The sequence below is a fragment of the Mesoplodon bidens genome (assembly GCF_964165515.1).
Source record: "Mesoplodon bidens genome assembly, chromosome: 3".
Lineage (NCBI taxonomy): Eukaryota > Metazoa > Chordata > Mammalia > Artiodactyla > Ziphiidae > Mesoplodon > Mesoplodon bidens.
Genome location: NC_138178.1, coordinates 54988196 through 55054076, shown reverse-complemented (window position 1 = coordinate 55054076; position 65881 = coordinate 54988196). Strand labels below are relative to the sequence as shown.

Genomic DNA, 65881 nt, shown 5'->3' with positions numbered 1-65881 from the left:
TAGTGGACACCCTTGCACTGTCTCCCTGTATTCACCAGTGTGTGTTTCTCTAGAGTAGGAATGAGAGGATTTGCTGGGTCTTGGGGCACAGGCCTGTGGAATGACCACCCTGCGTGACTGTGTGTCCTTACTGTCTGCCTGCAGACCTTGAGAGGACTGGGCCTGTTTCTGTCTTGTACAGGCAATTTCCTTCCCTCCCAAGGCAGCTTTGCAGATCAGAGAGCATCCTGGGAACTTTGCCCATCGGTCAATGCCCAGTTCAGTCCCAACAAGCCCCATCTATCAATCTTAGCTGATTTAGAAAGGATTTACTCTCTAAGTATTGCAGCTGTTTTCAGGTTGGAATGATCTGTTTTCTGACCTGGCCTCCTTCTCCAGTTTGTCGGTGTCCTACCTTCTCTCTGTCCCTTGGTCCCTCTCCATTTCCCTGACACCCCTTCCCCACATACTTGCCTCTCTGACCCTCCAATCCTCCTCAGCCAGGCTGGACAGTAGCCCCGGAGCTGGGGCTGGGAATGAACATGCAGCCCCCAGGCCAAGGCCCCGCTTGAGTCCCCACACTTTGCTTCTGCCCGAAGTGGGCACAGGAGTCCCGCCCGCCTCTGCCGTCATGCCTCACAGCAACCCTGCAAATGTTGTGGCCTGTGTATGTATTATTTATTCAAGAACATTATATGTTTAAAAAAATCTAAATCACAAAGCAAAAAGTAATGGCACCATAATGAAATTGTCAGGTAATACAAAGAAAACATCTGCATAAAAATACTTAGCATAGAAAAATTTCAATTAAAAATAAAACGTGTCTCTTTTCACATTCCTACTGTTCTCTTAACTGAGATCTTCTTCTTTTTTCCCTTTTGTTTTGATTCAGATCAATGGAGAGAGCCAGTGCCTGATTTTAGTAATGGACGATAGCCTCCCTTATATGGCACAGACTAGATGCCACACACCCATGTTGACACACTTAAAACTAAGCTTATGAGGTAGGTACTACTATCATTATGTCTGCTCATGGATGAAATATTTCAGGCACAGAGAAGTTAAGTGACTTGCTTGAGGTCACACAGCTAGGAAGTAGAAAAGCTGGTATCAGAACACAGACAGGGTGGCTCCAGTGCTAGGATGGTAACCACTGTACTACACTGCCTCAGCCTTAATGTGGGCAACTCCCACCCCCCAATTAGGCACATATGTTTGTTTTCCAACGCACTATTCTTATTCTGATATTTCACTTGAATCTCTCAATATGAGGGAAGGGAAGACCCAGCTTATGGGCCAGCACAATGCCCCGCACCCAGCCTCACAGACAGACCCCAAGAAATGGTAGCTTGTGACCAAGGGCAGAGATGTGGGTAGGTCCCCAGACTTGGCCGTGCTGTGTAGCATGCAGTACTTGGCGGTGTGTGTGCATGAAGCTGTGCATGAATGCGTGAATGTGTGAGCATGCGCACATGCATGTTTGTGCATGTGTGTGTTTGCATGCACGTGCATGGTGTGTGTGTGTAGGGGAGGGGCATGCACTGGTGTGTCCAGCCTGGCCATCTCGGCATGACCATGTAGCCCTGCGTTGGCCCCGCTGCGTCTTTCATCCCCGCAGGGAGCAGCGCCTCAGTCAGGCATAGTGGGATCAGCTGTGTCACTGAAAGCAAGGGCTGCTCAGATCATGGGCAGTACTGTTTGTTTCCGTCACACTCTTATCTTTACTCCCCTGAGCCCAGACCTTAGCATCATAAAATGTCAGAGCCTGGATGAAAATGTGGAGATTATCTAACTCAGGCTGTCCCTTGACAAATGGGGAGACCGAGCCCCAGAGAGGATATTGTTAACATTAAACACAAAATGGAGACCGGACTTGAGAATTCCCTGAGCAGATAAAACCGTGTAGGTCCTGAAAGCAAAATGAAATCCAGCTTATTTCATGAAGGTAAGTGAAAGTTAACTTAGGTTATTTTTTGTTAATGCCCCTGACAATCATAAGAGAAACTTTAGTCTTTTTCCTAAAAATGGTGTGAGATGATCACTTTAAACCTGCCAGCTGAAACCCCATTGTAATCACCAGTCACTGTAAACGCTACTAACGTCCTCATTTTCACTTTATAAGCCATCCTATAACTTCATGCCCCTGATCTTCGTATCAGTCTTTGAATTTGGAAGCTCCCAGTTCGCGAACTGTTTTTATAGGCATGATAAACTCTTACTATTTACTGATTTGGTGGTTTTAGTTTAGCTATTTCTGGATTTTTGACAGTACTCACAACTGGAGGAGGTCACCCAGCTAGTTAGGGGTGGGGCTGGGATGAGAACCCGCATCTCCCCACCCAGTTTCACGCTCTTGCCACAGTCCTGGACTTTTGTCTGCAAATAATAGACCAAAGGTTCCTAGGCTGCGGCTGAGGCTGCCTCAAGGCTGGAGAAAGTGGTCGGGAGTCAGAGCTGCTTTGATGTGTCCACTGCTGTGCCTTCTCCACCTTCTCCTTCCAGGGCTCGCATACCACCCTCTCTGGGAGAGCGCTCTGTTCTTATACTGAACAGAACTCCAGTGGGTGAGCGAATATGCTTTTGATTAATTACAAATGGAAAATGAATAAATTCTTAGTTGATAAATGCAATGAGAAGAAATAGTAAATTGTGTCTTTGATGAAGGTCTTGGGAATGTTTGTGGAATGAATGAATGAAGCATGACAGGATAACAGGAGCCCTGGGAGAGACTGAACTTGAGAGGTTTTTGGTCTCTTCATCAAAAGAAAGGGTCAGAAAGTCCCTTGTGTCACCTCAGGAGGTAAATTACATTTGAGGAAATGAAGAGGCTTCTCTATGGTGGGGAAAGGGTTCCCCTAGACAATAACTCAATTGTTCTGGAAAGGGGGTGTAATTAGAATTCCTATGTGTTCTAGTGACCATCCTGGGGCTGTCCTTAGAAAGCCAGGATGGGAAAGGGGTCTTGAGGGGCGGGCTCTGAAAGGAGGGGCAGCTGGCACTTGCTGATTCGGGCTCTGAGGAAACAGAGAGGTGTGTGCTTGGGGCTGCCCTCTCAGCTATGTGGCAGGCTGAAAACAAGGAGGGGATCCCATCATGCCCTGAAGACACCCAAAGCAAGGCGCCATCACTGAGTGGAGGTCCCCATCTATATGATCAGGCCACTCAAGATGGCTGTTCTCTTGCTCTCTGGACATCCCCTGCTCGACCAGTCCCTGCCTCACCTACACCCAACTCACCTGACTGACCTTCCCTCTTAATCATAGAGCCTAATCAGTAAATGCCTACATACTTGCCCCTGGCCTCAGCTGGTGATTGTTCTAATCTTTAGATCAGGACATCTCCACCAAGATAGCTTATGAAAGGGGCAGTGAGGGGCATGCGCCTCTGCCGGTTTCCCTGGAAACCGATGAGCCAACCTGATGTCAATTCCCTCTGTAACTGTAACCTCCCTCTTTACCCAGGGGTAAAGAATGCTGGTGAGGTGTCCCTCCAGGATCTTACTTCAGCCACGTAAGCTCCCCCATCCATTAAACCACTGATGTCTCTATTGCTGACTCCGGGCTCTTGCTTCAGTCTTGAGGCTGGGCAAGTACAGGGCTTGCAGGCCTGCGGGGTGAGCCCACCTCTGTCCTTAGCATCCATGGGGTGCTGTTTGCACAGTGACGTGGTGTGGCCAGAGCAGTTCTGGCTGCAGGAACTGGCTGGACAGTGGGGCTTCGGTGTGGAAGGCACCAAAGGCTCTCAAGCCTCCAGAGTTTGGAGCAAATGGTGTGTGTGTGTGTGTGTGTGTGTGTGTGTGTGTGTGTGTGTGTGTGTGTGTCCAACTGGCTTTATTTGCCTCTTTCTGGGTCAGGTAGGTCATGCCTGTTACTGAACACGTAGAGGGGCTCCGCAGGAAGCCTCTGAGTTACTGCCTAGTTTTGGAAGATGAGAGCAATTTTTATTTTGCATATCACTTTTTTTTTTTTTTTTTTTGCGGTACGCGGGCCTCTCACCGCTGTGGCCTCCCCCGCCGCGGAGCACAGGCTCCGGACGCACAGGCCCAGCGGCCATGGCTCACGGGCCCAGCCACTCCGCGGCACATGGGATCCCCCCGGACCGGGGCACGAACCCGTATCCCCTGCATCGGCAGGCGGACTCTCAACCACTGCGCCACCAGGGAGGCCCTGCATATCATTTTTAAGCATCTCTCTTTTGTATCCATCTTCTCATTTGCTTCTCACCACACCCTGTGAGGCAGGCAGGGAGGTACTTACCTCCATTTTCTCACAGAGAGGACGGCCTCCTGTGGAGATCATTTAATGAGAGACTGTCTTTCTCCTGCTGCTTCCTTTCACATTTCCCGGGACCTACTATTTCCATGGTCCTGACCAGGGACTACAGGAAGGATGAGAGTGAGGCTGTCAGGTGAAGCTTCTAGGCTGGGAGGAAAGCCAAGCCAGAGGGTGACATCCAGCAAAACACCTGAAACTAGGTGTGGTGACTTATAGTATCACTGCGATAAGGGTTCAGAAAGGGAGTGTCTAGGTCTTTTCCTTTTCCAAGAGTATTAAAATCAGTTTGTTGAGTGACATGAACATTCCTCTTGAAGCAATAGAAAAATTTCAGAGAAAGTAAACAGAAAAGTATACTGAAAATATAAACAGATTAATGAGGAAGAGAAAGATACACTGGAGAGAAATGTCAAACTCCAAATTTAGTTCTTTGAAAAAGAAAACTAATAAAATTGACAACTCGGGCTTCCCTGGTGGCGCAGTGGTTGAGAGTTCGCCTGCTGATGCAGGGGACACGGTTCGTGCCCCGGTCCGGGAAGATCCCACATGCCGCGGAGCGGCTGGGTCCGTGAGCCATGGCCGCTGAGCCTGCACGTCCGGAGCCTGTGCTCCGCAACGGGAGAGGCCACAACAGTGAGAGGCCCGCATATCGCTAAATAAATAAATAAATAAATAAATAAATAAATAAAATTGACAACTTTTTCTTTTTTTTTTTTTTTTTTTTTTCTTTTTGTGGTATGCGGGCCTCTCACTGTTGTGGCCTCTCCCGTTGCGGAGCACAGGCTCCGGACGCGCAGGCCCAGCGGCCACGGCTCACGGGCCCAGCCGCTCCGCGGCATATGGGATCCTCCCAGACCGGGGCACGAACCCGTATCCCCTGCATCGGCAGACGGACTCTCAACCACTGCGCCACCAGGGAGGCCCAAACTTTTTCTTTTTAAATTTTTATTTTTGGCTGAGTTGGGTCTTCGTTGCTGTGCACAGGCTTTCTCTAGTTGCGGCGAGCGGGGGCTACTCTTCGTTGCAGTGCGTGGACTTCTCATTGTGGTGGATTCTCTTGTTGCAGAGCATGGGTTCTAGGCGTGCAGGCTCAGTAGTTGTGGCGCACGGGCTTAGTTGCTCCGCGGCATGTGGGATCTTCCCAGACCAGGGCTTGAACCCGTGTCCCTTGCATTGGCAGGCGGATTCTTCACGTTGTGCCACCAGGGAAGCCCCAAAATTGACAACTTCTGTAACTACAGGAAGCCCGCGCACAGCAACGCCGACCCAACGCAGTCAAAAACATATAAATTAATAAAAAAAGAACACTACTGTAAAACAATTTCATGATTACCAGATGGACAAAACTTATTAAAGTCCGAGTATACCAAGGGCCAGTAAGGCTGAGAGGCAATGAGAATATGCATAGACCATTGATGTAAGTGTAAACACCGTGCAGAAAAATTATTACACCTGCCTGCCCTAAGAACCTGCAACTCCGTTCCACACGTGAGGGACTCGCCGGGAATAACATTATTATTATTTTAAAAGCAGTCTTTATTCTTCTAAAGATTCACTTTTTTAAACTCATTTTTGACTGCGTCAAGTCTCCGTCGTGACACGCAGGAACTTCGTTTAAGGGTGGGGGAATCTTTTGTTGTTGCAGACGGCATAGGGGATCTTATTTCCATCACCAGAGATCAAACGTGTTTCTCTTGCATGGCAAGGCAGACTTCCACTGGACCACGAGTTAAGTCCCCGAGATAACATTCTTCTAATAATTAAAATGGAGAAAGCAAAACAAACTAACCAACTCTAGACCCATGAAGGAAAAACAAAATGTACAGACTGAGTCTTTTTAATACATTGTAATACCACAGAGCTGAGCTGTCCAGTACTACCGTTGGCCACAAGTGCCTCCCGCGCCCTTAAAAAGGTGACTGGTTTTAATTGAAATGTACTGAGCCTAACACACGCGACACATTTCAGACTTCGAAAAACAAAGAAAAGTGACACCAGCTTGCCAATTTTTCACATTGATTACACGTTGCAATGGTAACTAAATCTACTGGATTAAACAAAACCTACTACTTTCTTCTTTTACTTAAATTCACCCCTAAAGATACGGAAACAGGACTTCTCTGGGGGTGCAGTGGTTGAAAGTCCGCCTGTCGATGCAGGGAACACGGGTTCGTGCCCGGGTCGGGGATGATCCCACATGCCGCGGAGCGGCTGGGCTCGCGAGCCACGGCCGCTGAGCCTACGCGTCTGGAGCCTGTGTTTCGCAACGGGAGAAGCCACAACACCGAGGGGCCCACGTACCAAAAACAAACAAAAAAACCAACAAACAAAACAGAAAAGAAAACGAAAACTGCGTCTACACCTGTGAGACACCGTTTAACAACACCAACAAAAAAAACTTACAGGTGCCTGACTGTTACAACCTTTTTCTACCGATAATGCAAAACCCAGAGTAACAGCACTTTATTTTGAACTTCGTAGGAGGTACTGACAGTTGCAGAACGCTTGAAACACAGAAAGCATAACCCAAAATACGGGTTATCAAGCTGTAATGAAAACTATAACTGGTTATTGGATAATAACCTTCATCACGAAATATTACTGATGCCGGTAAAACTCACTTACGAAGCTAAAGATGGAAAACATCGGAAGCTTTAAACATGAATCTCTCTCTCAATAAGTCTTATTTTATAACAGGTTTGGGTAGCCTTGTCGAAACAAGGCCTCAAAAAATTGGTTTAAAACTCAGAGTTGTTCCTCTCCACGGAAATCTTTAGTAAAAGGCGAAAGATTTATACGATCTGAAGAGAAACCAGAGTATACTAGACATTTTTGTAACTCTCACCTGGGGTAAGAGAAACTCCTAGAACACTGATAGTGGCTTGTTAACACCAAGATCCAGTGCCTGAACAAAAATTTCTAGACTAGTTTGTAAATAAAGGGTCTAATTTTAGAAAATATAAGTAGAAGATAGTTTAAAATTTTGCCATTTTAAACTTGTACTATGTGCAGTGCACTGTGGGTATGCAAATGAGGCAAGCTCGCGTCCTTTCCGTTCGGGAAAGATCTTAGTATTCACACAGTGCCCCTGCGTCACCACTAGGCGGCGAAGCGGAGGATTGGCAGGCTGGCATCCACACGCCGGACTAATCAGAGACCCAGGTTTTATGTTTCGTACATTTGTACGTCTGAGTTTGATTTCTGTTAAAGACTTTGCTGTTAAATTGGAAAAGAAAAAAATAGCAAGTAAATAATCGGCACAAAATTCAGGACCGTGGTTTCTCCCTTCAGTGGAGTGAGGGCATTCGGGAGTTTTAAAATATGGCAATTTCCTTTTTCTTAAAATGAGTGGTGGGCGCACAGGTGTTTTGTCTGTTTTGCACCGTGCACGTCCGGAATGTACACTCTAGAATATTATGCCGTTTGTGAAAAATTCGTAGCAGTGGCCTCTTTAAAATTGCAGCTTGCGGAATTCCCTGGCGGTCCAGTGGTTAGTACTCGGAGCTTTCACTGCCTGGGCCAGTGTTCCATCCCTGGTGGGGGAACTAAGATACCTTAAGCTGAGCGGCAGAAAAAAAAAATGGAGATTGCGCCCTCCGCTCGGTTTCAGGTTTCCTGCCTCCTCATCTGATGCTACTTATGGCGGTGAAACCTTGTATTTCAGTTTCAGACCTCGAGTATCATCCTGTGTATTTTTAATTAATTAATTTATTTATTTATTTATGGCTGCATGGGGTCTTCTCATTGCGGTGGCCTCTCTTGTTGTGGAGCACGGGCTCTAGGCACGCGGGCTTCAGTAGCTGTGGCTCGAAGGCTCTAGAGCGCAGGCTCAGTAGTTGTGGCGCACGGGCTTAGCTGCTCCACGGCATGTGGGATCCTCCCAAACCAGGGCTCGAACCCATGTCTCCTGCATTGGCAGGAGGATTCTTAACCACTGCGCCACCAGGGAAGCCCCATCCTGTGTTTTTATTTTTTTAAAGAAACCAGTTTCTTTTCTTTCTTTTTTTTTTTTTTTTGAATTTTTTATTTATTTTTGGATGCGTTGAGTCTTCGTTGCTGTGCGCGGGCTTTCTCTAGTTGTGGTGAGTGGGGGCTACTCTTTGTTGCTCTGGTTTCTTATTGCAGTGGCTTCTCTTGTTGCAGAGCACGGGCTCTAGGCGCACGGGCTTAGTAGTTGTGTCTCGCGGGCTCTAGAACGCAGGCTCAGTAGTTGTGGAGCACGGGCTTAGTTGCCCCACGGCACGTGGGATCTTCCCGGACCAGGGCTCAAACCCTTGTCCCCTGCATTGGCAGGTGGATTCTTAACCACTATGCCACCAGGGAAGTCCCATGCCACCAGAGAAGTCCCCATCCTGTGTTTTTAAAATGAGCTGTAATCTCCTCAGCGGTGCTCAGCTGCTCGGTCGCCCGGCCTATACAGACTCCTTCTTAACTATTGTAGTAACTGAACCATCTTGGGAAAGGAAACTTAAGCTCCTTTTGTTTTTTTCTGGCAGCTTGTGTCAATGGTCCACTTCCCAACTTTGACACCTTCTCTGAGCTGTCATGTTTGTTTGCATTTCTTTTTGCTGGTTCTTTTTTTTTTTTTTTTTTTTTGCTGTACGCGGGCCTCTCACTGCTGTGGCCTCTCCCGTTGCGGAGCACAGGCTCCGGACACACAGGCTCCGCGGCCATGGCTCGCGGGCCCAGCCGCTCCGCGGCATGTGGGATCTTCCGGGATCGGGGCACGAACCCGTGTCCCCTGCATCGGCAGGCGGACTCTTAACCACTGCGCCACCAGGGAAGCCCTTGCTGGTTCTTTTGCTAACAAGTCGATCAAATTTGACATACATTTGATTTAAATTTGTCTAATACATTTTAAAAACAGCTTTTGGGGGGATATAATCCACTTACCATAAAGTTCACCAATTTAATGTGTACAATTCAATGGTTTTTAGCATATTCACAGAATTGTGCGATCATCACAATCTAGTGGGGTTTTTTTGGCCTTCCCCGTGGGGCATGTGGGATCTTAGTTCCCCTAACAGGGATGGAACCTGCCCTTCCTCAGAGTCTTAACCACTGGACCACCAGGGAAGTCCCCACAGGGTAGTTTTAGAACATCTTCATCAGCCCAAAAAGAAACTGTACCCATTAGCAGTTATTCCCCATCTTCCCCATCCCCCAGCCTCTACCAAACACTAACCTACTTTCTGTCTGCACCTACTCTGGACATTTCATATAAATGGAAGCATAAAACCTGTGGCTTTTTGTGACTGGCTTCTTTCACTTAGCATTATGTTTGTGAGATTCATTCACGCCTACATTTGTTTTGATACTCTTTTGCATTCTTGCTGTATTTCACAGAGTAATGGGGAGTTAAAGACCCATGCAGATGCAGGGTTCCAGTCCTAAGAAGATAGCTATTTACCTCACAGGGCTTGGCCTGGGGCTAAGGCACTGAGGGGACAGGAAAGGAGCAACTCTCTGAAGAGTGTTTCCCTACTCCGAGATTGTAGGGGACCTTTGGTCTCCTTCATTCTAGAAGGTCCTGGGCAGCTTTCACTGGTTAGAGGACCACAAGGAAGGTTAACTTTTTTTTTTTTAAGTAAAGGAAAGAGCTACTTTTCACAGTGGGTATTCAATTAATAGGACTCCTTACTTTTATTTATTTATTAATTAAATTTTTATTTATTTTTGGCTGTGTTGGGTCTTCATTGCTGCGCTCTGGCTTTCTCTAGTTGCGATGAGTTGGGGCTACTCTGTTGTGGTGCATGGGCTTCTCATTGCGGTGGCTTCTCGTTGAGGAGCATGGGCTCTAGGCACACGGGCTTCAGTAGTCATGGCACGTGGGCTCAGTAGTTGTGGCTTGCGGGCTCTAGAGCACAGGCTTAGCACTTGTGGTGCACAGGCTTAGTTGCTCTGCGGCATGTGGGATCTTCGTGGACCAGGGATCGAACCTGTGTCCCCTGCATTGGCAGGCAGATTCTTAACCACTGCGCCACCAGGGAAGTCCCTAGCCTTGCCTGTTCTTGTGGATTGTTCTCTGGTTCCTATTTGTTGTGGCTGGATTCCAGAGGCCACAGCTACAAGTGGCAGGTCTGAGAGTTGGAACGACACCTAACCCTTTCAGATTCTGCAGTGGAGAAGCGTGCTCCTGTGGAAGGTGAACTGAGCCTCTAGGTCTCAGCTCTTGTTCCTTGCTCATTTGTGCTGCAACGTCTGTTTGCCACAGGAGGTGCTGCTTCCCTTTTAGTGCTCAATTCCTGCCACAAGGCCCACCTCTTTTTTTTTTTTTTTTGCGGTATGTGGGCCTCTCACTGTTGTGGCCTCTCCCGTTGCGGAGCACAGGCTCCGGACGCGCAGGCCCAACGGCCATGGCTCACGGGCCCAGCCGCTCCACGGCATGTGGGATCCTGCCAGACCGGGGCACGAACCCATGTCCCCTGCATCGGCAGGCGGACTCTCAACCACTGTGCCACCAGGGAAGCCCTGTGAGCCCAGGCCCACCTCTTAAGGACAGAGATTCCAACGTTTTGCTCTCAGGCCTCAGAGAAAGAATTTTGAAACTATGTTTCTCTTGCACATTTTAAAGATCATATGTACAGTTTTCGTAAGATAACTTACAACATGATATGTTTAAATAGATGCAAAAGATGAATGTTGTGCATTGTAAATATTGATACTCTAAATTGTTACATCACTTAATTTTTTTTTACATCATTATTGGAGCATAATTGCTTTACAATGTTGTATTAGTTTCTGCTGTATAACAAAGTGAATCAGCTATACATATACATATATCCCCATATCTCCTCCCTCTTGCGTCTCCCTCCCACCCACCCTATCCCATGCCTCTAGGTGGACAAAAAGCACCGAGCTGATCTCCCTGTGCTATGCAGCTGCTTCCCACTAGCTATCTGTTTTACTTTTGGTTATGTATATATGTCAGTACTACTCACTTCGTCCCAGCTTAACCTTCCCCCTCCCTGTGTCCTCAAGTCCATTCTCTACATCTGCGTCTTTATTCCTGTTCCGCCCCTGTTACATTACTTTAAATTGTAACCAGTGGAAGGTAAATACCCAAGAAATTTGATACCTACCGTCTGTAATTTTTTTTTTGCCGTACGGGTGCCTCTCACTGCTGCGGCCTCTCCCGTTGCGGAACACAGGCTCTGGACACACAGGCTCAGCGGCCATGGCTCACAGGCCCATTCGCTCCGCAGCATGTGGGATCCTCCCGGACCGGGGCACGAACCCGTGTCCCCTGCATCGGCAGGCGGACTCCCAACCACTGCGCCACCAGGGAAGCCCTGTAATTTTTTTTTTTTAATAAATAAATTTATTTATTTATTGGCTGCGTTGGGTCTTCGTTGCTGCACGCGGGCTTTCTCTAGTTACAGCGAGCGAGGCTACTCTTCGTTGTGGTGCGCGCGCTTCTCATTGCGGTGGCTTCTCTTTTTTCGGAGCACAGGCACTAAGCACGCGGGCTTCAGTAGTTGTGGCTCGTGGGCTCTAGAGTGCAAGCTCAGTAGCTGTGGCACACGGGCTTAGTTGCTCTGAGGAATGTGGGATCTTCCCAGACCAGGGCTTGAACCTGTGTCCCCTGCATTGGCAGGCGGATTCTTAACCACTGTACCACCAGTGAAGTCCCTGCAATTTTTTTTTAAGTTTTTGCATAATTCCTTTTGATTTTTGAACTTTTTTCCCCACTTCCATTTCCCCAAGAACTTAATACAATTATATTTTCATACCTGAAAGTATTTTATTGATCACCCAATCATATTCTTCTATGACAAAATAAGTACATTAATTGAATTTTAAAACTTTTTTCACATCCTTTAAACTTAAAAAATTTAAAAAATATTTATGTATTATTTAGGCTGCTCTGGGTCTTAGTTGTGGCACGTGGGATCTTCATTGTGGCATGTTTAGTTGCGGCATGTGGACTCTTAGTTGTGGCATGCGGACTCTTAATTGTGGCATGCATGCGGCATCCAGTTTCCCATCCAGTGATCGAACCCAGGCCCCCTGCTTCGGGAGTGTGGATTCTTACCCACTGGACCATCAGGGAAGTCCCTGAACTTAAAATTTTACGCACTAATGTTTTTCTTCTGGATTGACTTATTACAGTTATTAGTACATGCTTGATCAATACAACATGAATATATTACAACTGTTGATAATTATTAAACATAAGTGTGTCGGGACGTCCCTGGTGGTCCAGTGGGTAAGGCTCTGCATGCCCAATGCAGGGGGCCCAGGTTCTAACCCTTGTCGAGGAACTAGATCCCGCATGTATGCCACAGTTAAAGATCCTGCACGCTGCAACGAAGTTCCCACATGCTGCAGCTAACACCCAGAGCAGCCAAAATGAATAAATATTTAAATAAATAAATTAAGTTTCCAAGAGATACTTTCCACCTCTTACATTGGCAGAGAACAACAACAACAGGATTTTTTTTAAATGTCATTTTGTTGGAACAGCATTTCTTAATTAGATGGATGGGTAGTAATGGGTTGGCCAAAGAGTTAGTTTCGGTTTTAACATCTTACGGAAAAACCCGAATGAACTTTTTGGCCAACCCAATACTTATTGCTAGAGAAGACAGTTCAGTTTCAATGCTTCCCCCTACCCCCATTTTTTTTTTTTTTTTTTTTTTGAGGTACGCGGGCCTCTCACTGTTGTGGCCTCTCCCGTTGCGGAGCACAGGCTCCGGACGTGCAGGCTCAGCGGCCATGGCTCACGGGCCCAGCCGCTCCGCGGCATGTGGGATCCTCCCGGACCGGGGCACGAACCCGTGTCCCCTGCATCGGCAGGCGGACTCTCAACCACTGCGCCACCAGGGAAGCCCCCCTACCCCCATTTTTATAACTGTAACCTGAGAAAGCTTTTCCCCATAAATCAGTAGATGGAAGGGGTTTCAACAGTGTTGCTCACTACTGTGACCAAATAGAACTTGGGTCTGCTCGCCCACGCGTCCAGTAAAGCCATTCCCCTGACACTGGGTTCTGGTAAAGGAAAGTGCAGCATTCATTGCAGGGCTCCAAGCAAGGAATGCCACGTAGTTAAGGCCTGATGGTTTTCAGGAAAATGTTTCTAAAGACAGAGTGCAGGAGAGGGTTGTGGTGGGAGTAATCAGCTGTGGACATTCTTCTGATTGGTTGGTGGTGAAGTAATAGGGAATCAACATCATCAATCTTCAGGCGGTTCCAACGCAGCTGGGGTCTATGTGCTTGGGATCAGCATACAGTTAACTTCTTTCTTCTGATGGGGTTTTCAGCCTCTGCAAAACAGCTCAAAAGAATATAGCTCAGAATGTTATCTGTAGACCTTGAGGGGGAACTAAAAGTCCTTGACTTTGTTTAATAGCTGAACAATTTTGTTGTCTTGCTTGACTGTTTTCCCTTGTTTCTGCATTTTCTCACTTCTCTGCTTAAGTTTATTATTTGGAACTTGTGGAAGGCCTAGGAGGCTAGTTTTTCTACAAACAGGAAGCAGGCAGAGAACACTGTGTGTGTGGGGGGGGGTTCTGACTTGGGAAGACCTCATAGTATCCTGTTTGGTTATACTACCACATAATGAATTTTCAGGTGACAACTGAATTAAGTCTTCCCTAAACTCTGTTGAACGAAAAGATTTGGAATTATTTTATTTGTTTATTTTGGTTGCATGGGGTCTAAAGTGCAAGCTGCAGGCTCCTCCACTGGAAAATGGATTTTTTACCATTGGACCACCAGAGAAGTCCCACTCAATGATTACTTATATTATCCGCACAAACAACATTCAACGTTTTAGATAAACCTATTTGATTAAGTAAATTGTGTTGTTAATATCAATTTCATCTGTTTCTTTTTGATCAGGCTTATTTTTTTTTAATGATAATTTTGCCTTCTACTTCAGTATTTTTTTAAGCTGTACTGGGCTTTAATTGCAGAATGTGGGCTTTTTAGGGATTTTTAGTTGTGGCATGTATGCATAAGAGGATCAGTTGGATTGAAGCTGGGTATCCTGTACAGGGACCAGGAAGTCTTACCCACTGGAACACCAGGAAGAGCCCTAATCTAGCTTTTATTTTCATATCGTCTGCAAAATATGTAACTCTGTAACACCTCTCAGACATTGAAGAACAAAAAACACTAGAAGTACCTAAAACTACACCTCGTAGAACACAGGATATCTAGAAAAAAGTTTTTCACTTTAATACGCCCAGATTATATATATATAACTAACAAAATTTTGCTTTTAAAAACAAAAAGGTAGGACTTCTCAGGTTTGAAATTCCACCTGCCACTGTAAAGGACAGGGGTTCGTGTTTTCGCCAAGCGGCTGGGCCTGTGAGCCATGATAAGCCTGCACATCTGGAGCCTGTGCTCCTGTGCTCCACAACGGGAGAAACCACAACAGTGAGAAACTTGTGTACTGAAAAAAAAAAAAAAGTATTAATTTTTTTGTCTTTACCACAGTTAGGCAGTCTTGCTACAGCAAGACCTCAAAAAATTATTGTTAAGACTCAGTTGTTCCTCTCCACGGAAATCTTTAGTAAAAGGCGAAAGATTTATTCGATATGAAGAGAAACCAGAGTATACCAAGCAACTTCTGTAACTCATTTTTCCAGTAACTACAACTCCTAGTTCACTGACGGTGGCTACTTATCCCCAGAGTTACTGCCAGAATAAATTTATTCAAGGAATTCTGAAAATAATATTTTCATACTTAGAAAAGTTGAGTAAGAAATAAATTTTTATTAACTTGAAAACAATTAAACTATTTGCAGTGTATTATGGGTATGCAAATAAACCTGAATAATCTCCCTTTACACTCCGGAAATACCTTAGTACTATATTCAACCATTGCTCTGGGGCCACCTTTAAGGGCAAAGCGGTGGCTTGGCTGCCTGGGATCTTAACTCCATCCTTGTCTACTAGAGACATTATGATCTTATCTATTTGTACACTGGGACTGTGATATCTTTTAAATAAAGTAATTTTCTGATAGTTGGGGCGGGGGTGGGCCATGAGAATAGCAAAGTAATGGTTAATATGAAATCCAGCATACTGGTTACCTGCAGTGTGGAGTGAGGGGTAAGATTGTGGAAAGGACCACAGAGGTTTCAAAGGTGTTGGCAATATCTTTTTTTTTAAACTGGGAGGGAGGCATCAAGTATTCATTTTATTACTTTAAAATTTTTATTTATATATCATATAACATTGTATATCATATTCATGAACATTATGAATCTTTCCCATCATTGAGGTCTACTTTTATGTCATTTCATACAGTTTTATAATTTTACCATAAAGATTATTTTGGTTAGATTTACTTCGCTCTTTTTTTTTCTTTTAAATTTTTTAGCATCTTTATTGGAGTATAGTTGCTTTACAATGGTGTGTTAGTTTCTGCTTTATAATAAAGTGAATCAGCTATACATATACATATATCCCCATATCTCTTCCCTCTTGCGTCTCCCTCCCACCTTCCCTCTCCCACCCCTCTACGTGGTCACAAAACAAGGAGCTGATCTCCCTGTGTTATGTGGCTGCTTCCCACTAGCTATCTATTTTACATTTGGTAGTATTTATAATTCCTTGACACTCTCTCACTTCAACCCAGCTTACCCTTCCCTCCCTGTGTCTTTAAGTCCATTCTCTATGTCTGCGTCTTTATTCCTGTCCTGCCCCTAGGTTCTTCAGAACCTTTTTTTTTTTTAGATTCCATATATATGTGACAATATGGTATTTGTTTTTTTATTTCTGACTTACTTCACTCTGTATGACAGACTCTAGGTCCATCCACCTCACTACAAATAACTCAATTTCATTTCTTTTTATGGCTGAGTAATATTCCATTGTATATATGTGCCACATCTTCATCCATTCATCTGTCGATGGACACTGGGTTGCTTCTATGTCCTGGAGATTGTAAATAGTGCTGCAATGAACATTGTGGTACATGTCTCTTTTTGAATTATGGTTTTTTCAGAGTTAATGCCCAGTAGTGGGACTGCTGGGTTGTATGGTAGTTCTTTTTTTCCCCTAACTTTTTATTTATTTATTAATTTATTTTAATTAATTAATTAATTGATTATTTTGGTGAAGGATAACTTTTTTTGGAATTTTATTTTATTTTTTATACAGCAGGTTCTTATTAGTCATCCATTTTATACACATCAGTGCATACATGTCAATCCCAGTCTCCCAATTCATCACACCACCCCCACCCCCACCCCCCGCCACTTTCCCCCTTTGGTGTCCATAACGTTTGTTCTCTACATCTGTGTCTCAATTTCTGCCCCGCAAACCAGTTCATCTGTACTATTTTTCTAGGTTCCACATATATGCGTTAATATATGATGTTTGTTTTTCTCTTTCTGACTTACTTCACTCTGTATGACAGTCTCTAGATCCATCCACGTCTCTACAAATGACCCAATTTTGTTCCTTTTTATGGCTGAGTAATATTCCATTGTATATATGTACCACATCTTCTTTACCCAGTTGTCTGTCGATGGGCATTTAGGTTGCTTCCATGACCTGGCTATTGTAAATAGTGCTGCAGTGAATATTGGGGTGCATATGTCTTTTTTTTTTTTGCAGTACGCAGGCCCCTCACTGTTGTGGCCTCTCCCATTGCGGAGCACAGGCTCCGGATGCACAGGCTCAGCGGCCATGGCTCACGGGCCCACCCGCTCCACGGCACGTGGGATCTTCCTGGACCGGGGCACGAACCCGTGTCCCCTGCATCGGCAGGAGGACTCTCAACCACTGTGCCACCAGGGAAGCCCCTCTTAATAATTTTTGAGCAAAGGTCCTGCATCTTCATTTTGTACTGGGCCTCAAAATGTATCTGGTAAAAATTGTTTTGATTAAACTAATAGCATTCTGTTCCTAGTATATTGCATTTTTTTTTCTTCTTGCAGTGTAGGTGGATATTGAGCTAATCATAAGTTTTCCCTTTTAATATATGAATGTGGGAAATTACATTCATAGATTTTCCATCATAAATTATCTCTGCATTTATATCCTAAACTCAACTTAACAATAATGGATTTTTAAGTAGACTTAATTTTTTAAGAAAAGTTTCGAACTTACTTTAATTATGAAGATAATGCGGAGTTTCTGTATACCCCACACCCAGTTACCCCAATCATTAACATGTTATTGTTAATATGGTACATTTGTTATAATTAATGAATCAATAGTTTGTAGTTTATTCAGATTTCCTTGGTTTTTATCTATGTCCTTTTTCTGTTGAAGGATCCTACCCAGGATACTACACTGTATTTAGTTGTCTCCTTAGGTTCCTCTGGGCTGTGAGTTTCTTAGAGTTTCCTTGTTTTGATGACTTTGACAGTTTTGAGGCATACTGATATTTTACAGAATCCTCCTCTGTTGGAATTTGCCCGATGTTTTTCTCATGATTAGACTGGGGTAATGTGTTTTTGAGAGGAAGACCACATAGGTATATTGTCATTTTCATCGTCTCATTTCTTTTTTTTTGCGGTACGCGGGCCTCTCACTGTTGTGGCCTCTTCCGTTGCGGAGCACAGGCTCCAGACGCGCAGGCCCAGCGGCCATGGCTCACGGGCCCAGCTGCTCCACGGCATGTGGGATCTTCCCAGACCGGGGCACGAACCCGTGTCCCCTGCATCGGCAGGCGGACTCCCAACCACTGCGCCACCAGGGAAGCCCTCATCGTCTCATTTCAAAGGTACATACATCAACATGACTTATCACTGTTGATATGAGGACATTAATCACCTCCAGAGAGGGGAGAGGGGATGGAGGTTGAATAAATCACCAGTGGCCAATGATTTAATCAACCATGCCTAAGTAATAAGGCCTCCATAAAAATCCAAAAAGGATTGAGAGAGGTTGAGAGAAATCCAAAAAGGTTGAGAGAGCTTTGGGGTTGGTGAATGTGTCTCTCCTGCAGAGTTGGGTCAATCTCCCCTCTGCCCTCCCCCATTACTTGTCTCCTCAGGCTCCCTTTCATGCAGGGCCCCAAAGGAGGATCTTGGCATGTCTTGCGAGAGGCCAGAGACTTTAGCAATGCAGAGAATTCTGGAGGCTGAAAGGCAGAGGAAAGGTCTTTTAGTTTTCAGAATCCCAGATTTACCCTGTCTGGCTGTGCAACCTTGGGCAATCATGCCAGCAGTCTGAGACTCAGTTGCCCTGGGTGTTAAATGGCTCCTTCTGCACGGCCCGTCTTGGAGGGAAATGATTCAAGAGGGAGGCAGTAGGTAGTAGCAATTCCCCAGGCGAGACAAGCAGGCTCAGCCCGCGGAGCTGGGACAAAGGCAAGTCCAAGGGTGGGTCAAAAGGGGGCCTGGGTCATTTTCTACTCGGGGCTTCAGTGAGGATGGCCCGCAGCAGCATGGGCGACTCAGCCGGGGCCGCACACCTGGCAGCTGGGGGACACTCACCCAGTCGGGCGGACATACCCTGCACCAGGGAGGGGTGGAGGCGGGCGCGGGAAGGGGCGGGCCCTCGCTGGGCTGGGCGGAGCTGCAGCCGCGGTCGGGAGGGCAGGTAGGCCTGGGCGCGCGATGGGGCGCGGGAGTCCATCCGGCGCGCGGCGCGCGGCGCGCGGCCAGTGGACGCGCACGGCTGGCGGAACGCAGGCAGCGCCGAGGGCAGCCAGGCGAACGCTGGGGCTTCGGCGGCGCCTGTCGGAGGCGGGGCAGGAAGGCCGGTGCAGCGCCTGAGCCTCGCCGGGCGTGGGGAGGGGGCTCGGCCCGCAGTCCCCGCTGGGGGTGACCCCCCCACCCCAGGCCTCTTCAGAGGACACGTGTCAGTACGTTGTCGTCTCACCCCATGTCATAGCCCCTCCCCCAGGCCTGGGATCCCCCGTCCGTCAGGCTCCATTATCCCCAGGCCCAACCCCCCTGTGACCCGCGCGCGGTCCCGGCCGGATCCCTCTCCTCCCTGGCCCGTCTCCCTGGGCGGCGAGCGGCCCGGCCCCCGCAGAAGACACTTGTCACCACGTTCTCACCCCTGTCATCTCACCCCTCTGCGTAACTCACCCCAGGCCTAGGGACTCCGGCCCACTGTCCCCGGACCCAGCCCCTCGGCTGACCGCAGGCTCGGCCCTGGCCCCCGCCCGGCGCGTCTCTCCCGGCAACGCGCCGCGACCCGGGATGCAGCCCGCAAGCTGGGCGACCGTCAGGGAGGCGGCGGGCCGTGACGTGCTGGCTGCCGACCTCCGCTGCAGCTTCTTCGCCTCGGCCCTGCAGAGCTACAAGCGCGACTCTGTACTGCGGCCCTTCCCCGCATCCTATGCCCGCCACGACTGCAAGGACTTTGAGGCCCTGGTGAGTGTACTTTTCCCCTGTGCTGTCCACTGCTTCTCAGGGCACGTTGTCTGTGGAACTCCTGTTAGTGATGGTGCCAGCCCCCGGACTTAACATTCCTAGCCTGGCCTTGGGGAAGGTTTGTTTCCAGGAGCTAAGAACACTCCCGACAACCTTCACGCTCCCAAGTGACTCCCAGGGGTGAAGTGAGGAATTCAACAGTTGCATAGGCCTCCACAACATTTCCTAGTGTGGCTTAGGGTGTTGATCTGAATCAGCTGGTTCTGCTAAATAGGAAGTTATCTATCCCTTTGCAAATAATGAGACGCCATAAGTCACCAAAGCCACCCGGACCTCATCTTCAGATGAGGTAATATATGGCCAGTACTTTTATAAGTTATAACATATGTACAGTACACATGTGAGCTGTTATTTCTGTGATGATTCAGGAGGCACTTAATTTCTTGCAGAGCTTACCTGAGGGTCAGCATTCCAGATATTAGTTATCTTTGTAATCCAAAGGTTTGAAATTACCTAGAAAAATATAACTTGCCAAAATTGATTCTGTAAGAAATACAAAGTCAAAAGCTTATAATCATTAAAGACATTGAATTAGTAGTCAAAGATTTTTCCCTCAGAGAAAACTCCAGGCCTACCCAGTTTCATTGGTGAGTCCTACCAATCACTGAGGGAATAAGTAAATCCAGTTTTACACAATTCTTCCAGCGTATTGAAAAATAGGGTACTGTAATCTTGACACTAAATCTAATAAGAATGATACAAGAAAAGAAAATTATAGGCCAATGTCACTCAAGAGTATAAATATAGAAATCCTCTATAAAATATTAGGATCCTGAAACTAGCAATATATAAGAAGAATAATTCCTTATTAATAGGTTGGGTTTATCCCAGGAATACAAAATTAGTTCAACATTAGAAAATCTCTTAATGTTATGAACCACATTAACAGAATGTTGATCATGTTTAGAATCAACAGATGTTTAAAATTATCTCCGATGAGGTGTTCAGTATTGGGTGACCCTCTTTGCTATCGCTCCCAGGTAGTCAAGGGACAAAGGCCCAGCCTCCTGTCCCCTACCTGGGTCCATTGCAGCTTAGGCTGGGGATGTGTTGAGGGCACCTCAGGTCTTGACCACAGTGCACAGGGGTTTCGGGTACAGGGAGTGGGAGTTTGGAGAAAGAGGCAAGCAGATTGACTTCCCCCATGGTTTGTTCTGCAAATTCAGATATTTAATTTTGTGAGTTTGTGATATCAGAGTGTTGGGGATGAAACTTTCTTCAGTTTTGTCAGTGGATATTTATGGAGGTCCTATTGTGGGCCAGGTGCTGAGAATACAGAATTAAAGACTCAAGGAGAGGTTAACAGCCTGCTCAGCTATACTATGGGGTAAGTCCTATATATACAACATGGAAGCCCAGAGCAGGACTCCAGGCCTTGGCAGTAGGCTGGAATCAGGGAGCACTAACCAGGGGCGGTTATGATGCCCTGCTGAGTCCCCAGGGACATGGAGGATTTCGAGGAGCAGAGAGGAGGAAAGGGGTATTCCAGGAGGAGTAGCAGGATGGGCAGAAAGCCAGGACCTCACCAGGAAGGATAAGTCTGTACTTTAGTGTGGCTTTCATGGGGAACAGAAAGAGATGAGGCCAACTGGAGCAAGCAGGACTGGGCATGTCCTGCCCAGATGTGTAGACTTTATCTTTGGGCTGGGAGGTCATTGGTGACATCCAGGATGCATTTCTGAAAGACCCTTGTGGCAGGGTGACAGAGAGATCTGTTCAGGAGGAGTAGAGAGAGGAGGAGAGATTGGGGGTCAGAGGGACCAAACTCACCAGAGATGATGCCTCACAATGCACTTTATTAATTTTTGCCAAGAAACATCCAAATGGATTAGAATGCTCAGTGTGTTCTCTTTCTGCTGGAACAGAATCGGGTTACTTTGATGACTATGGGATAAATACAAAGGGATCTTTGGAATTGCTTTGATTTATTCATGCCTTTTAAAAATTTCGTTTTAATTACACAAGTAATGTTTGATTATATTCTTGTTATAAAAAAAGCAAGTGATGGGCTTCCCTGGTGGCGCAGTGGTTGAGAGTCCGCCTGCCAATGCAGGGGATGTGGGTTCGTGCCCCAGTCCGGGAAGATCCCACATGCCGTGGAGCGGCTGGGCCCGTGAGCCATGGCCGCTGAGCCTGCACGTCCGGAGCCTGTGCTCCGCAGCGGGAGAGGCCACAACAGTGAGAGGCCCACGTACCGCAAAAAAAAAAAAAAGCAAGTGATAAAGTATAAGCTCCCCTGATAGAGCTCACCCTGTCCCATATCCCTCCCCATAGGTATCAGTGCTCTTGGTTTGAGGCATACGCTTCATCCCATACCTGTAATCCCTTTGGAGACCATTGGCAATATGGGTAGCCCCAAATAGCCACCTCCTCGGTAGAGACAGACTGTCCTGCACATGGGGCTCCCTTTGGGGAGAGTTTTAGACAATGCACTCTTTCTCTTGGGGGCCACTGGAGAAACACGGACAGATTCTTACCATCCCACCCTGTTGCTGTAATCCTTATTGGGCACTGGTGTTAGGGAAATTAGCCCAGGCCATGCAGATTCTTGGCTTTCTGTTAGGCATGGCTTTCAGGAGCTCTTTCTGAGGAGAGGCCCCCCACCAGGCAGGACCCGGCGCGACCTCTGGGGGCATGCACATTCTTAGATAAACACGCTTTAGGTTTCGTTTTGCCACATGTTACATAAGTTAAAGAAAAGCTGCCCAGAACTTAGCATCTAACCTGTGTCTCTCTGACTCAAAGGTTAACTTTTAAAAAAAATAAATTTATTTATTATTTATTTATGGCTGCGTTGGGTCTTCATTGCTGCGCGCGGGCTTTATTTTTATTTGCGGCGAGTGGTGGCTACTCTTTGTTGCAGTGCACGGGCTTTGCATTGCGGTGGCTTCTCTTGTTGCAGAGCACAGGCTCTAGGTGTGCAGGCTTCAGTAGTTGTGGCACATGGGCTTAATAGTTGTGGCTCACAGGCTCTAGAGTGCAGGCTCAGTAGTTGTGGCGCGCGGGCTTAGTTGCTCTGCGGCATGTGGGATCTTCCTCGACCAGGGCTGGAACCCGTTTCCCCTGCATTGGCAGTATTCTTAACCACTGTGCCACCAGGGAAGTCCCTCTCAAATTACCTTTTTAGTTCTGTTCTCAGGAGGACTACGTGTAACTTGTTTAACCTTCCTAACAACTCAGCGATGTAGGTTCTATTATCATCTCTGTCACCATCAGGTAATCAGTATATGTGCTGGTGGCAGACATCCTCCAGCTCCAGGTGATGCCGGTGTGTAGTCAGGGTAGAGAACCACCCCACCCCTTTAAAGGGTTCCCCTGATGACTCTTTTTTTTTTTTTTTTAAGAAGATGTTGGAGGTAGGAGTTTAGTAATTTATTTATTTATTTTTGCTGTGTTAGGTCTTCGTTTCTGTGCGAGGGCTTTCTCTAGTTGTGGCAAGCGGGGGCCACTCTTCATCGCTGTGCGCGGGCCTCTTACTATCGCGACCTCTCTTGTTGCAGAGCACAGGCTCCAGACGCGCAGGCTCAGTAGTTGTGGTGCACGGGCCTAGTTGCTCCACGGCATGTGGGATCCTCCCAGACCAGGGCTTGAACCCGTGTCCCCTGCATTAGCAGGCATATTCTCAACCACTGCGCCACCAGGGAAGCCCCCTGATGACTCTTTTACGAAGCGGACTCTTGTAGACTTTCACCCCCAATCTGTTTTAGTAAATCTGGCTTTTCATACCTTAGGTTTATGCAAAGCAAGGTGTACCTGTATGTAACTGTGCAGTCCATCTTTCCCACCTTCATCTCAGCGGCCCACCACCTCCACCTATCCTGCCCACCCCACTTCCAGGTGTCACTCTGTTTGTCAGGTCCCTGAGGCTGGTGACCTTGGTTATACCTTTGGTTCATTTCCTTCCAGCACCTCCACCCACAACTAGTAACTATGGCCTTTGGCATCTTCCTAGACAAGGATTTTTTTCAGATGTTCTTTCCTGCTGCCAGCCCTTCTAGGACAACATTGCTTAACACCTAAACCTGAGTATCCCCACCTTTTCCTGGTGGTAAGCATCACTTGTGGCAACTTCTGTAAACATAGATTCTTGGGCCGCCTCCCCAGGAGATTGTGATCTGCACGGTCGCAGAGTGTTCACTGGGCCATCCTGCTGCCTCCTGACTCAAAGCGAGGAGATTGAATTGTCTCCTTCTAAGGTCACTGGTCCTCTCTCTCCTCTGCTCACCCACTGCTGGTTCCCTGCCCTTGGCTTCTCAGTCACCCAGACCACCTCTTTCCTGAGACTTCCTTTCTCAAACCCCTGTGATTGCCTAGCACTGCCCAACATTCAGGACTGGCCCAGCCTCCCTCAGCCACTTCTCCAACTGAATCCTTCCTTATTCCTCAGAGCAGAGGCTGCAAAAATGTGGCCTGTGGGATGACAGATTTTGTTTGTCCTCTGGTCTTTTAGAAATTCGGAAATTAAAAAAAAAAAAGTGTGTGTGTGGGGGGAATTCCCTGGTGGTCCAGCGGTTAGGACTGCACCCTTCCTCTGCAGGGGACATGGGTTCCATCCCTGGTCCATCAGGGAACTAAGATCCTGCAAGCTTTCAGGTGTGGCCAAAAAAAAAAAAAAAAAAATGCAGCTTACTGATTTCTTTTAAAAAGAAAAAAAAATCTGAGGCTCCATAGCCTGGGTAGAGGTCGCCCTTGGGCAGAAAGCAGCTGGAGCTGGGGGGTTGGTGGCTGGACCCTTTGCTAGGCCAGGGGTCTCCAGTTCAACCCAGTCCTTACTACTGTTTCCTGGATAACCCCTTACTCGTTTTCATCACCTCTCTGGCCCTAGGGACATTTGAGCCCTGGACCACCTTTTGGGACAGGCACTGTTTCCTTCTCTGCCTCCTCGCCATGTTCTTTCCCACTGGGAATGCTCTTTCTCAAATTCCTCCCCCTCACTCCAGGCCCCACTCCCATCCTACTTGCTCTGAAAACCTTTCCCTTTGCCTGCCCCCCAGCCCCCAGAAACGCCTGCCTTCCTCCTGCACACTTTCTCCTCAAGCCAGTTGTTGATAAATGCCTTCCACTGTCACCAACTGTAGTTCATAACTCTTGTCTAGATGGAGGGTTTTCTGTCTCCTGACCTTGCCCCATACTACTCATGACATACATCTTTCTCCCTACGTTTGACAGGGCTTAAGCATACCCAGTAGCAGTCTTGGTTGTGTTATTCAGGAAACATACCTAAAGCTTCCCAAGTAGCCTCTTAAAGTCCTACTTGGATTGGCTCTTTTGGGCTAAAATATTCAGTCAATTACTAAATTTCTCCATTGATTTGGTAGGAGAGCATCACAGAGAATGGACTCTGGAGTCAGGCCACCTGGCTTCATGTCTCTGCCTTGCCAATGAATAGCTGTGTGACCCTAGGCAAAGTACTTAACCTTTCTAAGCCTTAGTTTCCTCACTTGTATGTATGTATGTATTTATGTTTTAAAATTTAAAAAAATTCTTCTATTGAGGTTTAGTTGATTTACAGTATTATATAGGTTTCAGGTGTATAACAGTGATTCACAATTTTTAAAGGTTATACTCCATTTATAATTGTTATAAAATATTGGCTATATTCCCTGCACTGTACAACATATCCTTGTAGCTTGTCTAGTTTGTACATAGTAGTTTGTACCTCCTAATCCCGTACCTCTCTCCTGCCCCCGCTTCCTTCTTCCCACTGATAACCACTAGTTCTTTATATCTGTGAGTCTGTTGCTGTTTTGTTATATTCACTAGTTTTATTTTTTAGATTCCACATATAAGTGATATCATTTGTCTTTCTCTGTTGGACTTATTTCACTTAGCATAATACCCTCCAAGTCCATCCATGTTGTTGCAAATGGCAAATTTTCATTCTTTTTTATGGCTGAGTAGTATTCCATAGTGTGCGTGTGTGCATGTGTGTGTGTGTGTATACACACACACACACAAACACATATCTTCTTTATCTATTCATCTGCTGATGGACACTTAGGTAGCTTCCATATCTTGGCTATTGTAAATAATGCTGCTATGAACGTTGGGGCGCATGTGTCTTCTCAAATTAGTGTTTTCCTTTTCTTCAGATACATACCTAGGAGTGGTAGGTGGGTAGGTAGGTAGATAGCCCTTCTGACACGTGTGAGGTGATACCTCATTGTGGTTTTGATTTGCATGTCTCTGATGATCATCTATAAGCTAGGCTGTTGTGAGGATAAAATGAGACGAGACATGCACAGCATTTAGCCCAGTGCCTGGCACATGATAAGGCCTCAACAAATCGTAGCTATTACTATCTCATTCTGAACTTCATGTCAGGTTGCAGGCTGGCCTCTGGGACTCCAGGATACGTAAGATGTGGTTGGCCCTCAGGAAGCGTTTGTCTTAAGCAGATTTGAGATGGTCCCAGAGAGTCAAGGACCAACCTGGGATTCTGCACTGAGCACAAGGGGAGCACAGAGGTCATGGGGGTCAGGGACAGTGCAGGTGACCTTAGCCTGGCTTTGAAGACTGAATGTCATGCTGGGCAGCTGCAGAAGCACAGGGGAGGAGAGACATAGGGCAGCTGAGGAACAACATGGGGGGAGCAGGTGGGAAGCCGGTGGCAGGAGGTTCTCTTAGGCAGAGGCCAGCCCAGATTCTGAAGGGCCTTGTTAAGGGGAGGGTTGCTAGATTTAGCAGATTAAAAAATATAGACCGAAATACAAACTTGAACTTCAGAGAACCAACAAATAATTTTTTTAGCACAGGTATGCCCCAAATATTGCATGGGTTATATTATATTTAAAAAAATATTGTTGTTTATCTGAAATTCAAATTTAACTGAGCAGGCTGTATGTTATCTGGCTGCCTGGGAGGAGGGCTCGCACAGTTAACCTCCCTCATTGCCATCCACGTCCCTGACTACACGCTGGTTGCCAGATAAAATACAGTCTAGGGCTTCCCTGGTGGCGCAGTGGTTGAGAGTCCGCCTGCCGATGCAGGGGACACGGGTTCGTGCCCCTATTCCGGAAGATCCCACATGCCGCGGAGCGGCTGGGCCCGCGAGCCATGGCCGCGGAGCCTGTGTGTCCGGAGCCTGTGCTCCGCAACGGGAGAGGCCACAGCAGTGAGAGGCCCGCGTACAGAAAAAAAAAAAAAAAAAAAAATACAGTCTCTACCTGGTCCTCAGAAAGCCCTGCTCAAATACAGACAGGTTTGGTCACAAGAGGAAGAATCCTGTGAACTTTTTGTAGCAGATTGATTTTTCAGAGTCGCTTGAAAAGTGAAACAGGACATCAGGGAGGTCAGCTGAGGGGTTAAGAGTGGGGACAACGAGGGCAGCCCTGCAGGACACACAGGCAGCAGTGGGCAGGCAGCAGTGTGTCTGAGGGCCTGAGCCCTGGAAGAGGCCTGGGCCCAGCTCAGAGTTGGGAGAGTTCTCTCCTACTTCCACAGACTGAACCCCTGAAAGGGGCCTGGGTTAACTGACGGTCCTTTTGTGAGGCCCCCTGTGCTTTGATCTGGACTGTTGGCAAAGGCTGCAGCTCACAGGTGGGATTTGAGAGCAGTGATGGGAATGGTAATCCCAGTGGTAATCCCAATGGGAGAGAAGACTGCTCTGGCTCTGGCATAACAGGTGTGGACCAGGAGTAGAAAAGAGGGACAGGGGAGGCCGAGGTGTGCCTGAGGGTATGTCATTCGGAATGCATCTTCAGGTACCCTCAGTGGCTCCATGTTGCCTACAGAATAAAGGCCAGAGTCCCCAAGGGGGATACAAGGCCCTTCACTGGCTGATCTCAAGTCACCTCACTCCGGTTCCTCCTGGCAACCCCCCCCCCCCCCCCCGCATACTCTAGGCTCCAGGCACACCGAACTGTTTGCAGTTAATGATGACAACAATCATGGCAGTCCCACTAACTTAATACCTTCCTGTTGCTCTAAGCACTGCACTAGTTTAACTTGGTTAACCTTCACTGGCATCCTGGGAAGTGGCTCATATTGTCCCAATTATATGTTTGAGAAAACTGAGACACCGGAGGTTAACTCACCCAAGTCACACAGCTAGTAAGGGGTGTAAGAGCCCAGGTTTGGACCTGGGCCGCCCAGGAGGAGAGCTCGCACAGTTAACCTCCCTCATTGCCACCCACATCCCTGACTACATGCTGCACTTCCATGCTTCTGTGCCTTTGCCTGTCCAACCCGATCACACAGCACCTCCCCTTTGAAGACTTTCCTGACCACCCCCTTTTCTCAAAGCGCCTACCCAACAGGCGTCCTGCCTGGTCCCTTTTGTAGTTTGTATCCGTCTTTGTTATGACAGTGAATAGTTTTAAGTCATAATTATTTACCTTTCTACCTCCCTGCTGTGTAGCATCAACACTTATGGAGCATCTACACATCTATGTTTTTATTTATTTATTTATTTATAACATCTTTATTGGAGTATAACTGCTTTACAGTGGTGTGTTAGTTTCTGTTTTATAACAAAGTGAATCAGGTATACATATACATATATCCCCATATCTCCTCCCTCTTGCGTCTCCCTCCCACCCTCCCTACCCCACCCCTCTAGGTGGTCACAAAACACCGAGCTGATCTCCCTGTGCTATGCGGCTGCTTCCCACTAGCTATCTATTTTACATTTGATAGTGTATATATGTCCATGCCACTCTCTCACTTCGTCCCAGCTTACCCTTCCCCCTTCCCTTATCCTCAAGTCCATTCTCTATGTCCGCGTCTTTATTCATGTACTACCCCTAGGTTCTTCACAATCATTTTTTTTTTTTTTAGATTCCATATATATGTGTTAGCATACGGTATTTGTTCTTCTCTTTCTGACTTACTTCACTCTGTATGACAGACTCTAGGTCCATCCACCTCACTACAAATAACTCAATTTCATTTCTTTTTATGGCTGAGTAATATTCCATTGTATATATGTGCCACATCTTCTGTATCCATTCATCTGTTGATGGACACCTAGGTTGCTTCCATGTCCTGGCTATTGTAAATAGAGCTGCAAGGAACATTGTGGTACATGACTCTTCTTGAATTATGGTTTTCTCAGGGTATCTGCCCAGTAGTGGGATTGCTGGGTCATATGGTAGTTCTATTTTTAGTTTTTTAAGGAACCTCCATACTGTTCTCCATAGTCGCTGTATCAATTTACATTCCCACCAACAGTGCAAGAGTGTTCCCTTTTCTCCACACCCTCTCCAGCATTTATTGTTTGTAGATTTTTTGATGATGGCCATTCTGACTGGTGTGAGGTGATACCTCATTGTGGTTTTGATTTGCATTTCTCTAATAATTAGTGATGTTGAGCATTCTTTCATGTGTTTGTTGGCTGTCTGTATATCTTCTTTGGAGAAATGTCTATTTTGTTCTTCTGCCCATTTTTCACATCCATGTTTTTAAATTGGATCCTCACGGATGGCCTGCAAGGCATGTAGAGAGAGTTTTTTCAGAAGCCTGAGGCTATTGATTGAATCTTTATAAATAGAGACAGGAATAAAGCAGCCCTGAAAGGTTTCTGATTTTCAACTACAGGGTTAAGAAATAAACCCCCCAAGGTTGGCAACAGTGAACTATCTAGAAACAGGGGGAAAAGCTACTGGTATTCATGAAGTACCAACTACATCCCTAGGAAAGGTATGTGTTGTCCAGGGAGAAATACAGAAAAGAACAGAAATGGACATACACTGTATAGACCAGACCCTGAGATTCTGTTACCTTCTTTAATCTTTCTGACAATCCACATGGAGATAGTGGGGTTCCCGTGTTAGAGAGATCGAGGCTCAGCCAGGTCTAGTGCTTTGCCTAAGGAGCAGGGATTCAATCTGAGATCTGTCTGCTCTTTCTTCTACATCCAGGAAACAGGAGAACTAGAAAAACATAAGACAGTCCTCGGTCTCCGCGAGTCCTGGCCATTCTGGGAAGAGAGTATTGGGGCTGAGTGCTTTAGGGTTTTGGAGGAGAGGGGGTGCCTGGGTTGGTAGAGGTGGGGAAGGGGCGCTCCAGGGAACTGAGTGAGCAAAGCTTGGAGGAGGTGTGTTCACAGATGGCACCAGTCTGCAGTGGTGTTTTAAATGCCATGCTGGAGAGATCTGGCTTCTAGTCAGTTTTAATTTCTGAGCAAAAGCTACAGATACCTTGTAGCTCTCTGCTAGTCCAGGTCCACAGTCCCTTATCAGAAATCCTGGCACCAAATCTGTTTCGGAATTGATTCTGCCTGATTTTACAAAGGCAGTATTGTCCACCTCAAGACACCTGTCACAGGCCACACCGGGTACCAGCCTAAATCAGAAGGCTCTGGGATGGATCACAGCTCACAGGAGGGCATTCCATTTCTGCAGAAGTCCTTGCTATAGTCCACATAGAGGTCCAGGAGCTAGTCTTACCCCCGAGAGGGACAGTTCAGGTGTAAGGAGATGAGATTCACGTTGGGTGGCTGCAGGAACTGCACTGGTCTAATGAAGCCCCATGTTCCATGGAGGCTGGTCCCTCTCGTAAGAACACCATAGACATAGCTGCCAGTGTCCTCACAAAAAGTCACCACACTCAGGGAGACCCAAAACCATGGATTCCCCACTCAGTTTCCTCCAGTCCAGATGCAGTTACCGTTCTGGGTCATCTTTACCAAAAGCAGCGTTGCCTGGTTCTGTATGTAGTTGCTATATTACCTTTGTCTGGTCTCCAGGGGAACAGGTTAACAGAAGATTAACTCATGCTGAAGGGAAAAGGCTTTGTAACCCTTTACCCACATGTGTATATACCACCTCCAGCGGGGTGCATCCCATAATCAGGTATTAATAGTCCTGCAGCAAAATGCATCTCATCAGTAGTAACACAAAGTGGGATAATTAAGATTAAACGCACCTCACATCAGCTCAGGTTAGGTTTTGTACCAGTTGAGTTACAGATAACCTTCCAGTGTTCAGAACATTTGGAGTTGGGCAGTATTTGGAAAGGGATCGTAGACCTGTAGCATTTCCCTCTGAAGAAATTCCTTGGAACATGAAAGAAGTGCAGGTCGCCTGCCTTACCACTAGAGGGCACCTGGGGTTACTATCATTTTGTCCAGGATCCTTGCTAACGGAGGTTTTCCTCACTTCAGCTTGCAGATGCCACTAAGTTACCCAACCTGAAAGAACTTCTCCAGTCCTCAGGAGACAAAGACACATGGGCCTGGGACCTGGTGAGCTGGATTTTATCCTCAAAGGTCCTGACAATCCACAGTGCAGGAAAGTCAGAGGTGAGACTTTGGTCTATAGGATCACAGATTCCTGGGCCTGGAGGGCTCTGGGACCTCTTTGTGCACCAGCATGACCTGGGAAGCTTATTGAAAATGCAGATTCCTGGACCTTGTGTCCCCAGAAATTCTGATTCTGTGTCTAGAGTGGGGCCCAGGAACTTGTACACTGGCAGTACGAAGCTGTGTTCTCCCTCTTACTAGCTGGTTATTTGAGCACTGGCACTACAAAGCTGTGTTCTCCCTCTTACTAGCGGGACCTTGAGCTGGTTACTGGGTGCATTTCAGTACCTCAGTTTCCTCATCTGTAAAATGGGGATAATAATAGTATACTTCCATCAGGGAACTGGCTGTGAGAATTAAATGAATTTTCTCACTTAGAACAATGCCTAAGGGCACATGCTAGGGGCTCAGTAAAAGTTGGGTATCACAAGCACCCCAGGTACTTCTGACAAGGGTGGACCAAACATTCCAGCTGTCAGGAAGCAAAGAGGCAGAACCTGAAGTGGTGAAAATCCTCAGGCTCTGGGTTCAAATCCCACTCCCATCTGTTATTGAGTCTTCTTTTCCCCGTTTGTAAATTGAGAATATTAATAGTTACCTCAGAAGGGAGCTATAATAGAATGTATCTCACCCGCAGTATAGTCTCTGGCACAGGCCAGATATTCCATAATTTGGCTTCCCTTGCTTGGCTGCGATCTCGTGGGCACGGACTGAGATGACAAGGATCAGGGTGTAGGACAGGCACATCCCTGATCAGGTGTTCTTTCCTGTAAGTGGCAGCAGGAGTTTGTACTATTCCTCACTTAATCAGTTTTAATTTAAGAGCATTCAGTTTTATAAGTTCCTGCTAAAGACAGAAATCCTCCTTAAGTGGCATAGAATTTGGCATCTCGGTTTCTGGTGTCTAGGGACATCCTCCATCCATGTTGGATGGTAAGATAACATAAACAGCCCTGGAGTGGGAGTCAGGAGACCTGTATTCAGATCGGGCTGGGCTGCTAACTCCTAGATGATCTCTGGGTTTCACTTTTGTCATCTGTTAAATTTAGATTTATTCATTCATTTACTCATTCCTCATAAGGGCATCAAGCGCCTACTGGAGTTGGGTGCTATTTGTAAAGTAGATAAGGCAGTTGCTCTTGATTTTTGATTATAGTAGTGGAAGTCCTCAGGCTCTGGGTTCAAATCCCAATCCCATCTGCGAAGTTCCATTAAAATATGGAGTGTTGGGACCCAGGATTATCAACTTTTTGTTGTGCCCAAATAAGGATATTGTCTACCATGTATCATTTTATAAAGGGATATTTTAATACAAAAAAAAAAAGATGGTCCTGACCTCAGAATAAAGGACAGTTCTTCCAAAGAAGGGATCATGGCAACCTTACATCAATGTAAATATATCTGTTAAATTGCCCTTATTTTTGTCATGTAATCACAACCCAGAGAAAACTTTAACACAGACTGGCTTTGGTCTGTGACGTACTGTTTGGAAATCTTGGAAATGGTGTGGTCTCTGCCCTGAAGAGGATTATTACCCTTTAGGAAGGAACTTACCCTTCTGTATCAGTTAACTTTCGTTGCATAACAAACCATCCCCCAAATCTACTGGCTTAAAACAACACTGATTGCTTCTCGTGATTCTGTGGGTTGGCTGGGTGGTTCTTATTAGTGGGGCCGGCTTGCCTGGGGCTGATCCAGGGTAGCCTCACTTGTGTGTGGGGCTTCAGCGGGATGGCTGCTGTGGTTGGGGCCTTCCTCTACGACGCTGTCATCCTGTAGAAGGTTAGCAGGGCTTGTGAAGGGTTCCTAGCAGCAGACAAGGAAGGGCAAGCTCTTTTCAAGTCTCTGTTTGCCATATGTTTACCAAGGGAAGTCACATGGCCAAGCCCAGATTTAAGGGGTGGAGAAATAGATTCCATCTCCTGATGAAATCTTGGTGGAATTCCACCTGCAAAGTTGCATTGCAGAGGGGTGGATGGACAGGGATGGGAGGAAAAAATTTTTTGGCCATTTTTGTAATTTTTCATAACACCTTTCTACCTCCTAAGATTATTGTCAAGATGGAATGCAGGAAATAGATGTGAAAGTGTAATGAAAATTAGAAGTGAGCTTTAGTTGGAAGGAGCAATTCATGCTTCTCAGTTAGCCTACTGTAGGGAAAAATACTGTTAGAGGAACGCAGCCTTGAGCCATAAGCCCTGAACTTGTTTATCAACTGATGTTTTTATTCCTGTGAAGCCAGTTCTTCTCATGAGCAGAGCCCATAGGCGTTAAGCCCAAGGCTTTAGGAGGCCATTTTGGCAGCACATTTAACCAACTTCCCAAATAAAACTTCAACTTCTTGCATGTTTTCAAGTTTGAAAAGATCCAAAAGCTGACTGGTGCCCCTCACACGCCTGTCCCCGTGCCGGACTTCCTGTTTGAAATTGAGTACTCCGACCCAGCCAACGCCAAATTTTATGAGACCAAAGGAGAACGAGACCTAATCTACGCCTTCCATGGGAGCCGCCTAGAAAACTTCCATTCCATCATCCACAATGGCCTGCACTGCCACCTGAACAAGGTGGGGCCCAAGGCTGCTGACATGGGGGGGCTGTGTGTCAGGGCTGGTAGGGGTGAGGGTGGGTAGGCTCACTAAGGCCTTGCCACTCAAAGTGTGGTCTGCAGACCAGCAGCAGCAGCATCGCTCGGGAGCCTGTGAAAAGGCAGAAGCCTGGGCCCACCTGACCTTCTGAGTCAGAACCTGCATTTTAACAAGGTCTCGAGGTGACTCCTATACTGATTAACGTTTGAGAAGCATCGGTTTAAAGATGGTTCCCAGCCTTGGCTGCACATTTAGAATCACTTGGGGAGCTATTAAAAATCCCAGTGCCTGGCCGCATCCCCAACCAATGTGGGGCCCGGGCACCAGTGTGCTTTCAGAGCTCACCAGGTGTTCCCAGTGGGTGGCCAGCCCTCCCTCCTCAGCATGATCCCTGGAGCAGCGGCATCCACATCACCTGGGAGCTTGTTGAACATGTGGAATCTCAGGCCCACCCCAGACTACCTGATCAGAAATCACAATTTAACAAACTCCCAGGTGATTCATATGCATGTTGAAATTTGAGAAGCACTTGCCTAGGGGACCCGCCAACAGAGCCAGCCCTTGGGGAAACAGGAGAGGAGCTCCCTCCTTGAGCACCTTTCCTTCCTTTTTTAGGAGTGTCAACCACCCCTTCTTTGCCAGCACTTATTTTGTCCCTTAGTGAGGCGAAGGAGGAAGAATACAGACAAGAGCCAAAAAGACCATCTTTGCAGCTCTGCCGTCCTGGGGAAGTTTACTTAACCTCTCGGAGCCCTGGTGTCCTCATCTGTAAAATGGGATTCCATTGCCCACGTGCTGGTGCCCTGTTAGGATTGAAACAGTTCATGTATGCAAAGGGCTCTTCCTATACTTAAGTACCAAGGAAGCAGTGGCTGCTTTTAGAGGCTGATGGAGAGTGACTCTGGGATGTCTGGAGGGCTGCAGCCTTTCCCCCAGTCATCCCAGCATCTGCCTTGTCTGGGGGGCTGGCTCTGCGAGCTGTGGGCTCAGTCGTGGCTGATGCAGCCCCGAGGCTGGAGAGACTTTTCCAGCACTGCTGCCGCTGATTAGCACAGTTGGGTTTTGCGAGGATGATGGGCTTGTTTACACTGGCTCTCAGCTTATTATTATGGCCAGGCTACTGGAATCCAGGGGGCCTCTGCTTCACACCAGAGCCCACCTGGAGAAGTTGCCTGCAGATTCCAGTCTTGTAACCAAACCTTCACTTCAGTGCCTGAGGGAGTTTCCTGCTTATAAGCATCTCATCATAGTCCTTTGGTGAAGTGGATGCTCTTCTGGCCTCCTCTGTCTGGGTTTTCAGTGAGGGGCTTGCTTGAGGGAGCCTACCTGCCAGTTGAAGCTCTGAGATTGTTTTTCTCGTAGGGATACCCCAAGTTTCCTGATATTGTGCTCTCCTGCTCATGGTTCTTGAGTCTAAGGAATGGTGTATACATGGCAGGCATAAGCAGAAATGGATGTGGGGTCAGCTCAGAGGACATCCATGTCCTTGGAGAAGGTCTGTGTTAACTTTTGAGACATGGGGACACTGTAATAAGTCCAAGGAAAGGCTTGTTTCATTTCCCCTAAGCTTCACTTAATCGGCTTAGAGTTGTGGAAGCCTGGTGCCACTGACTGGGATGTTTCTCAGTTAGCAAGTAGAGGACATTCAGTGAGCTGTTTGAGGCCATTCATCATCTTAAGGTACTGACACTGTGGCCCAAGAATAGCATCTGGATTACAGCTCATGTCAAATTCTATCCACTGGTAGCAGTTACCTAGAATGTTGTGCTGAGAAGGATTCTGTGTCAGTATGAATGAGTGCCATGATTGATATTTTTATGTCGGCATCATGGTTGATTATTGATGTCTACCATGGGCAAAGGATGTGTTTGCTCTGCCTGCTGTAGCCTCAGCTTGTAGGTGTTTCACCTGAGATCCTTCTCTTTCACCTGGCATGCTTCCTCGTGGAGGACACCAAATTAGCATCACCACCAGGGACCTGCCTCCTAGAATTTTGGACATTATCTTGGTCAACACCAACACAAAGAGCAAAACTTACCCTGCCCCTCATATAGGCCTGCCTTATTTGGTTACAGTTTCTGGTCTGAGAGGTGCGTTTCTTTTCCAAGTAATGACTCAGATTACTTCCCTTAGTCATTCAGGTGTTACCCCCTCCCTGTACATAAGGGTATGACTTTGCTTCTGCAAGCTTGTCAGTGTAACCATGCTTAACACATTCATGTAGCAGGAATTACTGATATACTACGACATAAGAGCCTGCGATGGCATACCCACCCCTGTCTTGTGCCAGGTGTTCTGTGTGGTGCTTTATGTGCATCATCTCATTGAATCCTTGCCCATGACCTTATGAAGGAGACACTGTTATCACCACTTTGTAGATGTAGAAACTGAGACCCAGAGAGTTTATATAACTTGCTAGCTTGTTAGAGAGAGGCAGGATTCAAACTTGGGTCTGTTTGACTCTTATACCTGTGGTTTTCTTACTCAGCCTTAAGCACTGGAACTACTAGTTTGCCAGGTTAGTTAGCCACATCCACAATCAGTTAAACTGTTGTCAGATAGAAATGTGTTTTGTAATAACCCTATGACGATGTCATAGGATTATTTGATCTTATGCCTTTTGCTGGGAAAAAAAAGAGGCTTGAAGATTGTGTTAACAACTCTGTTGAAGAAAGACCTGTGTCATCTTGCTGTGTCAACTCTGCATTCACCCAGCCCTGTTTCTTTTCTGTTGATCTCTGCCATTTCAGACATCCTTGTTCGGGGAAGGGACCTACCTCACCAGTGACTTGAGCCTGGCTCTCATTTATAGCCCCCATGGCCATGGGTGGCAGCGCAGCCTCCTGGGCCCCATCCTTAGCTGTGTGGCCGTGTGCGAGGTCATTGACCATCCAGACGTCAAGTGCCAAACGAAGAAGAAGGGTGAGTGAGCACTTGGCCCAGACCTGGGCTGCAGGCCTCTGGGTGTCAGGCTTTTGCCTTTGACCCAGCTGTTGGGTGGAGCACCCATTGCATGCCAAGGGATGGGCTGGGTTAACAATGTAGGACAGGGCCTGCCTTCAGGGAATGAGCAGTCTCCTTATGGACTAAACACACAGTGGAAAAGATATCACTGACTACAGGGCAGTGTTTAGGGAGTGCCAGCTGAGGGTGCTGATGAGGTCCACAGCAGCAGCTCAGAGGAAGGGGCAATCATGGTGGGTCCAAGTGCTCAAGGAAAGCTTTGGGGTGGAGAAGATGAAAATGAGTGTGTGAGGCCAGAGCACAGTCTCACTGAAGGTAGAAACTGGATCTGATTCACTCTTGGGCACCTGGGGTCAGCAGGGAGTCTGGTACGTACTTGACATTCAATAAACATTTGCTAAACTGAAGCTAAAGACTTGCATCCACACGCTATTCCTCCAGGCTGCTCTGGTGTGTGCTGGAGCCCCCAGAGGATGTGAGGGGCACCTGAGGCCATGGGGGTGAATCCTGAGCTCTCTAGGGAGTGGATGAATAGTGGGCCACCTCAGTCCACTCTCCTGATATGTGCCTTAGATCTTTGCCCCGTGACCCCTGCTGTTTTGTCCTCAAAGGCAGAAGTCATAGAACTGTCATTCTAGTCTCCAGAGCTGGCCTGTTGGTTCCACTGAGAAAAGGAGAATTGAGAAAACTGTCTGTTCCTGGCCTCTAATGGAAAACAGTTGGAATTCTGAGGAATGGGCCCAGGTCTGACGCCACTCTCCCAAACCAGACAGCATGAATATTCGCTTTTGTAATTCTTAGGAAGTCTGCAAACCGTGACATTAAACATTAGGACAAAACCTTGCAACGTCTGCTGTCACGAAGCTTTGACCTTTGTGGGTTTTTTTGTTGTGTTTTGGTTCTTTTTGGTAAAGCTTTTTCATGTTACTAAAAGGAAACGTTTTGTTTTGTTTTTTTAAACAAGTCTTGGTACAAAAGGTGGAAGATAAGTGTTCTAAGAAGCTCGAATCCAGAACGGTTAATTTAAAATGCTGTTAAAAAGTTTGTTTCAGATCAAGTCTTATTTCTAGTCCCAGATTATTTTTTTGTTATGGCCATCAATCTGCTTCTTCCCTCTGCTTTCCCCACTCAGTTTTTTTTTTCTTTTCCTCTTGTATCCCTTTTAGTTTCCTATTCCTTTTCCTCTTCCCGGTTGTCTGCTTGTCGGACTCTCCTATTTTTAAGTCCTGCTTCACGTACACACACAGCCCATTCCTCTGCCTCCCGGGGCTTCTCCACCCTCAGGACCAGGGTGCTTGACCCGTTTCTTTTCAGTTTGTTTCTGTTATTATTGTATCTTCCCCCTGTAAAGTTGTGCTTTATCTCCTTATTTAGATTCCAAGGAGATAGATCGCAGGAGAGCGAGGATCAAGCACAGTGAAGGGGGAGACATCCCTCCAAAGTACTTTGTGGTCACCAATAACCAGCTCCTGCGAGTGAAGTACCTGCTGGTGTACTCACAGAAGCAGCCCAAGAGGTGAGAAGGATGGTCCCTGTGTGAGGTCCAGGAGAACAGCTAAAGGCTGCATTCATAGTATTGGGTTCTTAGATATCAGCAGCTCCTCTCCCCCAGCCTTACACCTCAGCTAGGTATAAAATATATTAAGCACTCTGCTTTATGTAAGGGGTAAGAAGTGAGGAATACAGGTCAAATAAAATCTGGTCCTGGCCCTAAGGGACTGTACATTCTAGTGTAGAAGAGCTTCGTTAACATAAATAACTTGAGGGACTGAATGAAGCCAAACTGTGAAGCCCCTTCGCCACTTGGGCTCCTGATCACAGTCTGAAACCCACTCATTGGCTTGCGTTGAGAGGCAGGGCGGTGCCAGGATCTGGCTGGGATTATGTGCCGTCCAGCTTGGTCACTTCCCAAGGTGGCTGTCGAACCACCACCTGCTCCTCTCTGGACCTGAGATGCTTCATCTTTATCTTTAAAATGAGAGTGTTGAATCCAACAGCAGATGAGGCCTTCCAGCTCCTAAGAACCTGAGAGTGGTGGATTCCTCATGCCGTCTCAGCATTGTGTTTTCGAGGGTATGGCAGGGCTCTCCAGGGTTGCGGGTCACTTTGAGATTTTGTCACATTGTTGGGGGTCCATGGTAGAGTTTCTCATGGGGATGAGCAGCAGGTGAGCAGGTAAGACAGGAAAAGGGTTATTGTTAATACTCTTGACTCCTACTTGTACACACCAGTGGATTCTATGCTTCAGAATTCAGTATCTAGTAAAATCCTCCCTCCTTAAATCTGGGAAATATGTACAGGGTTCCTAAGTTTGGGGGACATTATCCTTTGGTTTAAAATCATCCGGCTTTTTCAAGTTGAAAATTCCATTCCTTTCCCACTTCTTCCTGGAGTGTCTCTCTAGTACACACTTGGATGGTTTAGATCATCTCCCAGCAGGCAGAAGAGGATTCCCCCTGCTCAGAATAATACCTGTGCATGTCTGAAAGTGAAAAGACTTTTGCTGAATACCCTGCCACCTGCTGTCATCTGATCAGACACCCTTAGTGAGGTCATCCTTCTAGATACCAAAGTCTTGCTTAGGAAAAGACAGGTTATAAAAGGTACAAGAGGAGCTATAAAAGAAAAGATCAGGATGAGCTCATTGCATCGCTGTCTTTGTACATTTAGAAAATGTTCTGGTGAAAGGCGTGTCAGCGCCGGGGCAAATAGCCCCAGATTTTTTTTTTTAAATTAATTAATTTATTATTTATTTGTGGCTGCATCGGGTCTTTGTTGCTGTGCACGGCTTTCTCTAGTTGTGGCGAGCAGGGGCTACTATTCGCTATGGCGCGCGGGCTTCTCATTGAGGTGGCTTCTCTTGTTGCGGAGCTTGGGCTCCAGGCATGTGGGCTTCAGTAGCTGTGGCTCACGGGTTCTAGAGCACAGGCTCAGTAGTTGTGGCCCATGGGCTTAGTTGCTCCGCGGCATGTGGGATCTTCCCAGACTAGGGCTCGAACCCGTGTCCCCTGCATTGGCAGGTGGATTCTTAACCACTGCGCCACCAGGGAAGCCCAGCCCCAGATTTTTTGAGCAAAGGAGCACGCACAAAGCTTCTTTTCATGGCTCACTCAGAGGATGAAATTGATCATTTCATCTTCTTTGAGCCGGAAGTTGTTGCATACACTTTAAAAAAATGTTTTTCTCTTTGTTCCAACATCAACTCTTTTTTCCCCCTGAAGCAGGGCTTCAAGCCAACTCTCCTGGGTTTCCAGCCATTGGTTCACGGTCATGATATCCCTGTATCTGCTGCTGCTGCTCATAGTGAGTGTCCTCAACTCCTCAGCTTTCCAACACTTTTGGAATCGCGTGAAGAGATGATCTTTCTGGGCCTGGTGTGGGGACCACCGCAACCATGTGCCTTACGATAACTTGTTCTGTCCCTCCCGGGCCTCACATCCAGCTAGGTCAAGCCTGGGGGCCAGTTGGGGACCACAGGACAATTTTTATATGCCATAAATGTATCAGTTGCCTTTGATGATGCTCTCAGCCACACTCTAGTCAACAGAGGCTACTGGCCCCTCACTCTTAGGTTTTGGGGGAGATTTCCTGTCTGCGCCTTCCTACATAGTCTTAGGGAGTTGTCTTTTTTGCCAGGAGAAAGTCCTGCTGCATTTAAAAACAAAGTGTCCCGGCTGTCAGTGGGGTGTTTACGATTGCTTCTGGCGGACATTGGCCCTTCTCTCACGCCTTCTGGAAGGCGGAAATGTGTAGTGGGGACTATAAATCACTAGGCGGTTGCCTTGTTTTGACTTGAGATACCCGAGAGGAACAGTCATGTTTCCCATAAAAATCGGTGGGATTGTTTTGAATTCCATCAGCCTTTGTACGTGAGTGCAAAACACTTTCACAGTCTTCTCACATTAACAGACAGCCTTCTGCTACAGCTGTAACCCCTCTGCCCCAACCATGGATGAGAAAGGAAGGAGTCAGAGAACCGATAGAAAACAAAGAGCAAATCAAGTCATCTTTTTCTAAAAATTACAAACTGCTGATTACAGCTGAAATGGAACCAAATGTTTGTTTTCTGATTTTTTTTTTTAAAGTAGCTATTTGACAAATCCGTCTTTGTGAGCTGAGTAAAAGGGGAAATTTCTAAACCTAGAGCACCATTTGGCCAGTGTCTACAGCCTCTTTCCTGGCCGTGTTTTAGAGAGAAGGATTTGAGCTGCAGGCCTGCCTCCTGCTCTCCTTCTCACGAGCCTGCCTTGATTGTGGCCTGTTAGCCACAGGTGCCACACTGCAGGCCTTCTGTGAGCGGCTGGCCTTTGAGATAGAGGCCTGCCTCGGTGTGCCACAGATGTGTGTGGGCTGAGCCTCCCTCACAGGGCCCGCAAGTCTCTGGGACTCAGCCTGGGCTTTAGATGTTCAGGAAAGCCTCAGGGTGCTCAGAGAGCCCTGGTTCCACCTGCTGTATTCTCTGCCCCTCCCTTCCTGCCCCGTGTCAGCTGTCATGGAGCCCTATCTGATTTAGGGGGGAGATTTCTGTAAAGAATGTGGAAATTAACTTTTCTATAATTTGTGAGGTTGTGAAAAAGCCACTATCATGGTTTTTACACTGAATATTGGAGCATTTCAGAAATAATAAAGGTATTTTCCTAATTTCCAAGTTGCCTTTGTGACTGCTTTCAGCCTCAGCACGAGGCTGCTGTGTATTCATTGTTGGGAAAAATTTTATCCTTCCTTGTTTGAGGCGGCCGTTTGCTGGAGAGTATATATCTCCAGGATATCTGTAGGCATTGGATTTATGGTTATTGATTTAGCAAATATGAGCCCCTACTGTGTGCCAGGCACTAGAAATAGGAGCAGAATCAGGTCAAACTGTCCCTGCCCTCACAGAGCTGACAGTCTAGCAAGGTAGGCAGATGGACAAACATTCTCAGGAGTGAAGTTGGCATTATACGGTATCATAAAGGAGTTTTGGAAGCTACTTGGCAAGGAATCTTAACATGGTCTGGGGTCAGGAAATACGGAGGTGACACCCTGGAGCCTACAAGGCACCTTACATGTACTGATTTCTTTAATCCTCACAACAGATAAGAAAGTGAAGGCCCAGAGAGTTGAATAGGTTGCCCAGGGTTACATGGCTAGGAAGTGGCGGAGCTGGGGGTTGAACCTGGCTCAGTGTCAGTCTCATAAGCATCATGCTCTTCAGCCCCACTGGGCTCCCAGGACAGGTGACGTTCAACTGAAACCTGAAAGAGACATTGGTGTCAGGCTAAGAGGTAGAGGAAAAGCCTTTCAGGCAGTGCGAACAGCGCAAAGACCTAAAGCTCTTGCTGGAGAAGCTGAAAGCAGGAGGGTCCTATAGGAAGAGGCTGTGGTGAGAAATGAGGCTGGAAAGGTAGGCAGGGAACAGATCATGAAAGACCTTAAAAGTGGTGGGCTGGGGAGAGCCATTAGATTTTAAGCAAGGAAGTGATATCAGATTTGGTTTGCAGAAAAATCACTCTGGCTGGTGGTTGGAGAATGGATTTAGGATTATTTTGAGGATTAAAAGAACTGAGGGTTACAATAGCTCAGCACAGAGCAAGTAGCTAATTTGTTTCAGCTGCTATTATTATTGTTGTTATTATTTGTTTTTAATGGCCCAGCAGAGGAGATGAGCATGCAAGGGAGACAGAGCAGTGATGCCCAGGGACCCTGGAACAGTAAAGTGTCACAGAAGCGAAAAACGAAGCCTTGGTGAGCACTGTCAAATGCTGCCAAACAATCGAGATTATACCTGAGAAGTTCTGTTGGATTTACTGAGTTGGAGATCATTGGTGAACTTGGCCGGAGCAGTTTCCATAGAGTTCAGCATAGGGGATGTGAACAAAGGCCGACTGCACAGATGTGAAATGTGCACAGTTTCCAGGTGTTCTCAGGCAATATTTATTTAAAACCTAATCCCTTTTTCTGAGTTTTCTGTCCCCTCCCACCCCCCTCCCCCCCAAAAAAGAGGTTGTATAATACCTGATGTGACTGTGGGGCAGGCACTGGGCTTACGATGGGGACATGAGGATGGATGAAGAACGGTCCTGTCCTCCAGGAGCTTCCAAGCCAGTGGGCTCCATGGGACAGATACAGTTTGATATGGGGGAAGGAAATTCCTGGAGCCGAGAGGGTTGGAATGGACAGGAGGGAAGACTAGGACAGGGCCACATTATGACTGTCATGAGCCTTCATAGGCCCCTTCTAAAAAAAAAAAAACTAAAATCTAAAATTACACTGTAGGGGGCTTCCCTGGTGGCACAGTGGTTAAGAATCCGCTGGCCAATGCAGGGGACACGGGTTCGAGCCCTGGTTCGGGAAGATCCCATATGCCGCAGAGCAGCTAAGCCCGTGTGCCACAACCACTGAAGCCTGTGTGCCTAGAGCCCGTGCTCTGCAACAAGAGAAGCCACCGCAATGAGAAGCCCACGCACCACAACGAAGAGTAGCCCCCGCTTGCCGCAACTAGAGAAAGCCTGCACGCAGCAACAAAGACCCAAAAATAAATAAATAAAATACATAAATTAAAATAAATAAAATTATACTGTAGGACTGTGTTGGTATAAAGATGAATGTATTACTCTTATGTACTAAAATGTTTTCTACCACTTAAAAGCTCATTTTCCCCTGCTATTTTTATTTTATTTTATTTTTTAAAATTTTATTTATTTTTGGCTGTGTTGGGTCTTTGTTTTGTGTGTGGGCTTTCTCCAGTTGCAGCAAGGGGGGGCTACTCTTCGTTGCCGTGCATGGGCTTCTCATTGCGGTGGCTTCTCTTGTTGCAGAGCACGGGCTCTAGGCACACGGGCTTCAGTAGTTGTGGCTTGCGGGCTCTAGAGCGTAGGTTCATTAGTTGTGGTGCGTTGGGCTTAGTTGTTCCGCGGCGTGTGGGATCTTCCCCGACCAGGGATTGAACCTGTGTTCCCTGCATTGGTGGGCGGATTTTTAACCACGGCGCTACCAAGAAGGTCCCGCCCCTCCTTCTAATTTTAAAGGGAATTAAATCTTTTTCGTAACGGGGACTCTAGGCCCTGTGCCTACCATGAGTAGTGGACTAGGGTCATGGGGGATAGTGTGAGATCCTTGGGTACCTGGTAATGGAGAGGCAGGAAGGAGACAAACCCTGAAGACTCAGTTCTGTTTAGCACTGACCCCACATCTAAGGCAGACCCCCTAGGCCAACCAGCTCAGGAGAGGGCAAAATTGGGTTCTGGGGGTTGAGAGCTCAGGGGCCTCATGCTGCAAACACTTTCATGGAGGAGGAAGCACCAGTCTCCTTGCTGACAAACCCGCTATGGGCCAAGAGCTTCCCCAGGCGGCTGATGGCAGATGAGACCAGATGGTGGTTCAGTTGGAGCCACCTCACATCAGAGCCCCAGCTGCCTTGGTCTTGTCAAAGCAACCTCATCAGCCTTCTGTCACTGATGCCACTGTCAGGGGGAACAGTTTTGGGAGGTGGCAAGTGGACCTCTCACAGGCTAGGTCCCTGCTTCTGAGAAGGGCTAAGGATCCATTGAGCTGTCAGTTTCCACCACAAAAGGAAGGATTTTACTCTGTAGGCTTTGGATCATGTGTATGTGAGAGAAATGTGGAGTAGGGATGTGGTTCACTATTGTTTCTTTTCATTTTGTTAAACACTGATTGTCTGCAGAACCAGTAGTGGGTGGGAAGGTTGTGATTTTAAAAGCCCAATTCAGATATTTTTCTTTAGAACATGGCCCCATGCATCTGAGCCCATTCCTGCTGCTAAGCCCAGGAGGTTTGTACTGGCTTGGAATCAGCCATACTCACCCTCCCGTTGCCATGGTGATTCTTGGTAGGGAGTGGGGCAGGAGCTGGATTCAGCTCCCCAGAAAAAAACCAGGACCACACTCCTCCCTAAGCCCCTTCCACAGCCCTCCACTCTCCTCCTCTCCACCCTGCCCCACCTTGTGAGTTTTCCATCTCTTGGCCTTTGTTTGTTTTGGCTTTTGTCAGTCTCTTTCCTCTGGATGGGTTACTGTTTGTTTCCAAACTGTCTGGGGCTGTGCACCGTGCAGACAGTGTCCTGGGCCGCCTCTAGCTCTGATCTGGTTAGAATAAGCCCCTCTCCTTTGTGTGAATCTCCAGCCTGACATTTGGAACATCCAAAATAAATCGTGACATTCTGAAGCGAGATGGAAACCACCATTTCCACCCACTCCTGCTGGCACTCTTACCACCTGGATAGAGTTTTTAGAAAATTTCCAGTATTCACTGTAGTGCCCACATGGTGTAGCCCTGAGAAGGAGAAGCAGCATTTACTGAATACCTACTCTATACCAGCCACTGGGCTAGACTTTGCTTGTGTTAAAAATCTGGTGGTGAAGGTGATGTTTCCTGCACTAAAATTTAACTGCAAGCTGCTTGAGGGCAGGGCCTAGGTCATCTTTGTAAACCCAAGTATGTAAGACATGGTGGAAGCTCAAGAATAGTTTGTTGACTGAATAAATGGAGGAAAGGGTACAAAGAAACTTCTTTGCCATAGTAGAGGGTAATGTCAGCAAAGGTGACTGAAGACAGACAAGAAAAAATTCACTGGCAAGCCAATGTGGATGGGTGAGGGTTTCAGAGAATTTTGTGGACATTTATTGCTTGATTTCAGGGAGTCCCATTTGTTCTCTGTCACCAAAAGTACCTTTTGGGAGAAGAGTGGGATGGGCAGAACAGAGTCTTTTAAAAGTTTCCTTTGAAAGGCTTAGACTTAAAATGCAAATGGTCTTGAGAGATTAAACTGTTGATTTGATGCTTATTCATACACACGTGTAAAGGACTGATGAGGAAGCCTTTCTTTTTTATAAATTTATTTATTTAGGCTGTGTTGGGTCTTCATTTCTGTGTGAGGGCTTTCTCTAGTTGCGGCGAGCGGGGGCCACTCTTCATCGCGGTGCGCAGGCCTCTCATTGTCGCGGCCTCGCGTATTGTGGAGCACAAGCTCCAGACGCGCAGGCTCAGTAGCTGTGGCTCACGGGCCCAGTTACTCCGCAGCATGTGGGATCTTCCCAGACCAGGGCTCGAACCTGTGTCCCCTGCATTGGCAGGATTCTCAACCACTGCGCCACCAGGGAAGCCCAGGAAGCCTTTCTTTCTTTCTTTTCTTTTTTTTTTTATTGGAGTATAATTGCTTTACAATGGTGTGTTAGTTTCTTTCTTTTTTTTTTTTTTTGCGGTATGCGGACCTCTCACTGTTGTGGCCTCTCCCGTTGCGGAGCACAGGCTCCGGATGCGCAGGCTCAGTGGCCATGGCTCACAGGCCCAGCCGCTCCACGGCATGTGGGATCTTCCCGGACCGGGGCACGAACCCATGTCCCCTGTATCGGCAGGCGGACTCTCAACCACTGTGCCACCAGGGAAGCCCTAGTTTCTGCTTTATAACAAAGTGAATCAGTTATACATATACATGTGTTCCCATATCTCTTCCCTCTTGCGTCTCCCTCCCTATCCCACTCCTCTAGGCAGCAATCCCACTATTGGGCATATACCTGAGAAAACCATAATTCAAAAAGGAAGCCTTTCTTAAGAACAGGTTTTAGTAAGACTTGTGGAGCTGGGGGTGGTGGAGGGGGCGGGGGAGAGGTGAGAGAGGAAGAAATCACTGGAGATTCAAGGGTGAGAGGAGCTTTGACCATGTGAGGAGGTAGGGGGAGAGGGCTGGGGCCACTGGAGTCGGAGTTCGCTTGATACCCGATACCCCTTTGGCTCAGTGAAATAAGCTTGCGGTGCTGACAGGCCCTTCCAGCCCCGGCAACACTGGTCGCTTCAGTCAAACTGCCTGCCAGTGGGACAAGGAGACAAGGCCGGTCTGAATTCCTGGGAAGTATGGATTGCAGACCAGTTGAAAGGTGTAGTTTTTTTTTTTAACTGTTCTTAAGCAAGTCCAGGCTATCCCAAATGGGTCCATAACACATTGTCTGTCAGAGGTGTCTAGGGATTTACAACTAGCACGTCGATAATATTTTTAGAGGGCTTGAAGGTGCTTGAAAAGCATTTGTCATCTTAGTTTTTTTTTTTTTTTAATTTATTTATTTTTATTTTTGGCTGTGTTGGGTCTTCGTTTCTGTGCAAGGACTTTCTCTAGTTGTGGCAAGTGGGGGCCACTCTTCATCATGGTGTGCGGGCCTCTCACTGTCGTGGCCTCTCTTGTTGCGGAGCACAGGCTCCAGACGCGCAGGCTCAGTAGTTGTGGCTCACGGGCCCAGTTGCTCCGTGGCATATGGGATCTTCCCAGACCAGGGCTCGAACCCGTGCCCCCTGCATTGGCAGGCAGATTCTCAACCACTGCGCCACCAGGGAAGCCCCATCTTAGTTTTTGACCCACTGATTTCCTTTGTTTGACATCTGTTGTTCTTGTCCCCTGTGGTCCATATCACTCTCCTGGTACCTACTGCAGCTTCCCTGTGGGGAACCAACCTCTTTTCACTCTCACTGGATCTTGGTAAAGCTGACTGCCCGCTCACCCACACACTCTAGAGGTGGACCAGTGGCTGAGGCCCTAGCCAGTCAGCAAGTTGCACCCCCCTACTTCCGCCTCAGTGATTGGTTCAGACATGGGCATGTGACCCAGTCAGAGTCCACAGGAGATTTGTTTTCAGGGGCTGCTGGGAAAGAGACTTGCCTTCCTCCTGATGCCGTCTTGCCGCCTCGTGAAGCTTCAGACTGACGCCAACACCGTGGAAAGTAGAGCCAAGGGAGGAAGAGGAAAAGAGTCACGATGATGATGTTTGAGTACTGAATGCAGTCGTGCCTAAAGCTAGGCCTTTCACTTAAGTGACCAATGAATTCCTCTTTTTAACAGAATTTAAATTGGGTCTTGGGAATAAAAGGAGGGGGGAGTCCACAACTTATACCCATTATCATCCCAAGTGCTCCATTATTTTTGGTGTAAACCTTTTATTGAATATAGAAAGATGTGGTTTTCAGATGTGTGAGTCAGGATTGATGATTTTGTGTGTGTGTGTGTGGTACGCGGGCCTCTCACTGTTGTGGCTTCTCCCGTTCCGGAGCACAGGCTCCAGACGCGCAGGCTCAGCAGCCATGGCTCACGGGCCCAGCCGCTCCGCGGCATGTGGGATCTTCCCGGACCGGGGCACAAAGCCGTGTCCCCTGCATCGGCAGGTGGACTCTCAACCACTGCGCCACCAGGGAAGCCCAGGATTGATGAATTTTGACTGTCCTCACCCCTGGACTATACCCACAAGGCATTCAAACCTGTGCAAAATGAGAATTGGGAAAATCACACAAAAAAACACCGTGTTCTGGGTTATTCTGCAGCCTGAGCATCAAGGTGCTTCCTTGGGTCACTTGGACTCCTCCAGAAAGTCTTCTGGCCTAGGGAATACCAGAGCACTCTGAGGTCTGTGAGCAGCAGTAGGTAGATGTGACCAGGGTCCGGGGTTATAAACTATACTGGAGGGTCCTGGCCCACAGGAAAGCCAGAGCTTGGGTCTGTAGCAATAGAAGGAATGAGGGAGAAAGGCACTACCAGTTATTAAGTGCCTCCTGCATGATGGGCCTATTGAAAGAATTATTTAATCCTCACAATATCCTTTCAAGGCAGATACTATTACCTTTGTTTTATAGGAGGAGAAAGAGGCTTGGAGAGGTGACTACCCAAGGAGAGAAAGCCCGAAAGAGGCAGAGTGAAAGCTGCAAGGCCACAGCTAGAGGGGCTGCCTGAGCAAAAGGGATCTGGGCTGGTGGTGTAGGGAGGCTGGAGTGGGCAGCGCCAGCACAAGGCATGCCAAATGAGCTCCCTCCCCAGGTGAAGACTGTTAGCTTTGCCGTGTCTTATAAGCAGGGGTCACCTGGATGCTGGAGGTGGGATCTCGGGAAGTCTCCATCCCTGCCCCCCTTCAACGGCCACACTATTAATGAGAGCTTCAGGCTCAGCTCCATTCACCCTTCCAGCTCTGTTACTGCAGACCCAGGAGGTGAGCTCTGAGGTGCACATGGCACTGAATGTGGGGCAGAGAGGGGCGGCCTCTTCCTTCCACCCCCACTGCCTGCTCAGAGCTTGGGTCATCAGCCTTCTCTGATTAAGTTGACTTCTTCTAAACCTTGCATCCAGGGGCTGCCAGCAACCAAATCCCCCCTGATTGAGATGTTCCCTGCATCAGAGAATAAACAGCCTCCCCTGTCCAAACAGCTGTGCTGAGCAGCATTCCTGTCTCTCAGCCTGCTCGGCTGGGTGGGGCTACAGCCCTGTGTCTACCTCCAGCAGAGGCCTGGGGGACCTGGTGAGTGGCTGGAAGGGAGAGGGGAGGTGGCCATCTGTCTTCAGACTGCACAGGACATTCCTGTGCCTGAGTCCCCATTTCGCCCCACTGCCAAGCATCTCAGCCTCAGCCACTCCTGGCACAAGCTCTGTGTTTGTAACAGTGACTCTGTGACTTCAGAAGAGGTCAACAACAGGCCACTGTCCCTGGGTTTGGAGCGCCTTCACCCTTGCGCAGAGGCTGCCTGGCGAATTTGAAACTCATACATCATTCTAGCTAGATCTGAAGGCATCACACCCACATGGCTTGTTTTACAGAGGTGGGCGTAGCGAGTCAGTGCAGAAGCAGGATGAGACCCCGGGCCTTTCTTGCTGTCCACTGCCTTGGGATGTGGCTAGAATGACGTGAGGGGCTCTGAGTGACAGGCACGGCCCATGTTTTTGGAGAGGAGCGGAGGTGTTTTCACCCTTTGCCTGTTTTGGAGATCAGGCTTGCGGCTGAGCCATTTCCTGAGGAAGCAAGGCCTCTGGAAAAGCACTGTTCACCAGCCCCTCCTAAATCACCCTGCTGGGAGTGGAGCTGGGACAGCAGGACCTGAGTGGGGCTCTGCCACTGTCCACAGTCCAGCGTCCAGTGGAGGCTTGGCCAGGGTGTGGGAGGCGGCCAGGGCCAGAGGGCAGATTACTTGGGAAGGGGGAGCCCCCCAGCACACAGTGTCTGCTTCTCTGCCCTAGGGCTCTGGCCTGGACTGTCGGGGAGGAGAGAGAACAGCCTACCTCAGCCTGTCTGCAGAAGGAATTCCTCTAGGAGCCCCCTCTGGCCGCAGACAGGAGGAGGAGGGAGGCAGACAGGAGGAGGAGGGAGGCAGACAGGAGGAGGAGGGAGGCAGACAGTGTGGGAGCCCAGGGCAGCCTGAGGGTCTCTGTGGACAGGTGTCTTACTCAGTCTTCCTTGGGCCTATGGCTTTGTCTTCATCTAGCTGCGTGTATCAGTGTGGATTAATGTGACTGTTCCACGTTTGTATGTGTAGGTGGCTACATTTCTGGTTGGAGTTGGATTCCTCAGTGGGAAAGTGTATACTTATGTGTTTGTCTGCATGTGTGTATGTCCACCTCTCTGTGTAAGCTCGTGTGTGTGGGTATCATCAAGGGAAAGTGTGGGCCTCTGTCTTTGCATAGATGAGTAGGTTTACGCCTACCTACAGGTGGAAGTGCACATGTGAGCATTTAGGTTATTTTGGTACAAACATGGACTTGTCTTTGTAGATGTAAGTTTAGGCATATGTGTCTTTGAGAGCATGGGCATGTATTTGTCACTAATATGTTGGTGAGTCTCTGAAAGCATGTATGCCTGTCTATTTATACTTGTGCAGAAGCATTCATTCACTCAGTCTTCGATTCATTCATAAAGTGATTTGCTCATTTACTAACAGACATCTTTAAAGTGCTTGTGCTGTGACTGGGCCCTACTGGCACAGGGAAATTAGAGAGGTGTCTAGGGTGGCTCCTAACATTTGAAAGACCCAGAGCAAGAGCACAAATGAAGGCTTATGTTCATGTCTAAATATTTAAATAAGTCAGAACAACAAACGGCTAAATGAAAGACTCAATCCTAATAACTGGAGGGCTGGGTTTGATTTTGAATTCCTAGCTCCTCTGAGTTTTGTGCTGGAACACAGCAACACAGAGCAAGTGGCCCCAGACTCTCCTTCCCCATCCCAGCTCCATCCTGTACCTCGAGGGGCCTCGCATGCATGCGTGACTCCTCACACATGTCCAAACTCCATGCATATACCCCACCCCTTGGCCACCCTTTGGGCCTAGGGGTGCCCACACCATTGGCAAAGTCTGCCCATATGGCTCTGAGCAGGAAATAATAGGGTCCCATGTACCTGATTTGTAGTCTAGGAGTGGGGCATGGGCTCCCAGTGGGCCCATCCTCTTGACCTCTTGGACTTCTCACTGTGTGGGATGGAAGGGGCCAGAATAGAGCCAGAGTGTGGCTATCTAAAGGGTAGACCTGGGGATGTCCCTGGCGATCCAGTGGTTAAGACTCCACACTCCCAGTGCAAGGGGCACAGGTTCCATCCCTGGTCAGGGAACTACGATCCTGCATGCCAAGTGGCACGGCCTAAAAATAAAATAAATAAAATAAGATTAAAATAAAATAAAAAAGGGTAGACCTGGAGTAAGGAGACTTCTTGCCTATTTCCTCATGGAGCTGTGTCTCTGCATGTCTGCCTCTGTGGTTGTCTGTGTGTGGCTATATATGTGTTTCTCTTTGTCTTGTCTTCTAGAGGGCAGAGCCCACAGATTTTCTCCCACCCTTCCCTCACCTGACTTAGTGAGGACGTAGGGCTGTGAGACAGGCTTGGGTGGTGGGAGGAACACTGACCTAAGTCTGAGCCAGTGTCCTATGCTCAGCTCAGACTCACTCTGTGATCTGGCCTCAGTTTCCTCATCTGTTAGAATGGAGAGGCTGGATGACCATGTCTTTAATTTACAGGCTTGCTTGCTTTACAGAAGGAGTAGGATTGATTTCCTGAGTTAATTACTTTCTAGAAGTTCAAATTGGGAATGCCTAATTGTAGATGGTCTATGTTCAGACAGAACCAGGTTTGAATACCAGCTTTGCCATATGAGTTGTGCCTCCTTTGGAGTTACTTGATCTCCCTCAGGGCTGTTGTGAGGATTGAATAAGATAAATGTGTGTATAGCATTGAGCACCATGCCAGGCTCACAGTAGATGTTGAAAAAACGTTAGCTTCTGTCCTGATATAGGGTCTTTCCACTTTCTTACCTTACAAATTCTGTGTTAGTAGACATGTTGACTAACTGAGATAATTGGAGCCACGTGTTTAGGGATTTCTGGTGCTATGTTGGTTGGGGTCGGGGGAGGACAGTTGGGTGAGAAAGTCTGGCCCTTTCTTTAGTGCCTTCTAAGAAGCCGCTAACTCAGATCTGTGTGTGAGACGCTCCCTCCACCCCATTCTCTGATGTGGACCCTTGACATTTTCTTAGTCTTACGAAAAGCACTATGAAACACAGATTCAATGCCCTCTTCTGACCTGATTCTTCCCTGAGCCCATCCCTGGTGTCACAAGACGCTGAGCTAAATAGGATCAGGCCACAGGGAAGAGCTGGGTCAGGTAAGGCCTCAGGCTGCCTGACATGTCTGGGCCTGTCTGACCAGCCCCAGTAATGGGCAGACCCCTCTAGGCGGAGGGCACCTGTCTTCCATGATTGATACTCCTGGGAGGGTATCACTGTGCTCCTGGCGCAAATGGCCTTAGGATCCTGGAGCACTGGGGAGACCTCCAAAACCCCTGTCCCCTCAAGTCTTCTAGAATGGCTGAGTTCCAGCAGGAATAATACGGAGAGGGTGGGGGGAGGGCAGGTGACAGCGTCTGTCAGCCAGGGCAGGTGGGGGGTGACCATCTTGGGAATCCCCTGCAGCCTGTGAAAACTGGCAGCTCTTGGGCTCTCCTGAAATATCCCTGACCTGGAGGGAATGAGGGAGGGGTCTAGGGCCTAGCCAGGGTTGCTGAATTGAGAAATGCTCTGAGTATGAGCTCAGGGTGGCTAAGGCCCTGAGGGAGGCCTTCAAGGAGAGGGTCTGCCCTAGAGGTCATGCTGGCCATCCCTCTGACTCCCCACACAATGGGTGTTGGAGAATTGGTTTGATGATTCCCCAGCTCCAGGGATGACCAGGAGGTGGGAGCAACTTAACCTGCAAAAGTCCTTATGGGGGTTATTTTGATATCCCCCTATCATCACTGGGCTGCTCTATTTGGGGCCAGAACTGGGAATTTTCCTCTTTAAGAAAAAATTGAAAACAAGGGCGCAAGTGGGTTGAGTCCAAAGTAATGTGTTTAAGGAAATTTCTGCTTCATGCTGGCTAGGACAGGGAATGTCTGGTCAAAGAGCTGCTGACAGCCAGGGTCTCTGTAAGTAAACAGACCGCCTCCGATGGCCTCCTGGAGCTCATTTCCCTCAGCAGTGTGCGAGGAGGATGATGTCACCGGAGCAGGGCCTCCTGGTCATGGAGTTTGTTGGTGAGCAGGATGGAGGCCCAGTTATTGCTGGCGGTCTAGCTGCTGCTTCCCAATTACTGCAAACAGCTGCTTCCCATACAAGCCGTTCTGACACCCTCCTACACATACTCATCTGTGACAGGACTCCAGCCATATCTATGACCCCACAGCCGGGGGTGTTCCTGGGGAAACTCGGGATTAACTGTGAAGTCCCCAGCTTTCATGCAAGGCCTCTTCTTCAACCAGAGCTGGGCCTCCTCTGGTCTATGGAGAGGGGTACCTAGGTTGGGTTCAGTTACAAGGAGTGGCCTCTGGAATTACAGGCCCATGTCCTGCCCCCGTGGTGAGCAGGCAGTGGCAACATGCACCACCACCTGTCTCCTGGGGCCAGACAGCCAGGTCCATTGGGGGAGTTTCCATGAGCGAGGGCCCAGGTCAGGAGAGGCTGGGAAGTGGGGTGGGGAAGAAGCCACAAAGCTCTCTCTGTGTTTCCTGCACAGGCTCTTCCTAAGCACAGCAGTCGCCAAGTGAGGCTTTTATGGGGTTTGGAAGCCCTGCAGCAGAGTTGCTGAGGACTAGCTGCCAGAGGTTGGGTCATGCTCTGTAGCTTTCCCCCTATTCACCCTGTACCACCCTCACTTTACCTCCTGGCTGGGCAGTGGGGAGCAGTGAGCCTCCAAGTAGGCAGGTGGCCAGAAGCTTCTTGGGGGCGGGCCTCGGCTTTTCATTGCTTTGTGTCCCCCAGAATCCTGACTTTACAGGGAACTTATCAGTCACACAGACCCACCCCACAGAGCAACCAGTCCACTCAAAGCCTACTTGACCTACCTCAGGCTGACTGAAAACCTCAGACTGGGACTTCCCTGGTGGTCAAGTGGTTAAGAATCTGCCTTCCAATGCAGGGGACGCTGGTTTGATCCCTGGTTGGAGAACTAAGATCCCACATGCAGTGGGGCAATTAAGCCCATGCACCGCAACTACTGAGCCCGTGCACTCTGTAGCCCACGCACCACAACTAGAGAGAAGCCCGTGCGCTGCAACTAAAACCTGACACAGCCAAAAATAAATAAATAAACCCCCAAACAAGCAAAAAAACCCTCAGATTGACCAGCAAGCTGACAGAAGACTCACTGCCTGCCTGATGTGCAGCTTGACTAACGAATAAGTCTACTTATTCAACAAATAATAATCGAACACCTTGTTTGTGCCCAGGTATGCTGGGTGCAGGGGATATAGTGAACAAGACAGAAAAGGTTCCTGCTCTTAGGGAGCTGACAGTAAGTAAACAAAACAGTGACAGATTGTGGTATATATATTACGAAGGAAGTAAACAGGATTCTGTGGGAGAGAGTATCCATCAGGCCCTACCCTGCATATAATGGTCAGGGAGAACCTCCCTGACACATAATCTGAGAACTGGGGGATGAGAATGAGAAAAAAACACAAAAAGAGGGCTTCCCTGGTGGCGCAGTGGTTGAGAGTCTGCCTGTCGACGCAGGGGACACGGGTTCGTGCCCCGGTCCGGGAAGATCCCACATGCTGCGGAGCGACTGGGCCCGTGAGCCATGGCCACTGAGCCTGCGCGTCCGGAGCCTGTGCTCCGCAACGGGAGAGGCCACAGCAGTGAGAGGCCTGCTTACCGCAAAAAAAAAAAAAAAAAAAAACACACACACACAAAAAGAGCCTGTGGAAGAGCTTTCCAGATAGAATGAAAAGCAGTGCCGAGGCCTTGAGATGAGGAAGAGCTTGGTGTTACCTTGGAATAACCAGAAGACCAATTTGACTGGAACATGGTGAGCAAACAGAGGGCAGCATGTAGATGAGGTTGAAGAGGAGGCCAGAGCAGACCAGACAGGGCCTTGTTAGCCTCAGTAAGAATTTAGGTAGGTGTGAGGGGAAGGCCCTGAGGACTTTAAGCAAAAGCATGACACATACTCAAGAAGAAATAGATAACCTGGATAACATGCTTATCTACTATAGATAATGAATTTATAGTTTCAAATCTCCCACAAAGAAAACTTCAGACCCAGATGCCTTTATTGGTGAATTCTCCCAAACATTAAAGGAAGAAAAATTACCAGTTTTATATAAAATCCTCCAGAAAATTGAAAAGGAAGGAATACTTACCAACTCATTCTGTGAGACTAGCATTACTCTGATACCAAAACGAGACAAAGACATGCCAAGAAAGCAAACTACAGACCAATATGTGTCATAAACATAAATGCAAAAATTTAATCAAAATTTTAGCAAAGTAAACACAATAATACATAAAAGGATAATTCATCATGACCAAGTGGGGTTTACTCAGAAATGCCAGCTTGGAGAAATGTTTGAAAATCAATTAATGTAATTCAAAATATTAACAAACTGAAAAAGAAAAAAAAATCACCTCAGAAGATGCAGGAAAATGATTTAACAAAATCCAACATTCATTTTTGGTAAAAACCCTCAGCAAAGTAGGAGAAGGAGGGAAGTCCCCCAATCTGGCATCTATGAAAAACCGAAGGCTAACACATAATAGTTAATGGTTAAAGACTGAATACTTTGCCTCTACAATTAGGAATGAGGCAAGAATGTCTGTTCTTACTACTTCTGTTCAACATTGTACCAGAGGTCCTAGCCAGTGCAATATAGCAAGAAAAATTAATAAAAGGAGAAGAGGGACTTCCCTGGTGGTGCAGTGGTTAGGAATCCACCTGCCAGTGCAGGGGACACAGGTTCGATCCCTGGTGTGGGAAGATCCCACATGCCACGGAGCAACTAAACCCATGCGCCACAACTACTGAGCCTGCTCTCTAGAGCCCACAAGCCACAACTACTGAGCCTGCGTGCCACAGCTACTGAAGCCCATGTGCCTAGAGCCTGTGCTCCTCAACAAGAGAAGCCACCTCAATGAGAAGCCCACGCACCACAACGAAGAGTAGCCCCCGCTCGCTGCAACTAGAGAAAGCCCGCGCGCAGCAACAACGACCCAGTGCAGCCAAAAATAAATAAATAAATATTTTTTTAAAAAGGAGAAGAATAACTGGGTCATATGGGAGGTATATGTTTAACTTTTTGAGAAATTGCCAACGTTTTCCAAAGTGTTTACACTATTTTACATTCCCACCAGCAGTGTAGGAGAATTATAGTATTATATATATAGCATGTGCCACATGCTTTCTAACACTTGGTAAGGTCAGTCTTTTAATTTTAGCTTCCCTAAAAGTGGATGTGTAGTGGTATCTCATTGTATTTTAATTTACATTTCCCTGATAGCCAAGGAACATCTTTTCATGTTCTTATTTGCTATTTGTATATCTTCTTTGGAGAGTGTCTGTTTAAAGTTTTTTGCTCATTAAAAAAAAATTTTTTTTTCTGTCTTCCTATTGAGCTGTATATATTTTAAAATATATTCTAAATACAAATTCTTTCTTCATGTATTCTAGGCCTATTCTTTCTCCATGTATTCTAGGTCTGTAAAGAGGTTTTTAAAAAATATGTTCTAGATACAAGCCCTCTGTTGGATATATGTTTTACAAATATTTTCTCCAAATGGTGGCCACCTTTTTATTTTCCTAGTGGTTTCTTTTTTTTTTTTTTTTTTTTGTGGTACGCGGGCCTCTCACTGTTGCGACCTCTCCCATTGCAGAGCACAGGCTCTGGATGCGTAGGCTCATTGGCCATGGCTCATGGGCCCAGCCACTCTGCGGCATGTGGGATCTTCCCAGACTGGGGCACGAACCCGCGTCCCCTGCATTGGCAGGTGGACTCTCAACCACTGCACCACCAGGGAAGCCCCTAGTGGTTTCTTTTACCGAGCAAAAGTTTTAAATTTTAATGAAGTCTAGTTTATTGCCTTTTTCTTTTATTGTTAGCAGTTTTTGTGTCATATCTGAGAACTGTGCCCAACTCAAGGTTATAAAGATTACTGATGATTTCACAGGTGTATACATATGTCAAAACTTATCCAATTGTATACTTTAAGTGTACGGTTAATTGTATGTCAACTATACCTCAATAAACTTGTTCAAAAAAAACTGCAACCTGATCTAATTTTTTAAACTCATTCTGGCTACTGTGAGGAGAAGGGACTCGGGCGAGGGGGGGTAAGAGTAGAAACTGGTGGTGGTTAGGAGGCTGTTACAGTCATCCTGGTAAGAGATGCTGGTGACCGTGGAAATGAAGAGGCGTAGACATATTTGAGAAACATTTTGAGACCTAAATAACAAGACTTACTAACACATAAGATATGAGAGAAGTGGAGAAATCTAGGATGGCTACCACATTTCCAACTTAAGTGTTGAGTGGCTGGAGATGCCTGTCCAGGGAGATTTGGGGATGGAGATGGGAGTGGAACCAAAGTCCTCTTTTCAGATGAAAAAGGGTCTGAAACCCTTCATGAAAAGGGTCTGGATGGAGATAAAATTTGGAGGGTATTAGCAAATAAATAGTTTTTTTTTTTAAGATTTTTTTTGATGTGGACCATTTTCAAATTCTTTATTGAATTTGTTACAATATTGCTTTTCTTGTTTTTATGTTTTGGTTTTTTGGCCATGAGGCATGTGGGATCTTAGCTCCCCGACCAGGGATCGAACCCACACCCCCTGCATTGGAAGACGAAGTCTTAACCGCTGGACCGCCAGGCAAGTCCAATAAATGGTCTTTTAAAGCCACGTGAATGGATGAGATCACATAGGAAGAGGGAATAGACAAAGAAGAAGTCTGAAAACTGAGACTTTGGGCATTCCAACACTTGGAGATTGCCTGAAGGAGCCAGTAAAGCTCATCAGGAAGGAACAACTACAGCAGTACCCAACCATATTAATTTCCTGCTGTGACAAATACCACAAACTGGTGGCTTAAAACAACCAGAAGATTGTTATCTCAGTTCTGGAGGCCAGAAGTTCAAAATCAGATCACTGTGCTGAAATCAAGGCATCAGCAGGGCCGTACTCCTTCTGGAGGCTCCAGGGGACAATGCATTTTGTGACTCTTTCGGCTTCTGGCAGCTGTTGGCATTCCCTGACCTGAGGCCTCATCACTCCAATCTCTGTCTCTGTGGTCACTTACTTTCTCCTCTCCTGTCCACTTAAAATCTCCCTCTGCTTCACTATTCTAAGGACGTTTGTCATAGGATTTAGCGTCCACCCAGAAAATCAAGGATGATCTCCCCAGGGGACTTCCTTGGTGGCACAGTGGTTAAGACTCTGTGCTCCCAATGCAGGGGACCTGAGTTCAATCCCTGGTCAGGGAACTAGATCCCACATGTATGCCGCAACTAAGGAGCCTCCCTGCCACAACTGAGACCCAGCACAACCACAAATTGAAAAAGAAAGGAAGATCTCCTCATCTTGAGATCTTTAACTTAATTATATTCATAAAGATATTTTCCCCCCCCCAAATAAGTGACATTCTTAGGTTCTGGGGATTAGCATGTGGACATATCTTTTGGGAGCCATTATTCAACCCACTGTACCAACAGGCTGACAGACTAAAGGAGTGACTAATTGAGTAATGCAAGATGGCAGAACTTCCTGTGCCTGGAAGAGGGACCAAGGAAGTCGAGTATAGGGCACAGAAGCCTAGGCTAGAGATTTAGGACTGAGGCTGCTGTTAGCTTGATCATGTGTGTGGGAGTGTGTCATGGAGAGGGGAAGTACTGCACACAAGAATTTCCCAACCCGGGCTTCCCTGGTGGCACAGTGGTTAAGAATCCGCCTGCCAATGCAGGGGACATGGATTTGAGCCCTGGTCAGTGAAGATCCCACATGCTGTGGAGCAACTAAGCCCGTGCACCACAACTACTGAGCCTGCGCTCTTGAGACTGCGAGCCACAACTTCTGAGCCTGAGTGCCACAACTACGGAAGCCCGCATGCCTAGAGCCCATGCTCCACAACAAGAGAAGCCACCCAATGAGAAGCCCACGCACTGCAATGAAGAGTAGCCCCTGCTCGCTGCAACTAGAGAAAGCCCACGCGCAGCAACAAAGACCCAACGCAGCCAAAAAAAAAAAAATTAAAATGAATAAATTAATTAAAAAAAAAATTTCCCAACCCTCCCAGACCTGACTCAGCATCTGGCAGGGGCCATCCACGCAGGAGCCAACGTGACCGTTAGATTACAAATCTGTTCATAACACACTCCAGTGAGTGACCCTTCAACAGTTTCCTGCAGCTTTAGGCCAAAGACAAATATTCTCACCTGCCTACAAAGTCCAAGGGTCTGGCCCCAGCCCACCTCTGCAGCCTTGTCTTATACCTTCCTCCCCTGCTATCTGCCTCCAGACACGCTGGCTGCCTCTCGGTCACCTTGCCTCCTGTCGTAGGGCCATGGCCTATGGTTTCCCCTGCCTGGAAGGCTCTTCTCCAACTCGCTTCATGAAGTTCGCATCCACTAATGCTTCAGATCTCAACCCAGATGTCTCTTCTTCAGGGAATTCATCCTTGGGTCCCTGGTCCAGGTCTTACTAATGTGTAATACAATTTCTCATGGCTCCTTGTACTCATCTTCCATAGCACTGACAAAGTTTACAGTTATGTACATATTTGTAATATTATTTTATTAGTGTTTGTCTCCACCACTAGATCATAAGGGAGGGTTTGTATAACTCACCACTCTATCACAAGTGCCTTGTCCACTGCTTGGCACACAGAAGGAGTGTGTGGTGGTTTTAAAACATGTCTGCAAATTTTTTGACACCCTTCCCAGCAAGGGATAGAGTCTAATTGACCTCCCTTTAAATATGGGCTGGTCTAATGACTTGCATCTAGTTAACAGAATGTGGCAGAAGCAATGCAGTATGACATCTAAGGCTAAGCTATAAAAGGTAATATGGTGGGCTTCCCTGGTGACGCAGTGGCTGAGAGTCTGCCTGCCGATGCAGGGGACACGGGTTCGTGCCCCGGTCCGGGAAGATCCCAGATGCCGCGGAGCGGCTGGGCCCGTGAGCCATGGCCGCTGAGCCTGCGCGTCCGGAGCCTGTGCTCCGCAACGGGAGAGGCCACAACAGTGAGAGGCCCGCGTACCGCAAGAAAAAAAAAAAAAAAAGGTAATATGGTTTCCTCCTGGCCTGATTTCTTTTTGAATGCTCTGTTTCATAACAAGCTGCCATGCTGTGAGTATGCCTAGGCCACATAGAGAGGGCACATGCAGGTGTTTCAGTTAAAAGCCCCACTGAGAATTTAGCCAACAGCCAGTATCAACTGGCACATATGTACTGAGGGAGGCTTTGAGATGATTCCAGCCTCAGCTGCCATCTGACTGCAACCACATGAGAGACCCTGCAACCCTAGCTGAGCCCAGTTACTCCTAGAATGGTGACAGATGAAAAAATAAATGATTGTTGTTATTATTATATGTCACTAAGTTTTGGGATGATTTGTTACATAGCAGTAGATTGGAACAGGGTCCAATAAGTACTCATTGAATGAGTAAATGTGGAGAGGTCTGGTTGAAGGAATATTGCCTGTGCTTTAGCTCAGTGTAAGTTTTGGTCAACAACTCTCAGTTTTTCCTTCCCCAGGAGGCCCTGGAGATCCTGGAAGCCCCAATCCAGAAGTCTGTACTCCTCGTACTTACCCAAGAGGAAACTCGCAGAAACTCTGTTCAAGGCAGAGAACGTGGCGGGGCCATCAAAAATTAGCTCTGGCAAGAACCTCAGAGAGCATTCATGTCATTGGGCATTCTTAATCTTGGGCCCATGCATGGTTTCAGGGGAGCAAAAACACATTTCCTCTGTGTGTGTATTTTCCTGGGGAAAGGGTCTCTAGGCTCTAATTTTTATCAAAATTTTTAAAAGCCTGTGTCTCCAGGGTGTTAAGAACTACTGATTTAGCACAACGATCTCAATTTCTAGTTAAGAAACTGAGAATGCTTCATTTTCTCATAAAAAGGTGGACGAGGTACCGTAAATAAGCTTCATTCTGCAAACAATTCTGGATAAAAGAAAAAAAACCCAACTTTTTTTAATGCACTGATGAGCTGGCAAGAAAGTGAGGAATACTCAGGCCAAAAAACTCAAGAATCCAAAGAGGTAAGTTGAGCTATTTTATTTGTTTGTTTGTTTATATTGTGGAGATCTCTCTCTCTCTCCCTCCCTCCCTCCCCCACCCACACTTTCTCTCTCTCTCTCTCTCTCTCTCTCTATATATATATATATATATAGTGAGATCTACCCTCTTAACAAATTTTTAACTGTACAGTACAGTATTGTTAACTATAAGCACAATGTTGTACAGCAGATTCCTAGAACTTTTTCATCTTGCACAACTGAAACTTTATCATTTTTATTTTTTAACTCAGTAAACTTGAACTTGGTCGTATGGGATGGGGTGATATGAGAGAAACCAGTGATATATTAGTAACTGGCTCTCCAAAAAAACAAAGTACCCTGTTTTTAGTGTTTGCTGATTTCCACAGTGTAAATACTCTCACCATAGCCAATTTCAAGCTCTCAATGGTACCAAGAACTGACATGCGAAATTCCTAAATATTGGTTCTTCTGAGCTGGTAGGAGCCAGTTCCAGCACACTACTGCAAGAAACTCAAGCCTTCTCTACGGTTGGAAGTCTGATAAGACCTTCCTCACATAAGATTGGGACTTCAGTGAATGAATGAACCAGATAGAAGCACCACCACATCCCAACAGACTGAAAAGAAAAATGCCCATCTTAATTTCCCTTTTCTCAGGAGAAAATAAAGTAGCCCTTGCAAATTCACAGTATAAGCCATACCTATGTCATTTGAAGCCCAAATTCATACTACTTAGGTGGTCTGAAAAATTTCAGTCCAGCATTTAACTTAAATTGGGCCCAGTCTGGTTAACACCATAAGCATCTGGCAAATCAAACGCAAACCCTCTTGGAAAAACCCACCTTCACCCCAGACCTCAAGAATTCCCACAGAGAAAGCTCCAAAGAAATAGTAACTCCTAGTTGAAGATCACAAAACACGCAAGGGAACAACAGATGGTGGAAACAAGTCTATGCTGACTTCAGATATTGGAATTATCAAATAGTATAAAATAACTATGTTTAAAATGCTGAAAGAGTAGAAGAGAAGCTTAAAAATTTGAACAGGGAACAAGATACTCTTAAGAAGGACCAAGTATATTTGAACAAGAAATAGAATGTCCCTCTAGAAATTTAAGATATTGTTACTAAATCTACAAATTCAATGGTTGTGTTTAATAGAAGATTAGATACAATTGAATATATCAGACACAATAAAATTATAAGTGGAAGATAGACCTGAAGAAATTCTCTAAAAGGCAGCACAGAAAAATAAAAAGATGGAATGTATGAAAGAATAGTTAAAAGACATGGAGGATAGAGTGAGATGGTCCAAAATACATATAATCAGAGGTTTCAGAAGGAGAGGAGAGAGATTATGGGACAGAAGTAATATTTGAATAGTTAGTGGCTGAGACTCATCCAGAAATCCATCAATTCATGCAATCAAGAATCTTGGTATATCCTCAAAAGAATAAATAAAAAGAAATCCACAAGTCGACGTATCATAGTGAAGCCGATTACCAAAGACAGAGAAAGTCTTAAGGTCAGATTATTTTCAAAGTAGTGACAATTAGACTAAAACAGCTGATTTTTTAATAGCTGGAAGATAGTAGAATTATATTTTCAATGTGCTGAGAGAAAATGACTGTCAGCCAAGAACTCTAAAACTAGTGAAAAGATATTTTAAGAATAAGAAACAATAATGACATGATGAGATGAACAAAAACATATTTGCCACCAGCAGGCAGAAAGAAAGTGATTCCAGATGGAAGGAATTAAAGACCAGAAGGATTGCAGAGCAAAGAAAGTGGTATCTATATGAGTAAAAACAAATATTGTATAAACAATACTAACAATGTCTTGTAAGCTTAAAAAAAGATAAAATTCAAATACATAAAAGTAATATATAAGCTAAAAGAGGGGTGATTAGAATTAGTTCTAACGTCCTTGCTTTATTTAAGAAAAAATAGAAGATACTGGTTAACTTCAGACAGGCAAAATAAGCATATTAAAGTTTCCAGCATAACCCCTAAGAGTAGCAAAAAAAAAAAAAAAGGTATAATTTGCAAACCAGTAAGGGAGAAAAATGGAATAAGAAAAACTAATCAAGAAAACAAGAAAGAATAGAAAAAGAAATCAAGAAAAGGCAGGAAAAATACAAATTAATAAGGTAAAGTACATATACGTACACACATAAACATATATATAAATGTATGTGTGTGTATGTATCAGTATTTCAATAAATGTACATGGACTAAATGCTTCAGTTAGAAGAAAAAGATTGCCACACTAGACAAAGCAAATGAATCCACCTATAAGCTGTTCATACAGGCGTATCTAAAACATAATACAGAAAGATTGAAAGTAAAAGGATGAAAAAAATCTGCCAAATACTAAGCAAAGGAAGATTGATATATCTATATTAATTTTAGTCAAAATAGACTTTGACAAAAAAAGCATTATGAGAGATAAAAGGGTCACTTCATAATGATTAAAAAGTCCAATTCATCAGTAAGATGGAATAATCTTACATTTATATGCACTTCGTAACATAACTTCAAAATAAAGCAAAAAGAAAAATCAAGGAAAGCAATATAAAAAAAATTTCACAATGCAGTGGGAGATGTTAACACACCTCTCTCAGTAACTGATAGATCAAGCAAACAATCAGCAAGAATTAGGAAAGTGGGGTCCAGAGGGGAAGTGGCAGATGTTCCTTCATCCTTGCACAAACATTGAGTGCCTGGATGTCCCAGATACCACAATTATATGCTTTGCCAGAAAGAAAAAATGCTTTTAGTACTTTTATGAGTGAGAATTTTAGTCCCATTTTATAAATTGGGAGGCTGAGAGACATGGAGAAGTTATATAACTTGGGTAAGATGCTCTTCCTCAGAAATTTTTAATGTCAAATCCTACTGCCTTACACAGCCTTTGACCTTCCTGCTTGTGGACAACCTTAATCCCCTTATATCTCCTCCTGGACTTGAACTTCCTGGAGACCTCTGGTCCAGTCTTTTTAGCTCCTCTCATCACTCTTCCTTCTTTCCCAGCCTGAACCTCTGGAGGGTCATTTGAATCCCTCCCTCCTCAGTATCCCTGATTCCCTTGCATCCCTATCCTCTTGGGCTCAGCCCATCCTTGTATTATGCCTGGAGCCCACCTTCTCTGCTCCTGAGACTGGCTAGCTTGCTGAGCCCTGCTGGAGAAAGATGCCCATCTCTACAAATTCTCCCAGTTCCTGGATCCCAGTCTCCCCATTAATTCTGGGATCTTGATCCATCAGCTTTACTCACCCCCATATCTATAAGACCTCATTTTCTCGGCTCTTTCTCCTTAGCCTAACAACTTGCTCAAGTCTCTTCCATTCTAAAAAGGATCCTCTCCTCCTCTTTCCGGCCACCATGTAACCTCTTTGCTCCTCTCCACATCCAAGTTTCTCCAAAGAGTAATTAACAATATGTCCACTTCCTCATTCTTTGTAAGCTGGCTTCATCCCCCATCACCCCACTGAAACTTTTCTTTCTAAAACTACCAAGAATCTACTAATTACCAAGTCCAAGAGATATTTTTCATTCTTGTTAGAACCTGGGCTCCCCAGGCCTCAATAACCTTAGGATACAAATGGACCTACATGAATAAAAATGAAACAGTAAGCACCAAATTTCACCCATTCTTTGCATCTACCTGCTGAGGTAGGTGAGGAGACCGTCTGGTCCACCCACGTACTTCTGAGAGTCCACAGGCCATTGCTCCTATTGACTCACAAATAGCCTGATTCAGTAGGGCATGTCTGTGGCCCTACCTTTTCCTGCTTTGGTTGAGGCAAAGAGCCCTGTGGAGGGGGAAATGCTTCTCTTTGCTTTATGAGTTCCCAAAGCAGATTTGTTTGCTCCTACATTTTTTTCTTTACACTATTTCCCTTGGTAGGACTCAGACAAGTCCAGTGGGCCAAATTAGGTGTTGAATCTGAATGCAGACTCAGAAGTGAGTTCAAATTCTTCATCCTCCCACTCGCCCTGCTTGCCCTAAGCACTAAGGTGTTTCCTCTGGGTCAAGTTCATACACTTGAGTTCTTCCTTCAGTGAAGCAGGCCCTGCTGCTTGGCTGCTCAATGGCTATTCCCCCTTCCTTTTGCCTAACAGCCCCTGACCTTATTCAGGTACCTACTTTCCTCTGAGAACTACTTTAGGGAAAGTAGTTCCAGGCCTAGCCCCAAGGGGAGAGTCACCATTAGTCTATTGTCATCGAAGTAGTCTCAAGCCCCCCAGCTAGTGATTGTTTTAAGCATGGACTTCTTCTAAATGTCCCATTTCCATGAGGCTGAAAAACTGAGGCTCAGGGTCACTAAGTTCAAACAGTGTCTTCAGGGTAAAAGCTGATTTCATTGCTTAGAATCCACTGCCCTCTCAATTCTAGCTTTTGTTTCTTTCTGGCCTGAGTATTCCTTCATTGCCAGCCAGGATGGGTTTTCACACAAAATTGCACTCTTTCCTGGCTTCTTCCTCTTCCCCTATTATCCTGCTTCCCCTTCTCCCTACCTGGTTTCTCCTGGGAACATTTGTTTACTAAATCATCTTTACTGAATCTTCATCTCAGAATTTGCTTCTGGGAGAACCTGACCTATAGCATGGATTACTTTAAGAAGCTGATGAAAGTTATGGACCTTGTCCCCAGAAAAATACACATACACACATTCAAAATGTTATGCTCCCCCAAAGTCATCTGTGGACCCAAGATTAAGAACTCTGGATAAAATGATCTTTGGGGCCCCTCCATAGCTAACTTTGCTGTGTCTCTGGGTGGGTTTGAGGAGCTTAGCTTTGAGTTTCTGAATTGAGGCTTTCAGGAGTGTGGGATCCAACATCCCTTTAGTGGATTTCTTTTCTGTCAGATTCTTAGTTGAGAGTTTCTGTTGCTCTCAACTTAAAAAACATTTTTTTTTGCCACACCACACAGCTTGCGGGATTTTTAGTTCCCCGACCAGGGATTGAACCTGGGCCCTTGGTAGTGGGAGTGCGGAGTCCTAACCACTGGAGCGCCAGGGGAATTCCCTCAACTAAGAACCTTGATAGAGACACTGCCGCATGCTGCATCTTCCAGCACCTCCTGACTCTTCATTGTCCCCAGCACACCATACGGGTTTTACTAATGCTGTCTTCTCTGCCCAGAGTGCCCTTCCTCTTCCTTTTTGTCCAATTGCCATTCA

At 46.7% G+C, this 65881-nt stretch overlaps 1 protein-coding gene across 7 annotated transcripts; it reads left to right on the top strand.

Annotated features, from left to right (window-relative positions):
- Positions 1 to 18827: 18827 nt before the first annotated feature.
- PARP16 (poly(ADP-ribose) polymerase family member 16) lies at positions 18828 to 41044 on the top strand. 7 transcript variants are annotated; one of them, XM_081227988.1, is made up of 7 exons: positions 18828 to 19546; positions 30711 to 30848; positions 33205 to 33411; positions 36183 to 36354; positions 37771 to 37912; positions 39621 to 39699; positions 40306 to 41044. In XM_081227988.1, exons 1-7 carry the CDS (start codon positions 19373 to 19375, stop codon positions 40411 to 40413), a joined length of 1020 nt encoding a protein of 339 aa, XP_081084114.1. In that variant the 5' UTR covers positions 18828 to 19372; the 3' UTR covers positions 40414 to 41044. The 7 variants fall into 7 exon arrangements, with proteins under 7 accessions (XP_081084114.1, XP_081084113.1, XP_081084117.1 ...); XM_081227987.1 differs by having other exon boundaries at positions 39618 to 39699; XM_081227991.1 differs by lacking the exon at positions 30711 to 30848 and having other exon boundaries at positions 39618 to 39699.
- Positions 41045 to 65881: the final 24837 nt, after the last annotated feature.

Excerpts from the sequence above, each read along its gene's own strand:
- PARP16 (XM_081227987.1), top strand. The coding sequence starts at position 19,373 with ATGCAGCCCGCAAGCTGGGCGACCGTCAGGGAGGCGGCGGGCCGTGAC. Across the intron at positions 19,547-30,710 it reads GCAAGGACTTTGAGGCCCTG|CTTGCAGATGCCACTAAGTT; the intron begins GTGAGTGTACTT and ends TCCTCACTTCAG. Across the intron at positions 33,412-36,182 it reads TGCACTGCCACCTGAACAAG|ACATCCTTGTTCGGGGAAGG; the intron begins GTGGGGCCCAAG and ends CTGCCATTTCAG.